The following is a 72,089-nucleotide window of genomic DNA, read 5'->3' as shown; positions in this document are numbered from 1 at the left end:
CTAAATAGCATATTTATTATAATGTACCATAATACAGATACATAGTGGGTAAATAATAAATGCACATTTCCTCCTCTCTATTCTCTTCCATTTAATTTTGACACCCATTATTTTAAAGAAAATATACATATACTTTGCTCATAATCACCATTTTTATCCACAGAATATTAAATTTTAATGGCTTGAAACCTATAGTGTTCCAGGAACCCTTAGGACACATAAATTTTTTGGCTAATTAAAAAAAGGTATCTTAGCTTTAGGAAGGATTTTGGCATAATTAAAAGAAATTTCTAGTTGCTCAAAGGCAACATAGTCCATTATTCTTCAGAATAATCCTAGTCTCAATTTCTTGCCCATTTGTAATTTATCCAAAATTATATAGGTTGATACATATACATAATATATGCATATTTTACACACGAAAAGACACATGTATATCTATAAATAGGTACATAAATTATAAATAGTACTCATCTAACTGAATGTCTTAGGAAGAAAATTAAACATTTCTTTTACCACTTAATTGTCTATATGGAAGACCAGACTTTTGCTTTACCAGTTTATTAGCTAGAAATATCATGGCCCCTTGGCATTAGCCTAGAGAATAGCACATTGACACACAAAGATTTAGAACATCAGTCTACTGTGAAATAACTTACTATTTTTATACTTTCCCCCTTCATTTCTGATTAAAATTATTTCCCTAAGTCACTAAACTTAAGATTCAATTAAATAAAAAATACCCTAAATTTTGACTTATAATAATAGCCCCAAATTATAGAAGATATCTGTATTATTCCATGTTTATTATTCCATTGTTGCCATGTATTATTTTTTCTATTCTTCATCATATTCATCATCCTTAAGTTGCCATTGTTATTGTCATTACTATCTTCAGTGCATTTTATGAGATCATTTTTGCTTTTTTGTTCTGTGTTTTTTTCTTACTTTTTAACCCCTGTAAAGATTAAAATTTAGGGGAGATGGGGAGACTGAGGCATCTGAGGCAGAAATTAGTTTCTCTCTGCAAGGAGTATTATATTTTTTAGAGGTTTATTAAAGGTTAAAGATTAAGAATATACAAGTAAGAAACATGTGCCTAGGCCAGAGTCCTAGACAAAATAACCTCACATCATGGAAGAGACGCCTCTGCTCCAAAACGGAAGTCCAAAAGACCCCAGAGCCTTCAAAAGCCTTTGCTTAAATATCTTCTCGATCTCAGCCCAGGTGAGATTACAAGGCATTCTGGGGAAGTGGAGCAAAGGCTCATGGGGATTGTAGTCCTGTATTCGAGTCTATTTTTCACACCCCATGTTTTCTTTTGGTTCTTGAGTATTTTTGAATTGCTCTCAATCTTGTCAATTCCAGATGCCATGCTCTCAGGCTTCTTTTCAGGAAAATCATAGAACTTTGCTACTTTCATAACATAATAATTAAATTGTTGAGTAGGTTTTTTGAAAGATTGCTTTTATTCCTGTCATGAAAAATAATGGGGTTTTCCCACATACCACTTCTTTTGGGAAGGGCTGGTTGTTTAAGAAGGAATTTCAATCTGAAGTTTTTATGAATCCTATTTCTTTAGAGTATCATATATTTTGAAATATTTTAAAAAAATATTTGTCTATTTTCAAGTTCATGCAAAATCCTAGAATTCATTTCTTTGTAGTAGTTTTTAAACTACTCTGTGAAAAGGATATATCAGATACCCTTAAAATAGAAGACATCTTGCATTTTGGACTGATGACATCTTTTAAAAAGTAGATATATAGGGAGCAGCTGGGTGGTAGAGTGGATGGAGAGCCAGGTCTAGAGACAGGAGGTCTTAGGTTCAAATCTGGCCTCAGATACTTCCTAGCTGTGTGACCCTGGACAAGACACTTAAACCCCATTGCCTAGCCCTTACTGCTCTTCTGCCTTAGAACCAATACACAATTCTAATACAGAAGGTAAGGGTTTAAGAAAATAACCAACTGGATATATAATGAAGCCTGTGGTTATTTGGATAATATAAATGGATCTAGATGGATTGTGGGATAGCAGGATGGCACAACGGATAGTACATCAGGCATAAAATCATGAATATTCATCTTTGTGATTTCATATATAGCCTCAAATGCTTACTAACTATGTGACCCTGGACAATTCACTTAAATTGGTTACCTCAGTTTACTCATCTGTGAAATGAACGAGAAAACATAATGGTAAAGCATTTCAGTATCTTTGCCTAAAAACCTCAAATGGGGTAATGAAAAGACAGACATGGCAGATGGAAGGTGTGTGGGCATGATGGTGGAGGAGAATTAGAGAAAGTTTGAGTCACCATGAGAACTCTTTCCATTCAATCTTAAAACCATAACTCAAAATGAATACTGGAGTGAAAGTAGCAATAAGGAAATAGAGTAAAGCAGCTTTCATTCAGAGAAAAATTTGAAAAGTAGGGAAAAAAGTTCTGATTCCCTGGGTTGAGAGGGGAGCACAGACCACAGGAGGCCAAATCAAAGAGTATCAGCAGAAGCTCACTCACTCCACATCATCTGTTCTAGGTTCTGAACCTGAGCCTAACTCTATGCCCAAACAATGAGAACCTGCCTAAACCAAAAGCAGTGCAACCCTATGCACACCCTGTAAAGTACCTAGCCATAGTCCAATCCAGCAGTAAAGTCCAGAATCCCACAGAAGGTAATATATTTTATACCTAAGCTGTGTAAGCCTAGCCTAGGCCCAGAGTTACCCCTACTAAACTTCAAGGCCAAGTTACAAGCCCCAAGGGAAGGAAATCAACAGTGTGCTTGACATGATCAAGCCAATAGTGAGACCAAAAGCTGTCTAATGCTGGACTTTGAACCCCAGAATAGGCTAGTTCTGGGCTTTGGAAGCCATCAGTAGACTAAAGGGGTGATTAAACAACAATGGAGAGTGACTTTCAGAGCTTCAAGACAACAGACCATCATACCAACTTGGAAGAACTAAAACTTGTAGAAAATAGAGGTAAGGGTAACATCAAGAAAAATCTGAAGTTTAAAAAAGTGCCCTCTCTACCCTGAGAACAGAGTTCATTTTTAAGATAAAAGTGAAAGTCAAGAAAAAAGCTAGGAAAATGAGCAAAACCCCCCAAACAAACAAACAAAAAAACCCCTAACTATAGGCATTTTATGGAGAAAAAGAAGAACATGTCACAGACACAAAAGGGGACAGTAGTGAAAACAACCTCAAAACACACAAAGCTTCAAAGAAAAGTTTGAATTGGCTCAAGGTCTAGAAGAGTTAAAAAAAAGATTTCAAAATTCAATGAAAAGAGGCAGAACAAAGTGGCCAAATGACAAAAGAGTTTCAAAAGCTCACAGAAGAAAACCATTTCTTAAAAACTGGAATGGGACAACTAGAACCAAATGACTTCCTGAGACATCAGGAAACAATGAAACAAAAGGAAAAGATTAAACAAAGAAGAAATCATGAAATGTATCATTGAAAGAGCAATTGACCTGGAAAATATATTCAGAAGAAACCACTTAAGAATTATCATACTACTTGAAAGTCATTATTACCAAATAATAAACAAATAAATAAATGAAAAAATAAGTCTGAATATCACAATACAAGAAATTATAAAAAAGTAACTACTTTGATTTTTTTTTCCTTTGGAGAAATTTATTTAATTAGATGATTTAAAATATTTTCCCATTTTTATAAGACTCATGTTTTTTCCCTACCCTTCCCCCACCCCACTCCTGTTTCTGACATGCAATCCTACTGGGTTTAACATGTGTCACTGCTCAAGACCTATTTCCATATTAATATTTGCACTAGGGTGATCTTTTAGAGTCTACATTCCCAGTCATATAGCCATTGCCCCATGTGATCAAGCAGTTGTTTTTCATCTGAGTTTCTACTCCCACAGTTCTTCCTCTGGATGTGGATAGCATTGCTTCTCATAATTCCCTCTGAATCATTCTGGATCATTTCATTGTTACTAGTAGAGAAGTCCATTACATTTTATTTCACTACAGTGTGTCAATCTCTGTGTATAATGTTCTCATGGTTCTGCTCCCTTTACTGTGCATCAGTTCCTGAAGTTTGTTCCAGTTCCCCTGGAATTCTTCCACTTTATTATTAATTTGAGCACAATAGTATTCATCACCAATACATACCACAATTCATTCAGTCATGCCCCAATTGAAGGTCATCCTCTCATTTTCCATTTTTTTTTGCCACCACAAAGAGCATAGCTATGAATATTCTTGTACATGAATTTTTCCTTATTATCTCTTTGGGGTACAAACCCAGCAGTGCTATAGCTGGATCAAAAGGCAGACAGTCTTTTATCACCATTTGGGCATAGTTCCAAATTGCCCTCCAGAATGGTTGGATCAATTCACAACTCCACAAGCAATGAATTAATGTCCCAACTTTGCCACATCCCCTCCAGCATTCATTACTTTCCCTTGCTATCATGTTAGCCAATCTGCTAGGTGTGAGGGGATACCTAAGAGTTGTTTTGATTTGCATTTCTCTGATTATAAGAGATTTAGAATGCTTTTTCATGTGCTTATTAATACTTTTGATTTCTTTAACTGAAAATTGCCTATTCATGTCCATTGCCCATTTATCAATTGGAGAATGGTTTGATTTTTTTTGTACAAATGGTTTAGCTCTATAAATATGAGTAATTAGACCTTTGTCAGAGGCTTTTGTTATGAAGATTGTTTCCCAATTTGTTGATTCCCTTTTAATTTTGGTTACATTGGTTTTGTTTGTACAAAAACTTTTTAATTTGATGTAGTCAAAATTATTTATTTTATTTTTTGTGATTCTTTCTATGTCTTGTTTGGTTTTAAAACCTTTCCTTTCCCAAATGTCTAACATGTATACTATTCTGTGTTCACCTAATTTGCTTATAGTTTCCTTCTTTATGTTCAAGTCATTCACCCATTCTGAGTTTATCTTGGTGTAGGGTATGAGGTGTTGATCAAAACCTAATCTCTCCCATACTGTCTTCCAGTTTTCCTAGCAGTTTTTTTTATCAAATAGTAGATTTTTGTTCCAAAAGCTGGGATCTTTGGACTTGTCACAAACTGTCCTGCTGAGGTCACTTACCCCAAGTCTATTCCACTGATCCTCCTTTCTGTCTCTTAGGTAGTACTGTTTTGATGACCCCTGCTTTGTAGTATATTTTGAGATCTGGTACTGCAAGGCCACCTTCCTTTGCATTTTTTCGTTATTTTCCTGGATATCCTTGATCTTTTGTTCTTCCAAATGAACTGTGTTATGTTTTTTTTCCAATTCAGTAAAAGAGTTTTTTGATAGTTCAATTGTTATGGCACTAAATAAGTAAATAAGTTTGGGTAGGATGGTCATTTTTATGATGTTAGCTCATCCTACCCATGAGCAGTTAATGTTTTTCCAATTGTTTAGATCTAATTTTAATTGTGTGGTAAGAGTTTTGCAGTTGTGTTCATATAGTTCCTGTTTTTGTCTTGGCTGATAGATTCCTAAGTATTTTATAATGTCTACGGTGATTTTAAATGAAATTTCTCTTTCTAATTCTTGCTGCTGAGATGTGTTGGAGTTACATAGAAATGCTGATGATTTATGTGAGTTTATTTTGTATACTGCAATTTTGCTGAAGTTGTTCATTAATTCCACTAGTTTTTTAGTTGATTCTCTAGGATACTTTAAGTAGACCATCATATCATCCTCAAAGAGTGATGGCTTGGTCTCTTCATTGTCAATTTTAATACCTTCAATTTCTTTTTATTCTCCAATTGCTACTGCTAGTTTTTCTAGTACAATGTTAAATAATAGTGGTGATAATGGGCATCCTTGTTTCACTCCTTATCTCATTGGCAATGCATCTAGTTTATCCCCATTGCAGATGATGTTTGCTGATGATTTTAGATAGATACTGTTTATTATTTTTAGGAAAGACCCTAATCTCTGCCTATGGATAATACTTCTAAATACTATAATAGTGAATACAATTTTTGAGATTTACAAATAACATTTTTCCACAATGAATATAAACAATTCAGCCTTATTGAAACCCTTAAATAAAAATAAATGAGACCACTTTCTTTCTTATTTTTTCATGTTTCTCTTTGTTTTTGCATTTTAGTGTCAAATTTTCTGTTTAGTTCTGGTCTATTCTTTCCAAATATTTGGAAATCTTCTATTTTGTTGAATGCCCATACTTTCCCCTGGATATATATATATATATATATATATATATATATATATATATAGAGAGAGAGAGAGAGAGAGAGAGAGAGAGTCAGTTTTGATGAGTAGGGTATACTTTATTGTAGAACCAATTCTCTTTCCTTTTTGAATATTGTATTCCAAGCCTTGTAGTCTTTTATGTTGAGGCTGCAAAATCTTGTGTAATCCTGATTGTTGCTCCTTGATTCATGAATTGTCTCTTTCTGGCTGCTTGTAATATATTCTCTTTAGCCTGGAGGAATTTGGCAATTACATTCCTAGGGGTTTTCTTTTGAATATTTAGTGTAGGAGGTGATCTATGGATTCTTCCATGTATATTTTGCCCTTTTGTTGCAGAACCTCAGGGCAGTTTTCTTGGATAATTTCTTGTAGTATGATGTGAAAGTTTCTGTTTGTTTCAGGTTTTCAGGTAGGCGTATGATTCTCAAATTGTCTCTCTGAGATCTGTTTTCCAGGTCAACTACCCTCTCAATGAGTTATTTTCTGTTGCCTTCTAATCTGTTATTCTTTTTACTTTTCTTTATTAATTCTTGTTGTCTTGTGACATCATTCGCTTCTAGTTGCCCAATTCAAGTTTTTAATGATTGGTTTTCAGGTAAGATATTTTGATTTTCCTTTTCTGTTTGACCTATACTGCTTTTCATGGCTTGTAGCATGTCATTTATGGTCCTTAATTTGCTTATTATTTCATTTGATTTCTAGGCTTCAACTTCCAAGTGGGAGATCCTGTCTTTTAAATTGTTATGTTCCTTTTAACTATTTCCCACTTTTCTAGCCACATCTCTTCCATTTCTCTCACATTCTCAGATTTAAAGTCTTTAAGAACTTGTGACTAATTTCCATTTTTTTTCCCTAGTGGTTCAGATATGTTTAATTGTTTGTCATCTTCTGCTGTCTCTTCTTTAGTCTGGAATTTTTCTGCATAAAATGATCAAGGGTTAAGGTTTTCTTCTTGGTTTTGTTGTTGTTGTTGTTCATGTATTTTAGTAACTGGAAGTCAGTGGTCATTGCCTTGTTTCTTCCTGGTCAGATGTCTAAGTGAGGTATGTGGGTGATCTTTGTAATGGACTCTGGGGAGGTTTTAGCCCTGTGGATATTTTTTTTTCCCATCCTCATCAGTGTCTAGCTATTCTTAGTGGCAGACCCAACCCCTAAGAACTTAAAAATTGCCTCACCTCAAGAGGTCTGGGTGTGGAGTATAGGCAAGTCTCTGTATTGAGCACTGGTGAGGTTTTTGCATGAGGGCTTTTTTTTTGTTCTCTGTGGTGTTTTGCTGTGAGGCTCCCCCTCTCCCCAAGCTCTGCATCATATCTCCATATTTTCTCAGCCCCCCAGTGTTATAAATATATTTTATCTTAGGGATAAGTCTGTGTTGACCTCAGCCAGCCTCCCTCCTAGAACTTCAAAGTTTGTCCCATGCTCACTGGACTCTGGAAAGGTTACTTGAAGTGAGGGTGGGGTAATGAGCTTACCCCATGAAGGGGAAATTTTGCCTCCTTTTAACATGGAAATGCCCTACCTTTGCCTACTTTCCATGCTTTGCCCTACCAGGGAACTCCTTTGCTTATTTGACTTTAAGTTGTGTTGTTTTGAGACACTGTGTTTTGATTGGTGGAGAGGAGAGGAAGAGTTCTGCTTCTAATTGTATTCATCTTGACCTGGAAGTCTGTTCTGATCTTCTTGAACAAGAAGGTAAACTAAAAATTAAATGAATCTATAGATGACCTTCAGAAATAAATCCCCAAATGCCAATTCCTAGGAATATTATAGCTAAATTCAAGAACCCCCAAGTCAATGAGAAAACACTGCAACCAGCAAGAAAGATACAATTCAAATACCATAGAGCTACAGTCAGGATTATTTAGGACTTAGTAGCCTTCACATTATTGGATCATAAGGTTTGCAATATAATATTCTGGAAGGTAAAAGAGCTACATTTATAGCCCAGAGTCGCCTATCCAGCAAAGCATAGAATATAATAAAAAAGAAGATTTCTAAGCTTTCCTGTTGAAAAGACATGACTTAAAAAAATTGATGTCTAATAAAAAAAGAGAAAATAAAGGATTCAATAAGTTGAAATGTACGTGTTCCTATGAGGAAAGATGATATTTATAATTCTTAATTTTTTATTAGTATTAGAGCAGATCTTATTAAAAGAGATGAGGCAGGGAATTATATCTTGCTAAAAGGTACTACTAGACAATGAAGTAATATCAGTGCTAATTATATATGTACCAAAAGGTATAGCCTCCAGATTCCATAGGAGAAATTAAAAGAATTTAAGGTGGAAATAGACAGTAAAATAATACTAGTGGGAGATCTCAACTTCCCAATTTCAGATCTAGATAAATCAATCAAAAAATAAATAAAAAAGAAATAAGTAAAGATAGTGAATAGAATTTTAGAATATTTAGAATTAAAAGATCTCACAAACAATTGGATGGGTACAGAAGGGAATTTACTTTCTTTTCATCAGTATATGGCAGCTACAAAAAAAACAAAACTAATCATACATGAAGGCATAACAACTTTACCACCAACTACAGAAAAAATCAGAAATAGTAAATGTATCCTTTTCAGATCATAATATAATAAAAATATAATCAATGAGGCCTATAGAAAGAGAAATGAAACATTAATTGGAAAATAAACAATCTAATGTTAAAATGGGTTTTTGCATAATTTAACAATCATAATGAGGAAATGATATATCAAAATTCATGAGATACAGCCAAAGCAGTACTTAGGGGAAAATTGATATCTCAAAATGTTTACATCAAGAAAACAGAGAAAAAGTAGATCAATGAATTGGGCATGGTACTAAAAAAATAGAAAAAATAATAAATAAAACTACCCAATTAAAGACTGAATTAGAAAGCATAAAAATTAAAGGGTAAACTAATAAAACTGAAGTAAGGTAACTATTGAACTAATAAATAAGACAAGTAATTGGTTTTACAAAGGGAAATAGAGCATTGGTTTATTTGATTTTAAAAGGAAAGAAGAAATTCAAAACAATATAAAAATGAAAAGGGTAACTCATCATAAGTGAATGCAATCATTAGTAATTATTTTGCCAAATTATATGCCAATATATATTAATATTTAAGTGGATTAGATGAATATGTACAAGAATATAAATTGTCCAAATTAATAAAAGAGGAAATTGAATCCTTAAATAATATAATCTGAGAAAAGGGAACTGAATAACCCATCAATAAACACCTTAATAAAAAAATCCCCAGGGCCAGATGGACTTACAAATGAATCTTACAAAGCATTTAAAGAACAACTAGCCCTAATTTATTTTAGAAACTATTTGGGGAAATAGGCAGAAAAGGAATTCTACCAAATTATTTTTATGACACAAATATGATACTTTTAGCTAAGATAGGAAGAGAAAAAGCCGAGAAAAAAATTATAGGCCAGTATCATTAATGGTTTATTTAATTAATTAACTAATTAAGATACAAAACTTTTAAATGAAATACTATCAAGGAGAATACAACATTATATCACAAGTATAATTTATCATGACCTTGTTGGTTTCATTCCAGTATCAAAGGGTTAGTTTAATATTAGGAAAACTATCAGCAAAATTTACCATATCACTAAACAAACTTATAGAAATTACATGATTATCTCAACTCATGCATAAAAAGGCTTCAACAAAATACAATACTCATGTGTCTTTAAAAAACACTAGAAATTATAGGATTAAATGGCTCATTCCGTAATTAACTAAAATTATTTGAAATAATAACTTTAGCATAATTACAAGATATAAAATCTTATATAAATTACCAGCATTTCTATTTACTAATAACTAAGTTCAGCAGCAAGAGAGAGAGAAATTTCCACCTAAAATAACTTTAGACCAGTGTTTTATAGATGACATCCTATGTCCTGTATCCTGCCCCCTGGTGACCTTATGCCATGCCCTGCTTTCCCAGACCTTATTGTGTGCCCCAACCCCACCCCCTCATTTATCCTACACTGGGAAGACAGAAAGAGCTCAAATTGGGCCGCTTAATGGAGAGGTGTGTGAAGTGAGCATTTTTCTCAGCACAAATAGAGAGGGTAATGGGAGTGGCCTGAGTGCTCTACTACCCACCAGCTCTGTTGCCTGTAGACTGCCTACCTTCTCCACTTTATACTCCAGTTGGGCTTCTGGGCATAGAGGCAGGTGAAGTGAGGAATATCCTCAGCACAGGAGGAGAGGGGAAGGTGTGTAAGTGTTCCCATTATGTTGCTGGGAAGAGGGGTTGGTGATGTGAAAAAAATATTGTTGGGATCAGAGGACATGGGGAATGGAGCAGCTCCAACTGAGTCCCTCTGACTTTCTAGTAATGAACTTTTGTAGGGGATGGTACCCATGCCCACAGAGAGTGTTCTGCATGTCCTCTTTGGCACATGTGCCATAGGTTCAGCACCACAACTATAGGCAATATAAAGTACTTGGGAATCCACTTACCAAAAAAAAATCCAATAATTATATTAACATAATCACACAAAGCTTTACATACAAATAAAATCAGATATAAACACTTGAAAGTATTAATTGCTCATGGGTAGGCTAAGATAATATAACAAAACCGAAAATTTGACCTAAATTAATTTGCTTATTCAGAAACATATCAATCAAACTCCCCCCAAAATTTTATAGAAGTAGAAGACATAAGGAAATTCTTCTGGAAGAACAAAAGTTCAAGAATATCAGAGGAATTAACAAAAAATTGTGAAGGAATATGGCCTACTAGTAGCAGATCTCAAACTGTTCTATAACAAAATAATCATAAAAACAGTATGGTATTAAATAAGAAATATAATGGTTGATCAATGGAATAGGTAAGATACAGAATATACAGTTGAAAATGACCTTAGCAGCCTAGCATTTGATAACCCCAAAGACCTCAGCTTTTGGAATAAGAATTCATTGTTTTACAAATCTGTTGGGAAAATTAGATAACAGGATAGAAAAACTAGGTATAGATTGATATCTCACACTCTATAACAAGATAAGCTCAAAATGGGTGTATGGTTTAGCTACAACAGTGATATCATAATCAATTTAGGGGAACATAGAATAGTTTGCCTAGCAGATCTTTTGAGAAAGGAAGAATATATGATCAAACAAGAAATAAAGAACATTATGAGATATAAAATAAATATTTTCAATTATATTAAAATTTTACAAACCAATATAACCAATATTAGATGGGGAAAATAAATTCAGAAATTTTTTCATAACAAGTTTCTCTGATGAAGATCTAGTTTTTCAAGTCAAATTTATGAGATTATTAGCCATTCTCCAGTTAACAAAGTATCAAAGTAAAAAATCAAAGGTAGCAATAATTATACAATAGTTCTCTAAATCATTTTTGATTAGAGATATGAAAATTAAAACAATCTGAGGTGCTACCTCACACCTATCAGTTTGGCCAACATGACAGTAAAGGAAAGTGATAACTGCCTGAGTAGATGGGACAAAATTGGGACAACTAATACATCGTTGTTGGAGTTCTGAACTGATCTAACCAACCTATAAGATTATTTGGAATTATGACCAAAGAGTTATAAAACTTTGCATACCCTTTGATCTAGTAATGCCACTCTTTGGTCTGTATCCCAAAGAGTTCATTTAAAATGGGGAAAGGAACAACTTGTACATATATGCATATATATGCATATATATATATATATGTGTGTGTAAGCTCTTTTTGTAGTGACAAAGAATTGGAAATTGATGGGTGTCTATCCATTGGGAAATGGTTGAAGAAATTGTGTTACATATTTGAGATGGAATACTATTGTGTTATAAGAAATAATAAACAGAATACTTTTAGAAAAAAATTGGAAGGATCTGAATAGACTGATGCAAAATGAAATAAGCAGAAGTGGGAAAAATTGCACATCATAACTCCAATATTGTATGATTATGAAACGTGAAAACTTGGCTACTCTTAGCAATATGATGATCTAGGACAATCCTGAATGACTTATGATGGGGAATACTATCCATTTTCAGAGAAAGAACTGTTCCACTTGTATGGATGCAGGTCAAAGCATACTATCTTCCATATCCATGTATTTAAGGTTTAATTTCATAGTTTTGGGGTTTTCTGAGTGTACTCTTATCTTAATAACGAACACGAAAGTGTGTTTTTCATGATAAAAAATTAACACTACAATTTTTAAAAACATTAATTAGACATGACTGAAAACTTATTGAACTCTAAAATTGGGTCAAATCTAAGAGAGATCTTAGGCGTTATCCATTCCAACCCCATTTGTTTTGAAGATGAGGTAGCCAAAGATCAGGGAATTGAAGTGACTTGCCCAAGGTCATATTGCTGGGAGATTTAAGAGACAGAAATAGAGCCCATTATTTCTGATTTCATAAATACCATTCTATCCAGTATGTCCTTCTGTCTTCACTGACTGTCAAGTTTTTTTGAGATAATGATAGTGGTTTATATAAAGCTTTTCCAGATTTCAGCATAAGAGTTCTTTGAAGCACAAAAATTCTGCCTCACATAATCATAAATCTAATTATAAGACCATGAATTAACTGTCAAATATAGTGGTAAGAATAATGAATGTGACAAGTAGTCACTGTCCTTGTGTATTGAATAGACTTTGAGGCTGTCATTTGTAGTTAGGAAAATAAAGTACCAATATTCAATTCTCATATTTCCTAAGTGATTTATCTCAGGGATGATACATTACTTCCTCAGAATACAGGTTCTCCATTTCTGAAATGATGGAGTTGGACTAGACAATGACTAAATTCCAAATAAGCTAAAAAGGAAAGATTCTATACACCTTTGGTAATTATATAGCAAATTCAAGAGTACAAACTATTAGATTTATTTTAGTTAATCTAAGTCTCACAACAATCCAATGAGGTCCTTACTATATGGATTAACATTTTAGAACCAAATGCTTAGGGTGGTTAAGTTATTTGAAAAATTAACATAGTTTGTGTATTCAATTAGAAGATTTGAATCCAAGTCTTCCTGACTTCAAATCAAGCATTCTGGTTTTGTTATTCCCAATTTAATACTTATCTGTGATTGTTTTCTCCTCATGCTCAGAGTTCAAAGGAAATAAAGGTATCTGCTGCCAATATCAATATATAAATGAGTGCTCAAATATGTATGGGTTCTAGGCAGAGTAGGAAATCTGATCCAATTATCTTCAAGGGAACCTTCTTCCTATGGGGAGAACATTAGAAGCTTGTTACTTAAACTAATTTAATACAATTGACATAAATACTGCCACTTACATTAAAACTGGATGAAAGCCCATAAATGATGTCCAACAATAATAATAAATAGCAAAAATACAATTAATGAAAGATGTCCACAATTATGCTACAGGAATCCACATGAACATAATTTAATCCAACAAATTTATTAATGATTTGAAAGGCAGATTTAGTGATATATTCCTCAGCACGCTCTAAGATGTTCTGTTGGCACGGTTAACGTGTAGGCAAAATATACTTGAGAGGAGAGAAAGAGGTAGGCTAACTCGTGTATCTACTTAACATGAAATGAGATTAAAATGGATATTTGCTCTCATAAAACCACCCTGAATTTGAGTATTCTTGTTATATATAAATGACCCATCCTGAATTAAAGAAATCAAATGAAGAAATGAGCCAATAATATTTGTCAGCATTGCTCCTATTCAAACTAAAGGCATTGATAGGTCTCCTTTTAGTGATCATAATAATAGACTTAAACCTACCATATTTAATTCACCCAGAAACCCCTTCCTTGACACTTTTGATAAATGCCTCCCAGATATTCTCTTCTCTAGATTTTCATTACAATACTTCCTATTTCTATCTATCTGACAGCTTCTCAGTCTTATTTTCTGGTTCTTCAACTATTTCATGTTCTTATTCTGGGTATCTCCCAAGACTCTTTCTTGGACCCTCTTCCCTGTATATTATGGACCCTGGAGGAGCTTAGATTACTGCTCTTAGAGCCAAGAAGGCCTGGATTCAAATCACCCTATTTCACACACTAGTTGTGTGACCCTAGGCAAATCATTTAACCTTTTAATGTTCAATTTTTCCCAAGATTATTAAAGAGAACATGTCTGATGCATATTGTCACATTCCTAATCTGAGATTTCTCTGTATCAGTGAAATTACAAGACCAGAATTAATATCTTTCAACCACCAATACTATTTCTATTATCTAAATTAGGGATTTCATCAATTTTCATGGCTTCAACTAGTCTTTCTATACATATGATTCTCAATTTCCTTTTGCCATCTTATTTTCTTTCTTAGACTTCTGCTTCATATTACCAACTGTATTATGCATATTTGGAAATGTATATTCTCATAGCCATTTTAAACTCAACATAGGTAAAAAGAACTTACACTTTAATCCTCCCCATTTGTAAGATTTCTTATTACAGTTGAGGGCAATACTACCCTCATACTTACCCATGCTAGCAAATCTGTGTCATCTTTACTCATTAATATTCTTACCACATGACCAAATTATTCCATTTATATTCCTACAAATTTTTCCACACATACATCCTCTCTCATCACACACACAGCCCAGCTTTCTTTAGGTCCTTATTACCTCATATCCACACTATTGCAATATTTTTTCTTCTTAATTTCCCTACTATAAATCTCTCCCCAGTCCAATGCTTTAATCTACTCAGTTGAAAAAATATTGTTTTGTGACACCAATGAGTAGGATAGTCCAGGTCACATTTCCTACTCAAAAAGCTTCAGATTCCCTTTACCTCTGGGATAAAATATAGAACTCTCTGATAGAGATTGAAAGATTTTCATAATTTAATCCTTTCCTACATTTTGAGTCTTCTTAAGCTTTATTCCTCTCCATATTCTCTATGACAAACCTACTTTGGCCCAATTGGTTTTTGCACTGATTGATTTCTCACTTCCCCTCCACCCGGCTTTCTTCAAAATTCTTAATTTATTATTTTCTGAAGAATACCTTTCCCAGTTCTTATTCTCTCCTCAATTCCAAGCTCGCTCTGCTCAATCTCATTAATACTAGTGTTTTTTTCCTGAAATTATCTAATCAATTCTGTGTATAACTAGTATCTAATAAGAGTGAGAAGGTTCTTGAATGCCAGGCCAAGACATTTGTTTGTATTAATTCACCAGTGAAGAGGAAGTGAAGATTTTGAGCATAGATTAGTGTGGTCAAACCTGCATTTCAGCATTATTGTTCTGCAGCTTATGTGAAAGATGATTTAGAGATAGACACTGGAGCACAGGCTTGTGATTGCTGATATTGAGGAGTGTGAGGCTGGTGGATGACTTGTGATCAACAGTTCTGGACTTTAGTAGGGCTAGAGAAAATTGGAAATCTGCACTATTTCCAACAGCTATAGAGTGAGCTTCCAGGCACAAGTACCACCGGACTACCTTAAGAGATCTAAACATGAACAAAATCAGAAAAGGAGCAAGTGATGTTTCTATTTTAATCTTTACTTGGACCTTGCCAACAGATAGCTGCTGAACCTCCAATCTATATAAGGCAGAAATAACTAATATCAAAAGAAAATAAAAGATAACTTGAAGGAAGATGCTGAAAGGAGGGAAGTTAGTATGATGTTATAATGAGAGTCCAATTGCAAGGTGGCCTTGAGCCAGAATAGTAACAGCAAGATTGGATAAGGATAGGGAATGGTTACAAGATTTATCATGGGGTTTCCAGTATGGTTTATTTGGAAAAGAATTATCTTAACAGTGAAAATATGTTAGGAAATGTAGGTAATTTTGGAGAGAGTATAAGTTAATTTTAAAATGACAGAAGGAATGTGATTGTAGATTAAGGGTAAGTTATTCTAATGGGGCAGTGAAAAATAAAGGAAAAATATGAAGGCACTTTTGCCATGGTATCTATAAAGAAAGTGATTGAACCCATCCCTGATTTGCCCAGTAAGAGTTGATAAAGAAAAGGGAAGAAGTTTCAGAATGATTCCAAAAAGGACCTTAGTCCATAAAAGAAGATGCAGGAAGGTTGGAAACTAAATGTGAGAAGTCAGTGTCATGGTATGCTAGCAGCAAGATAATATAAAACAGGAGAAAATTGCTCAGTGTGAAGTATGAATGTAGGACAATCAAAGAATATGATCTTTAAAAGTACACTTCAGTAATGATATAATTAATGATTCTGGAAGAGTGAGGATAATCATTATTATAAAGGGGATGAGGAAGAACCAGATGATTCAATAATGGTAGTTAGCCAGTGTGTGTAGGAAGTTCAATAGTGCCTTGGAATTGAGTGTCAGTGAAAAAATACAAACCTAGGCATTTCTGATTGCAATGAAGTATTCTCTTGTATTGGGCCAATATTAAAAACATGTGGAATGACATGAAGCAGGATGAATGGGAAAAAAATAGAGAAAAAATTTCCCCAAAGTGTCACTGAATAGAAAGGAGAGAATTCTAAGTTTTAGGGAAGAGAAAGGTCAAGCTAGTTTGAAAGGAATGAGAGAAGAGACAGTAGAAGAAAGGACTTCAAGAAATTGAGGTTGAATTGCAGGGAATAGATGAGAAGAAGAAAATAATTTTCTGGCCATAGAACAGAGAAACTGCCAGTCCATTGGGCTGATCAGAGAAAGAGATTGGAGGGGGAAGGGACGAGGGTGGTCAACAATAAATAGCAGCCAGATATGCATTTGTTTCTTCTTGTCCCTTTTCACTGTCATCACTAATCCCACATTTTCATCCCCATATCCCAAATAGAAATATACTATTTAACAAAAAACTACAATAGTGCAAATCCAAATTAGGACAAATCTAAAAATGTTTCATGCTACATACTTAGATCATCATTTCTTTTCTTAGAGGTGCTAAACAATTATTATCATCAAGCTTCTGGATGTCATTGAATTAATCAGCATTATGGAATCTTTCAAAATGGATTTTATCTACATCCTTAAACTTAATTCACTAAAAATGCACATGAGTATATATATATATATATATATGCATATATAACATAATAACTAAATTCCTAACTATAAATACCATATATGCATATTAATGTTTTATATGTATATACATATATATGTATATACATATATACTTGACATATATGTACACCTATATTTGTATGTATCAAATGTTTAATATCCGTTTTGTATCTTGGATTTCAAGTCTTTACTAAACATACCTCTCCATCTAAGGGAAGTAATATTATTAAATACTCTACCAAGTTCTTTTTAAGTTCCATCTGGCATTTCTCTATAACAATTATGGTGAGAGTAGGTGAAGGCCAATGGTATATGAGAGAGGATCACCAGCTGTGAACTTATGATTGCAGTTTGCTCGCTATATGACTAGTCATCTAGGACCATTTTTATGAAAAAGAGATCAATGAATTCCTAATATATATGACATATCTTAATTTGTTTGATGTGTATTTTCTTGTGCTCATTTCTGTGAGCACAATGGTAATAACATGCATAAAGTGGATTTGAAATTATAATATTTTAATTATCTTTAGAAATTCTGAAAAAAGTAATTTCAATAAAGATGCTCATGAAAATGAGTTGATTTTGAATTGATTTATTATGGAAATTAACTGTCAATCTACCTGATTCTTCTGACAATCAATAATTAAAAGTTAAACTATAGTTTCATTTTTAAAAATGCTTTTGGAAGTTCCAGTAATTAAGTTTCTCCTTAAATTTGTCATGCATATTAAAAACAAAGGTAAAAAAATGTGGTCACTATAATTACAGCAACAGCAAATTCTTTTTGTTAGGCAGTCTCCCCCACCCCTTCTCATTCTTGAGTAGATTATAATTATTCTTGTCAATTTTATGTCCATCAATCTTTCAGAAACAAAAAAAAATGCCATTGGAATGCTATCTTGCAAATGATAATTCCATATTAAAACTCTATTGTATTATGAAATGTAAACAAAATTATCCCCCCCAAATTTTATAATGGAATATTGCTATTTATCATCACTCATGTTTTATTTTTTTCTTTGTCACATTGGCTATTTAATGTTATAGATTTCAATAGCTGATAAAATTAGGATGTTCAAATCAATTCCTACAAATGAGCAGTACATGGATCCAAGTTATATTAAAAACTGATTTTAGTTCAACTCACTGGTGTTCTTAATATTGGATCTTAAAACAACTGCATAAATATAAATCAATCATTTATTAGTCTGTTTAGTATCAAGATGAAAAAGACATGACTATCACAATGAACACAATTTCTTGGTGGTCTGTTTACCAATACTAATACAAAGATAGCAAAGATGGACTACAGCTACACATGCCAAAACCCGGTAAGTCCTTCAACTCCTACAGAGATAAAGTCAGTATCAGAGGACCTGAGCTCAACAATAATGGGACAGGATCTCTCTGAACTGGTATTCAAGCTGATCTATATCTTCTCAGAGCTTTCTTTGTTTTCTTTTTTCCTTGTTTACACCTGGTTTATTCTTTGATTTAATTGATTAATTTAATTCAGAATCCAGGTAAGTTTCACTCATACATAAATAAGGAAATTGAGCCCAGGAAAAAAGAAGGCTTTCTCTTGATTCCAAAAAACACATTGTGACCCTCAAGCCTAGAGTTTAGGTTTTTGGCTCTCATTCAGTACTCTGTATAGTATGCTATTAGATTAGGTCATCCAGAAAAAATCTTTCCTGGGCCAGGAAAAGATGGATTTAGAAATATACCTCTTCTAGTTACCCTGATAATAATAAAAATTTTTAGAAGTTACCAATATCAAATAATTTGAACTTATTGGGTCCCTTGAAGCTTTTTCCCACTCTTTCTTAATTACTTTTGATAATTCTTTTGAGTTCTGTCTTTGGGCATCAAATTTTCTATTTAAGTCAGATCTTTTCTTTAGGAATGCTTGAAAGTCTTCTATTTTATTAAAAGGCTATGCTTTCCCTGGCAAGAATAGAGTCAATTTTGCTGGGTAGTTGATTCTTAGTTTCATATCCCATTCCCTTTCAGAATATCATATTCCATGCCTTCTGTTCCTTCAGAATAGATGCAGTCAGGTCCTGTGTTATAGTAGCATGGTTCTATTTTTGAGAGCCGAGCCTGTGGTCTCCTAAAGAGGAGGGTCCTTCTGACTAAGTGGCAAGGTCAGGCGAATAAGATATGAGAGACAACTGAGTGCTCTGACCTGTGCTTAGGTATCATGCAGTGTTCTGCCATTGCATGGAATTTGTTTATTATATAGCTTCAGTGAGTACATGCTTTTCTGGAACAGAATCATTTTTCAACATGCATGTTTCCATGGAATGTAACAACAGAAAAGAAGCAGTTTGTAGTATCTTTTCTTTGCTTTGGCAGTTCTTGAATTTGGCTATAACATTCCTGGACATTGTCAAATAAGGATTACATGCAGGAGGTGATCTGTGTATTCATTCAATCTCCACTTTTCCCTCTTGTTCAAGAATATTGGGGCAGCATTCTTGGATAATTTCCTTTAGAATGATGTCCAGACTTTTTCCTATTTTCATGATTTTATGGAAGTCCAATAATGCTTAAGTTGTCTCTTCTAACTCTATTTTCCAGGTCTGTATTTTTATCAATGAAGTGTTTCACATTTTCCTCAATTTTTTCATTCTTTTCATTTTGTTTTATAGACTTTTGCTGCTTTATGAAGACATTCGCTTCTATTTGTTTGATTCTAATTTTTAAAGACTGAATTTCATCCCTGGCTTTTTGGTCATCCTTCTCCGTCTGGTCTAATTTTCTTTTTGGGCATCTTTCACCTTCTTTGCCTCATTTCAAACTGATCAATTCTGACTTTCAAGACACTATTTTCTTGTGTAAGTTCATGTGCCTCTGTTTCCAGATGACTACTTTGCTTTTGAAGTTCTTTTCCCAATTGTCTTCAGTCTCTCTTAATTGTTTTTTTTTGAATTCAGTTTTGGGTTTTTCCAAAGCCTGAGTCTAATTTTCTGGAATTTCTGTGCTTTTGCTTGGTGTTTCTTGGTCCTCCTCTGTTTCATTTGCTCTCCATTCATTACCTGGATAAAAGCTGCTGATTGTAATTTCTTTTTTCCTTTTTCTGTTGTTTACTCATATTTTTTCCATCTTTCCCCCTGTCATTGACTGTAATATTGCTCCTCTGATTATTTCCTCAGAGCTTTCTACTCACATTTTAAGGTGTGACACTAACAAAATAATTGAAAGGAACTAAGATGATGCCTGAGGGTTAAAAGAGCTTTGAATGTTCAGCTTGGAGGTGTGTGTTAAAGATGATAATTAGAACTGTCTTCACTGAATTTATTCTGTGTAACTACAAATGTCATAGCCAAGGATAGGAGTTAGAATCACATGATAAATTAGAATATAAAGTCTTTACAAATTAAAATTGTATGTACCCATATCCTCAGCAGCTGACACAGTGTCTGATACTTAGAGCACTTAACAAATACTTGTTTATTGATTACCTTAACCTACATTTTAAGAAAACTGCTTGCGGTATAAATTATGCCATGAAGTTTGATGGACAACCTATATATTTCATTTCTCTGTTACATTTTTCTGCCTATAGAGCTATCTATTGAACTATATACCCATCATTTGTTATTTATTTACCTTATATATATTCTACTTCTCTCTTTTCTATTTTCTATATCTATTTATCCATACATCCAAATACTACAAATAGACAAGTTACCATCCACTGAAGAAATAGATAAGGTGGGATTACTTTGGGAAAATTGTAAAATTCTTATAATATCTACAATTTTTCCAACAGGAAAGGCCCACTTTCCTAATAGCAATATTTATTGGTGTTCTATGTTTGTTAGTGAAGAAATACTACGGTATCAGAATAATTATAATTGAAGATAATATAGAGGCCAAAGAAAAGATGTCTGACTAATATGAACAGATTGAAATGCATTAAAAAAATAGGCTAATCACAAGGAAATATCAAGGGGTAATCAATGAACAGACCAAGTGGCCCATTTGTATTCTTACATTGTTATGAGAAAATGAGAGAGGTTCCAAGTATTTTCAACAAATGAGAGGACAAGGACAAGAAAGGACAGAATGGGGAGGGATAAGGTGGTAGTGATCTGAATAATATCAGTGAATAATAAAATAATGAGAGCTGATATATTGTGAAATTTGAAAAATAAATAAATAATATATTTTTCTCAACTGAAAAAGCATGACCATTACACACTGAATATCCACTCAAAAGTAAAAGGACTTAATAAAAATCACATAAGGATTACAAGTAAAAACAAGTCATAGAATTAAAACTTCATTTTTCTTCCTATTATTTTGTTATTTTTAGTCATTTCAGTCATGTCTGACTTTTTTCCCCTCATTTAGTGTTTTCTTGACAAAGATACTAGAGTGGTTTGTCACTCCTTCCCCAGTTCATTTTACAGATGAGGAACTAAGGCTAATGGAATTAAATGACTTTCTCAGAGTCACATAGCTAGTGAGCTAGATTTGAACTTATACAGCTGAGTCTTCCTGCCTCCAGGCCCTGGAACTTTTTCTTCTAGGTCCCCTCACTCCTCCTTTCTACTTTAGGTAAGGGAATAAGCCTTTATATTTCACTACTACTTGCCAGGAATTCTACCAAGTTCTTTATCTACTGACTTCCTAAAGAACAGATCTTACTTTAGAGAAATATCACAAAATATCATTGTTCCATAGTGAGTTCTTGCTCCCTGAATTAAATAAATACATAGAGAATCACCAGAAAGAATCTTGAAGATAATTTGGACACATAATAGCTAAGAGTGTTTAATTTGGAATTAGTAACACCTAAGTTTAAAACCTGATTCAGACATTTACTAGTTGTGTGGCTCTAGGAAAATCACTTAATTCCATTCCATCCACTTTTCTTCTCTGTGCCTTCATCTATTTTATTAGAAGGCTGGATTCTGGGGTCCCTAAAGTCCTTTCCAGTTCTAAATTTGTGATTCTATCACTGTGAAAAAAATAAAAAGTTAAATGATTTGTTTTTATAGATGAGAAAACTGAAGCAAAAACAAGTGCCATTATACTCTCAAGATAACAGTGAATTTGGGTTCTTCAATCATTTCTCAAGATGTATTGGATGTGAGATTAATCAATTATTTATCAAGAAATTTTAAGTGCCGTTATGTGAAAAATATTGTGTTAGTAACAAGTAAAATGCAACTTTTTAGAATTTTCTACTCTTAGAAAGCATTAATTCTATTGAGGATAGAAAGTTGTACTAAATGGATAATAATGGGAAGCCTTCCAACTCAGGATTTTATATTCATAAAATAAGAGACAATTCAGTTGTGTTCAAGAACAATTGGAAACTGCATTAAAATGTATTAAATAGATTCTACTCTTTATACTCAAGATCAGAAGATGGAGCAAATACTCCAAGGAGTTTAAAGAAAGAAATAAAAGTCACATGTACAGAAATGTAGTCATAACAACACTTTTTTAAGTTAGTCAAAGAAAACAAAACACTAATAACAATAACAACAAATAGAAAATAAGTACATGCCCATTACTTAGGGAATAATTTAACAAATTTGGTAAAGCATTCTAATGTCATGTAATTATGATAAAACAAAATTCAGGGGAAAATGTAAATATTTTCATGAACAAGTGAGAGAAAAGAAAGTAGGGTCAGGGGAACAGTTTACACAATGATTATCAGATCATGCATGAAAACAATATTGAAACATTTGAACTTAGAGTGAATATAAGTTTTTCTTAGTTTTTAAGTACAAATAATAATGAGTTTTCCTCTAAGTAAAATGATAGTGGCTATGTTATGATAAAAATGGGGACCTACCATAAGTCAGCTATATGTATGGAGTATTCGGTTTGTTGTTCACTTATGATCAGTGTCATGTTACAATGCTGATTTTTTCTTTTATCACAAAGAAGGAAGGATGAGATTTATTATGAGGTAATTGAGCTGTCAAAAATAAAAGACATTAAAAAACTTCATGATAAAGAAAAATCATGATTATACTAATGTACTTATTTGGGTATCAGAAGAGGATTTTCTTTAATCTACTTTATCCTAATGGTGTATGTTTTATAGAATGTTTTTGTATTCAAAATTGTAGCAGTCATAGTTCCCAATTTATCTTTCAAAGTAGAAGATATTTATAACTTGGACAATAGGTTTTATTTGGTAAGGAAAATATCTGAATAATTTTTTTTTCCATCACAATATAACCCTCTCTCTCTCCACACACACACACACACACACACACTTCTTCTAACAGTCATGGTTGTTCCACTCCAAGGTGGTGGAATCAGGGGCTGTGGAACACTTTGAGCTTGGTTAGGCACCAAAGAAGTTAGACAGCAGGAATATCTACTGTATCCCAAGCCATCACAATGTCATCACAAGACATTGTCTTGTCATTGAACTTTGATGGTTCTGGAAGAGAGAATGAAGTCAATAACTTTGTTCAAATTTTCCTCATTTAAATATAATTTGTGTGAGTTAAAGGATATTATCAAGAATGTCATTTTGGTTCTGTTCAAGGAGAACCACTAATCAAGCACATATCTACACATACAAAGCCAAAACACACAGGATGACATATAATCATAAAAAAGCAAGTACTAAATATAATGTATTAATATAAATAAATAATACAAATATAAGACAGTACAAAGAAAATAATCCCAAAAGGTAGATGAAGTGATATCAGTTTCCCTTACAGATCTCAGTTACAGAGAATAGATGAGGCAATACTGGGTTTTTCTCTTATCTTAGAGGTTGGGAACACATATGCATATTGGGTAATATGATGTCAAATGTACTTTCACTGTTATTTGCTCTTCTTTTTAAAAAAATTCTTCATTACAAGGATATATCAAGTGAATGATAGGAAAATGGATTCTTTTTTTAAAACAAAATCATTTTTAAATGACATTTTTTCCTGTGGTGAAATAAAAACAACCTTAAAACAATTTACTTGCCTTTTTAAAACATTAATGCCACTGCCTGGATCTGTAGGTGGTATAGCAAGGACAGAAAGGATGTGTGTTGGAGAATGAGAATGTGGTTGAGGTTTCTATGCATTTTGACAGGTCAAATCAGCAGGTTATTAAATAACCAGCCTCCTTTCATAAGAGGTGAGCTAGGGTATTCTCTCTTTGAGCTTCCCTGGGACACTGGGAAATAATTCACTTTTATCTTCCATAAGAACTACAGCCTTGGCATAAGAAAAGAGAGCTCAGCTGCTTTCTTTGGTACTACCCTCAGTCAAGTCTAGGCTGCCCTTATTAATGTATAATCCATTAGATGGCGGTGGCCTATTTACAAAGTTAGTGTTTTTTTTTTTATTTTTTAATTTGCAGAATTAGAATATAACATTAATGTATCTCCTTGGAGCATAGGCACAATAGCTAGCAATGTAAAAGTTGAGTTTTATACTATAAAAAGTCAATGCATATTAAAGAACCTCTGCTTTAGAAAGACACATACACACACATACACACACAAATAGTAAACATAAACATTCTTAAAAAGCAAATGAATATTATTTTCTTTATTTCCAACTTAGAATTAATAGATACAGGAAAAAGGGAGAAAATTTAGCTCAGAAATCCTATTGGGGGAGAGAGAACATATTACCCTAAGAGATCCAACAAAATCAGAAATAAGGATAGATTTTTCAAAAGAACCCTTATCCTTCCCCATGGGGACTAGCCCAGCCCTCCTCCCCCAACCCAGCTTTATTTAAAATGAATTGAAACAACTTTAGAAAAAACAGGGCCCTTGAAGGGAATGGGCAGCTGGTAGTTGTCACTACAGGTTTTATCTCAACCTTACATTTACTCAAGACTTCTCCCCTCACTTAAGTCTATTTTAAGTGGGAAGCTCTAAGCCAGTGGTTCTCAACTTTTCTAATGCCATGACCCCGCAATACAGTTCCTCATGTTGCAGTGACCCCAAAGCAAAAAATTATTTTGGTGGCTACTTCAAAACTGTTTTCCTACAGTTATGATTTGGAATGTAAATACCTGATATGCATTATGTATTCTCATTGCTACAAATCAAACATAATTTAAACAGTGATTAATCACAAAAACGATATTTAATTATATGTTGAGAAATATTAATCCAGCAGGAAGCAGCCTGAGTGCTGGGGTGGGAGGTAAGTCTTGCCTGGGGAGGGGGTCCACAGATGCTGCCTTCTTCTTCCTGTCATCTCCCTCCAGCTCAAGCTGAGGCTTCACTTTGCTGGGGTTACTCAGCTTCATTATTCACTCCAGGACTCATTCTTAACACCTTCAGAGCCAGCGCCTGGGTGCTCTCTCTGGGTCTCTGTTTGAGTCCAGTCTCCAGGTAACAGGGTAAATCCATCACCCCTCATAGGGGGAGGGCTGCTGATAGGTAACTAATATTAGTACAATGTGCAGGCAGCAGGGTCCCCGTTCTTTCCAAGATCTTGCTGTAAAGTAGCCCGATTTCTCAGTGGCTAAAGCCATCAGAAATATGCATTTTCCAGTGGCTTTAGGTGACCCCTGTGTTTTAGTCATTCGACCCCCCACTGGGGGTCTTGATAGAACTTGATAGTTCTTGATAGAACTGAGCTTATCACTTAAAGTCTGCTGCCACTTCTTGAAAAGTTTATTATTCTCTAGAGCCAATTCCTCTTTTGCTTACTCATCAGCTCTTTGATGGTAGCATTTCTTTGGCTCCTTACAGGAAAGAACCTGGCACTCAAATTTTCTAAATTTGGATGGTTTGAAAGTCTCTAAGTCAATATCAATTTTCTTAGGATCTGAGTCACAAAAAGGGCTGTTTGGCCTGGATGATGAGGATCACATGGCCTAGCTTCTCTCCAGGAAACTTATTGATGTCTAGGCTTAGCTTTTGCTTCTCAAGATAACCCATGGGCTAGCTCTTCTCCTCTTTTTGGGATCATAGGTAGCAGTTGGTGTAGCCATATTCATCTTCATTTACTTAGAGACATCTCATCCAGGAAGACCAAAGACAGGAAGCCTTGCTATTGCAGGACCACTGCTACCTCCACCACCACGTGCTACTTGAAGGATTTCTTGGGCAGTGGTGGGTGAGGCAGACTGGGATCCTTGCCATGTTCATACATTTCTGCTCATCCCTGATGCTTTTCTGTCTTCTGCTTCTTCTTTTCCTTCTCTCATGTCCTCTTTGGCCTGGAAATTAGCCTCTAGAACCAGGTAGTCAACTGTCCATGTATTGATCTAAACTGTTCATATAAGTCAGCCAATCTATTGGCCTTCTCCTCCTCAAAATAAGAGCTTTCAGTTTGTTCTCTTCCCTGTCTTCCTCTCAGGAACATTGACTCCTAGTCTCCTCACTGGAGGGTTCAGAGGATGATATAGCCAAGTCAAGGATCAGGACAGTAGAGGCATGCAAAGATCTAGGCCACAATGGTTCATCAAGGATTTTGGTAAAAAGGGACTCAACACATCCTATGTTTTTTTTTTTTTTTGTGTCATGACAATGATATACTGTTCAGGAGAATTATACTGATTGGAAAACATAAACTGCATATCAGCTGCAAACTATTTTAATCTCAGTTATCTCTGTTCCCCACATATTTCATGACAGTACTAAGGTCTATGAGATCTTTAATAATGTCATGATAGTCACATGGACCAAGAACTGAAGCATCCATGGCCATACAGAGATGCCAGACATAAGCTGTAAGCTTTTTAGGTTTGTAGCTCTTTTAAAATGGTCTGTAAGGCTTCAGTTGTTTGGACAGTTTACCTCCTGGAACTCTGGTACTATTTGGAATCTGGCAAGTCCTTCCATGGTCATTTGATGGGACAGACATTATTTCCTTGTGTATGAGGGTGAGTCAGCTGGGCTACCTTAGTCTTTGGGCCTCCTTTCAGGGGACCTAACTGGAAACCCAGGAGTCAGGATATCTATTGGTATAGGAATAGTGATGTCTGCTTCCTTCTTTTTACCCTTCTTTTGATGAGTAATTAGGCAATAATTGCTGCAGAGACTACTCACAATTGGGTGCCAGCAGAATATCCAGTTGTAAGAAAAGAAGAGATGACTGAGTCATGGGGAATATTTCATATTTTTGAGTATATATCAGGTGATATAAAATAAAAGAAATAAAGAAAAAGAGCAGGAACTTAGGGACATTGATGTGGCTTCTCTGAAATGCTGCAAGCTTTGTCCACTTCTTATAGGTATTCTTAGGAATGATAATTACAAGTTTCTGCTCCTAAAATGGTATCAGTTCCACTTTTTGTTTAAAAAAATAAAACAAGCTCTTTTCTAGTGTGTGTGCCTTCAGTGTAATATCATCTGGGGACTTGCTGTAGGTGTAGAAGTTAGGGAGCATGGTATTGAAATCCTACATTTATTTAGAATCCAAACAATAATAGTTGCTTTCCAAGATTTATTTGATGTTTCCCATATCCATGGGATGATTGATAATTTTGTGACAGGTTTAATTGGAAGATGTCTACTTGCTGCTCTGATGGCTAGGCAAACTGGTCCTTCCACAGGGCTTTCATCATCAACTTGTGTAAGTACTGCAACTGTTTAGTGATTTGATCATGGGTTTAGATATTTCAGGTGTGGGGGAATGTCAGGGAAGATGAAGAGCTGGCCCTGAGGCCATGATTGGGCTCTCAAATCCTTCCTACAATAGGAAAGACTTCAATAAATTCTTTCCTGGAACTTTTGCTTCAAGGTAGACCCAGAAAGCCTGAATCCCTTTGAAGAAAGCTCTCTGTCCAAAGCGGCTAGAAGTCAGTTCTGGAATTGGTGATTAAGCTGCTGATGTCTCCATTTTGGATCTACTTATAAGGGCAGAGGAAATGGGGTATAGTTCCATAGACAGTGATTATACTCAAGAAAGGGTAGGCTCTGAAGGTCTCAATATGGTTTCTAGTAATTGTCAGAGTTGGTCCCTAGTCATGCCAAGAGATATCGCTGAATAAATAGATATGCATTGTGATGGGAACCACTATATCTTTGGGGTTGATCGTATTCCCTCATTCCAGAGGCTGAAGAGTTTAATAACAAAATGGTACCATGGAGCTTTGCCCTGACCTTCTATATATGATATGGGATGGAGATGGGGGAGAGAGAGGGGACTCTGTTGCTTCTGCTCACCACCATATTAATGACTTTTCTTCTGGCCAGGAGACACAGACCTGGGGAAGGGAGGCTTAGGAGGTCACCTTTCCATGGATACTTGCCCCTTGCTGGGATTCTGTTATGATATCACTCTCTTCCTCTTCAGCTTCAGTGACCAGGCAGAGCTTCACTATTTGCTACATTGACCTTTTGAGGATCCTAAAGCCCCCCACTGTATATGCCAATATGCTTAGGTCCAGAAACCCAAGAGCATGAGGTAGGACCAAGGAAAAGAGAAGTTATGGTGTAGCACTCAATTTCCCATAATCACAGCTCCTTCCTAAAAACATCCCTTAATATGAATAAACAAACAAAGAAATACTCAAATAAATAGAAAATATGGTTCAACTGTAGAATTATCATGAGTTTACTCCAAAAACAGAGAATGCTTTGATTTAGGTTTTAGTTTGGATAATTTCTTCTTCCTATATTTCTTCATCATATAACTTCCAGAAATATTTGGTATCACCTGCAACCTATATATGGTTTATTCTTTATTAGCATCTGAGGAAGCTTTATTGGCTTTACTTCAGTAGCCCACAATCTACCCATGATCCCCAAAGGTTGTTCTTTTTGTTTTTAATTTCATAATGTGTCACTAAAATATTTGACCTTCAGAAAGTCATTGCTGCTGTTGTCATTATATAAAGAGCTAGCACTAAATTCTGCTGTGTGAATGACAGGATCAGCAGCAGGAACTCAGTTCCAAGAGCTCAGACTATAGCTGATGCTCAATAGGGGGGTATCTACCCTCAGTCAGCTGGAGGATTAACCACAAACTTGCTTGGAGACATTGCCAGACTTATCTCTATCTCTTCCAATTCTGAAAGTCCTTCATAGCACAGCTTCTATGCCACTTGCAATAAGTCAGTTTGTAAATATATATTAAGTATATATAAAGTGCCAGATACTGGGCAGAGTCCTGAGAATACAAGCATCAAAAGTCAGTCCCTGCCCTCAAGGAGCTCACAGTCTAATGAGGGAGACAATAAGCCAACAAATTTGTAGAAACCAGCTAAATACCATACATAAACAGGGTAATTAACATAGGGAAGACACTAAAATTAAAAAGAATTTGAAAAGGTTTACAGTAGAATGTAGTATTTTGATAGAAAATTAAGACAATCAAACAAACAAACTATGGAAACCAGTAGGTAGAGATGCAGAAGGAGATAACCAGAGAAAATAAGTCTTGTGCTGAGAGATAGAGTGTCTTGTATTTGGAACAAGGAGACAAATGCCAGTGGGTCAAAGAGAATTTTACAGGCATTATGCTATAAGAAGACTGGGAAGATATGATGGGGCTAAGCTATAAAGGAATTGGAAAGCCAGAAGACTTTCAATGGAGTTTATTGAGTAAGGAGTGACATAGTCAGTGGACTCTTGAGCTTATGAAAATCACTTTAGCAAATGCAAGGAGAATAGATGTTAGGAAGAGACTTTTGTGATCTAGAGCCACTAGCAGCCTATTGTAATGGTCCTTCCAGGGGGTGATAAAAGTCAGCCAAAAGAAATGATGTCTACATATTGGAAATGAGAAAATGATAGACTGTGACAACCGAGTATACAGAAGAATGAGAAATGGTGAGGAATCAGAGACAACATCTAGTTTGGACTGGAAGGATGATGTTTCCATTTATAAAACAAGGAAGTTAGGAGGATGGAAAGTTTGGGAGAATTTAGTTTTAGACACGTGGATCTTAAGATGTCTATTGATATTAGAGATATTTCGGTCAGAGAAATGAAACTGGAGGTCAGCAGAGAAAAAAAGAAAGGAAAATATATATTTGAATGTAGAGGTGATAATTAAATCCATGGGAGTTCATTAAATTATAATAAAGAGGGAGAAGAGAAGAGAACTCAAGATAATATCTTCTTGGATGCCAATTGCTAGAAGGCCTGGTCTGGATGAAGATTCAACCAAGGAGATTCAGAAAGCTAGTGAGTGAAGTTAGCAGAAGAACTGGGAGTGAGTGGTGTCCTGAAAACATAGTATCAAGGAAAAGAAAGTGATCACCAGTGATAAAAGCTTCAGAAAAGTCAAGAAAGATGAGGATTATGAAAAGGCCATTGGATTTGAAAATGTAGAAATAATTGATAATTTTGCAAAGAATGTTTTGCAAGAATGAGGTTGAAAGTCAGATGGTAAGGGATTAATTAGTGAGTGAGAGGAGAGGAAGTTAAAGCAGTTTCTATTATAGATGATCTTTTTAAGAAGCTTAGCCACAAGGAGCACACAAAATATAGGATGTTAACATGGATAGAAGGATTACTTGAGGAGCTTTTGATGATGAAGAGACACAGTTATGTTTGTAGGAAGTAGAGAAAGATATAGTAGACAAGAAGAAATTGAAAATAATGAGAACGGGAGGGAGTTATTAGGTGATTGCTCAATTCTGGGTCTGGAATCAGAACGACATGAATTTAAATTGATTTAACACAGACACTAGCTTTGTGACCCTGAAAAAGCCATTTAAACTTTGCCTACCTCAGTTTCCTCATCTATAAAATAATGATGATAATAATACCTACATCCAATGGTTATTGTTAGTATCAAACTAGATATTTGTAAAACGCCTTAGCACCTAGTAGGTGTTCTATATTTTTTTTCCTTTCTCCTTTCCTGATTTCTTTTATTGTTACTTTGTTCCATCCTTCCTCTAATATTCCACCAAAATAAATAATTAAATGGATGCTGCATTATCTTGTATATATTAAAAATTGCACTAAGCCTTTAGAAACTCTGTATTTTGAATTTCCTTTTGCACATATCATATACCCATATAATAATGTAAACTCCTTAAAGGTAGAGATTGTTAAGTCATTGGATCTTTGTGCTTTTCACACTGTAAGCAATGAATAAAAGTCTTTTATATTTAGAACTGAATTGATTTAATTTATCTTTTTTCTTTGCTTTAGTTAAATGATGTAAATAACTGCTTTCCATGGACAATATTATTTTTCTTTTACTGTTCCTTTACATAAACTGTTCTCCAGGTTTGGAATTTCCTCCTTCCTCACTTCCATATTGTGGAATCATTAGCCTCCTTCAGGAGTCAACTAAAGTGCCAATGCCTACACAATACTTCTACTGATGTCTCTAAAAATTAGTCCTCTCCTCCAGTTCTCCCCAACATAATTTTATATTTGCTTTGGATATGCTTTGCAATCACTGATCTATGTACCTGTAGCCACCCTCTGTCAGAGAAACTGCTAGAGGACAAAGACGTCCCCTGTTCTATATTCTTATAGTCAGAAAATGATGCCTGGAAAAATCAACACTGAGTTCAGAATTGAGGACTGGTTTCTTTTTCTCTATGACCACACCTACCTTAAGCAAGGAAATTGAATTTAACTCTAGTTCTGTTTTCCCTAGCTAAAATGCCAGCTAAGAATTGTAATGTCTAAATATGCTAATGGCCAACAAATTGTAAAAGGAAGAAAGAGAATCTATGAAGTTATCAAAATCGGATAATTAGTTGAAACCATAACAATCTAGCAATTATCAAATTATGAAATATTTGTAAAATAAGAACACATATTAATTTTTAAAGCCAGACCAAAGAATCAGAAGAAATCACAAATAAAAAAGAATGTGCGTTCTGAAATGTATTCATGGCCAGAAAGTATCAAGGCTCACTGAATTATTGATGATGGAAATTAACATTTGTTGCCTCATGTGCATCACTGTTGTGAAACCTGAAAAGTTTGTGGCAATGAGTAAATGTGTTTGTTTTATTAATTTGGATGATGTTATTTTTATCTGTCATGAATTCTAAGGCTATTTGAATCATACAATTCCAGATAGGATATTGAAAATCAATAGTTCAATAAAATATGATTTCCTTGAGAACAAGGAGGATTTTGATTTTACCTTTATATATCTTGGGCTTGGCAGAGTGTCTGACACAGAATAGGTTATAAGGTCATTGAATCATAGGCTTAAAGCTAAGAGTGACCTTAGAGGATACCGAGTTCCACCAATTCATTTTACCGATAAAGGAATTGAAGCATGTTCAAGTTAATCCACATGGCCAGGTTCAAAGATATAGGTGATATCTGAAAGAAAACTATATCCAAGGCTTCCTCACTTCAAGTTCAACCCAGGATCTCTTTTATGACTTAGTTGCTTTCCATAAAAAGCTTGTTAATGAAAGCATTGACAATCAATTCCCCTGCCACTAGACTGGATGGGGTCTAATTAAAATTCTGTTCTCAATATACTGAAGGAAGTTTCATACTCACCTTTTGGTTGTTTCCATGAATGGAAAAGTGAATATGAAATTTACTTATGAGAGTCAATATAGAAAGTTAATGTGCCTCCAGGGTGCAAAATCAAGTAGGAAATCATAACTTTTTTTTCTCTGTTTTTAACTATGTTGGTTCAGATATGGGTCATATCTCCACAATGACAAATATTTTATCAGAAAATATTCAGAGGACCTAAAGCTGGATGAGATTTTGGGATGGACAATTTACTTCATCATTTTTTAATGGCGAAGTTCTGATTCAGCTAGGACAAAGAATCAAAATTGTAACATAGTAAGAAGTAAAGTAAATATTTGAACATGGTCTTTTGGCTTTAAATTTGAAGTTCTTTATAATGAACCTTAAAAGTTCTTTTTTAGATAAGACATATGTAAAACTCAGTCTCTGTATATTTTATGCATTTAATTTCAATAATTCCAAATTGCTTTCCCAAAAGATTATGCCTTGTGAAATCTCCATTAACAGTAGATTAACATGTCTATCATTCTATGGCTGGACAAGATAGGTGGTGCAATGAATAGAGTACTGGTTCTGGAGTTAGGAAGTCTAGTCTTCATCTAGAAAATGAGCCGGAGAAGGAAATGTCAAATCACTCCAATATTTTTACCTAGAAAACACAAATGGAGCCAGAAAAATAATTAGACATAATTGAAAGTAATTACATGAACAAAAACAAATTCATTTTACAAACTTTCCAACAATAATATTGACAGTTTTCAATTTTTCCTATTTTCAGGGTGTAAAGTAAAATTACATAGTCATTTTGTTTTTTCTTTTTTCTTATTTAATGATTTAGAGAATTCTTTCATGTGATTATGAATATTTTGCAATTCTTTTGCACACATAGTTTGACAATTTTTAAAAATTAGAAATGGGAAATATATACATGTCTGAGTTTGTCTGTGTATGTATGAATATAAACTATTGGTTGAAAAACCATTATTAGAGAAAATTTGTTACCATTTTTTCCATTCAACTACTTCCTTTTTCATCATAGGTATATTAATTTTGTCTGTGCAGAAAGTTTGCAGTTTTGTATAATCAAAGTATTTTATTAAATTGCTTCTATCTCTTGTTTCATTAAATATATTTCTGCCTATAATTTCAAAAGGCAGATGACCTATTTGTTTGCCTTTAAAAAACCAATATAACCTTTAATATTAAGTTTAAGTCATACATTAAAATGTATACTGGAATTAGATATTTAGAATGTAAACTGGAATAAGTTATTGGTTTACATCTATTTTCTACCAGAATATTTTCAAATTTCCCCAGCAGTTTTTTAAATCAGAAATAATTTTCCCCTTCATAACATTTTTTTATTTAGTGAAACTTTGGGATTCTGATTTCAATTGTTTCCAATTCTCTTTTGTCAAGCTTGTTTCTTTTATTTATTTCTCTTTCTTTTACCAATACCATATGGTTTTGATTACTTCACATTTGTAATATGGTTTAAGGTCTAAACATACTTTTTTCCCAAAATCACTACTTCTTTTCATCATTTTCCTTGACATTTTCAATATTTTGTGCTTTTGAAATGATTTTAAAATATTTTATCAAGTTATATTTCTTTAAGGAGTACTTGGCAATTGAATCTGTGTAAGTCCCTTCATTCCTTTGAAAGATTAATCCCCAGATATGTTACAAATCTCATAGTTAATTTGAATTATATTTTTCCATTTTAGTTTTGCTCATGTTTTATTGTTATAATATAGAAATGATGTTAATTTCCAAGAGCTTATTTTATAGGTTGCAATTTTCAGAGGCTATTACTTTCTCATAAATATCTTTGCTGATCCCCTAGGATTATCTAAGTGTATCATCAGATCATCACCAAAGAGACCTAGTTTTATGTTCTCTTTACTTCCCTTTATTATTTTCATTCTTTTGGCTTATTTCTATTTCTAGTGTTTACAAAATTATAGCACATTAATAGGACAAATGCTTGGATATTCTTCCTTTATTCTCATATTTGTGAATGTTTAAAGTATGACACACATATAATGCTTCATTTTGATTTTAGATGATGCTTTTTATAATATTAAAATGAGTAGATAGATGTTTCAGCAGATAGAGTAAATGGCCTGGAGTCAGGAAGATCTGTCTTTCTGAGTTCAAATATGACCACAGATATTTAGCTGATGCTTGGCTCTAGGCAGGTCATTTAATGCTCTTTGCCTAAGTTTCCTAATATGTTAAATGAACTGGAGAAGGAATTGTGAAACTACTCCAATATCCTTGAATAAAACAAAACAAAATGCATAAACAAATGGGGGTCATCAAGAGTTGGATACAATTGAAAACAACTTAATAGATGATATTAAAAATCATTCTCTGGATAAATTTTATATTTATTAGCATAGTAGAATGTTAAGTTTAATAAAATACTTTTTTATTGAAATGATAATATAGTTCTGTATCTTTAAATTTTTATATGATTATTTATGGCTGTTTATTTTCCCTGATGAATGCTAAATCATACTTACAACTCTGGTGCAAATACAACTTGGTCATAATGAATAAATTTTTGGAGAAATTGGTTGTAGTATGTTTGATAAGATAATATTTGCATCATAAAGGAATTCTAGTAGGATACATTCTTTTGCAATTTTTAAAAAGAGTTTTTGAGTAATAAGAACTAATTAGTCTTTAAAAGTTGGATAAACCAAACTATCAATGAGCACATGAAAGTATTCCACATCCCTCCTGACTAGAGAAATGCAAATTAAAGCAATGCTGATGTACCACTTCACACATAGCAGACTGATCAATATGGCAGTAAAGGAAAGTGATAAATGTTGGAGAGGATGTGGCAAAATTGGGACACTAATACACTCCTCTTGGGGTTATGAATTGGTCCAGCCATTCTGGAAGGCAATTTGGAATTATGCACAAAGAGCTTTAAAAGATTGTCTACCCAGGTACCCCAAAGAAATAATAAGGAAAATTATTAAAAAATATTGATATCCGCACTCTTTGTGTTGACAAAAAGTTTGAAAAAGAGGTGGAGTCCATTAGACTGGGGAATGGCTGAAGAAATCATGGTATCTGATGATGAGGGAATTATGCTGAAATGATGAACAGAAAAATTTCTATGTGAACTGGAAAGGCCTCCAAGAACTGATGCAGAGTGAAAGGAGCGGAAGCAGGAGAATTTTATACACCAAGATTAATACATTATGACATAATCAAATGTAATAGATCTTTTTACCCCATTGGTAGATTGCATTTTTGATATTAAGTCCTTTGGTATTGTCTTTGATTATTGCCTTCATCAGAATTGCCCGCAGCAGCTAAGTATTTCAAAGTTGATCATGTTAACAGTGTTGCTTTTCCTGGGTACAATGATCTTCTGCTTCTGCTTACTTAACTTTGCATGCTTATATAAGTCAGTGATGATGAATCTATGAAACAGGTGCCAAAAATGGCATGCAGAGCACTCTCTGTGGCCACTTGGCTGCCCTTCCCACCACTAGTTTGTTACTAGAAAGGCAGAGGGACTCCAGCAGAGCTGCTCCCCAACCCCTCTCTACCACCCTTGATGACATTTTTTAACATCACTCTCCCCTCTACCCAACATCCCAATGGGAGCAAATGGAGTAAGATGGGCAGCTCACAGGTGACAAATCTGGAGGAGAACAGAGCACCTGGGCCACTTCCCCCTCCCTCTGAACATTTGCTGAGGACATTCCTCACTTTACCACCCCTCCATTTAGCAACCTATTGGAACAACTTTATCCTACGTGTGTGTAGGGTAAAGGGGGGTGGGGTGCACCTAGCACTTTGTGTGGGGAGGGGCACTTCACTCAGTCTTAGGGGTGGGGGTGAGGGTGGGTTGGTACCCAGGACCCCATCTCTAAAAGGTTTGTCATTAAAGAATGTCTTCCCAGGTACCCTGTAAACATCTGGGTGAACATTTCTTGTAGTTCAAGAATATTGCAACATAATTATTTACTACAACTTGTTCAGCTATTCTTCAGTTGGTGGACCCAAATACCAATTCTTTACCACCATAAAAAGAAATATTATAAATACTGTTCAAATAGAATATTTTCCCTTTTACTTTATCCTTTTGGGATTCAGATCTAACTGTATTTCTATTTCAAAGGATATGAAGAGTTTTAGAGACCTTTGAACACAGTTCCATACCATTCTCCAGAATGTTTGGTTTGGTTCACAACTCCACCAACAGTGCATCGGTGTCCCAATTTTTCCACATCCTATATAAGATTTATCATTTTCTGTTTCTGTCATATTAGGCAATCTGATGGGCCTGAGATGGTTTCTTAGAGTTGTTTGAATTTGTTTTTTTCTCTAATCAGTAACGATTTAGTACATTTTTATGTAACTATTGAAAGCTTTGATTTATTTCACCATTTATCACCTGGGAAATGTTTTTACTGAACTCTTCTGATTCCAAATGCTGTGATCTCTCCCTTAATTGTACCAGGAGAAATCAATATTTCCTGGGTGAAGGGGAGGTTGTGGGCTGCACAAAAATTTATAGGAATTCATAAATTCATAAATAAAGCTCTTCCATCTACTGCACAGACACTATCTAATATATAATTATTATTTTATTTAAATCTTTGTGTGAATGTGTATGTGAACTATTTAAATGAATACAATTCCATTTAATAGTGGTACTGAATTCAGAGTAGTTTCTTTTTTCTTGTTAAAACTATTCTCATTCAGTAGATTTCAATAGTATAACTACTCTCATGAAGAAAACTACATTTTTTAATGTTAAAGGTCTGACTGCATTCATGTAATTTGTCAGATAACTCTTAAAAAGAGCTGGACTTCAAAAATAAATGTAAAACGTAAGCTCCTTGAAGGAAGTTGCTGGTTTTCATTTTGTGATTTTACCTCTAGTATCAAGTATAGATCCTTGGACAATCAATATTAATTTCTTTATGTGATCATCAAATCCATTTGAATTATTGGACAAGAGGAAGAAAGTAGTTTTCAGAGTAAGGGGAGAGTATGAATCCTCTTGATCTCTGTCCTCATTTGTACCAGCCAAGAAATTCAGAGCAATTCTGCCCAAAATATCTATTTACATGAGACTACATGGAATTTTGGAGAGTTAAAGAAAAGTCTTATCGATTTTTTTCCCATTGAGGATTAGGGGCCAGGAAAATAAGTGTACACATTCATTTCCTAGGAAGATATGAGGCATTTACTCTTAATATTTTTGCCTGCACTTAACCTTGTTTCTAAAAGGTTTTCAGAGCACAATCATGGAGAGTTTTTACTACTTTATTTTAAAGCAATGGCACATGGAGGGCCTTTGATCCTTAAAAATGAATAAGAATGCCTATAAGATAAAGGATTAGCTTTCAGTAATTGTTTTGTCATGACAAAAGAGAATATATAGCATCTGATGAATAATAAATATACTTTAAATAAGGAACCTAGACCCATAATAAGTTCTGAATTCAAAATAATATTCAAAAGTGCTTTTTGATAGGTAAAAACCACTTACATGCAGAGAGGCAGGGGAACAATACTATTCCCAATGCAATTTTTAAAAACATCTGATTTTTGTGCATGCAAATATGAATACTATGGATATAACAGCTAAGTACACAAATGCCAGATGATCTGTGTACACTAAATTCAACTAATAAAATGGATGTTCATTTGGAAAGAAGTTACAGTTTGTTAAACATAGGACTTACTAGGACTTAATTCTTACTAGAAAGAAGTTGTATGGCTGGATTTCAAACCCAGATTTATTTCCACTGTACAAGAGGGTAGGCAACAACAACAACAAAAATCTTCCACCCACATCTTACTCATCCTTCAAGATTCTGAAAATGTAATACAGCTAAGAATGAAACACCAGCTGAGGGAAAATGGAGAGAAGAGTCCCTTCTAAACCAAAAATTGGGCAATGGCTACCTTAGAACAGAGGTTCAATTCAATATGCAAGTATGATCTTATCCTTGTGTCTTGAGAAAAGGGTTTTTAGGTTCTAGTTCCTGGATCTTGAGTTGAAGAGACAGAAGCATAAAAATCTTGACTTGGAAGTATATAAAATGGAAGGAACAAAGGATTTTTCAGAGTCCCTGTGTTCAAATCCCACCTCTATCACTTGATCTATGACCATGGACATGCCATTTATCTTCAAGAATAAATTTAAGTTTTGAATCTCTGACTTTTAATCATCTAAATGTGCTATGCTGAAGCTCTAAAAGAAGAAAATAAGACTTACATGTTGTAACACCTGTTATGATTAATTAAATGATACTGACTTGATAGGGATTGAATGACTGACACACCAAGAATGTTTTCTTCCTAATGAGATCAAATCATAGGGAAGGGCAGTATGTGTAGATCCTTATATTGGCATCATCAAGTCTCTAAAGTAGGCTTACTCAAATGTCAAGGAGTAGGGTTAGAGTTAGCTAGCAAAGTCAAATTTATTCTCTTCTGAGGGGGATCCAAGTGACTGACTAGGATGATGAGTTTGGAGAAGTTTGATCCTTTTGAAGGTAAAATTCTTTAGGGAGAGGACAATTATACTTTGTATTTTTATGCCTAAACAAATTATTTTTGTATTTTCTGAATTTTCAATGGAATAGAATGAAAGCTATCATGTACCAGATGTATACAGTTTTATTATGAAAGCTGTTACTCAATATGGAGATCACATACACCCAACTTCTTATGACCTAAAGTAATCTATACACCAAGATATTCTAGACAATGTTCTTGAAATGTGTGTAATGAACTTAGGAGAAAGTTATTTGGGGATATTTGCATTATTTGCAAAAAATGAATCTTCCAAAATAAACAATGAAAATGATTATAGAAAACTTGGAGTTATTTCCTACCATGTAGTTCCAAAAGAAACTAATTCTACTAGACAATAGATTTCTTTGATTTCCTTCTCATTTAAGCTCTTATATCTCTGTGTGAAAATTTACTCTGAAGTTATGTCTGCATTATTGCAAGATTCTTGAGAATGTAATTATTCTTTGGCCTTTGAGCAGAGACATCCTAGTATCAATTTTTAATCTCATGTCCTAATGGGCTGATGGAAATGACCAAAATATTTAGTATTATCAGAAAATATATTCTCTTGTAATTTCTTATGGTTTAATAGAAAAAATATTTAGAAATTCAGATATGTGAATTCTAATCCAAGTGTATTGGGCTCTGGGTTGTATATAGAGTGCTGTATCCCTTTCACTCATCTTTACTTGAAGAACATGTCCTCAATAGTCTTTTCCAGTTTTAATATGCTATGATCACTGATTCATGTAATTCTCTTGATGGAAGATAGCAAAAGTACTCTTATACTTGAATATACTGGTGGTATAGTAACTAACACTATGGCATTGGGGCCAGGAATACCGGGGTTCAAACATTCAAGTTTTAAGACTTATCAGATTTTTGATCCTGGAAAAACACATATAGAACCTATAAATGCCACAGGAATTTATCAAACCTTTAAGTTATAGAAATGTATCTGATATGAATTAATGGAGCTGGTTCATTTCATTATCAACCTAGACTTGAGAAGGAGACCATCCAGGCCAGAGATATTAAATATGTATGCAATTAACAGCACTCCTTGGAATGGGGGGGGGGGGTAATCAGATAAAAATGTCAAAATGTCCTGGAGAAATGTTTAACAAAAATAAAATACTATAGAACATACATAGTCATAAAAGGCAGCTAGGAGGGCAGTGGAGACTGTAAGACCTGACTATAAATATGGGTTCTGAAATGTTCTTGCTATGTTACCTTGGCAAGTCACTTAATCCTATTTGCCTCAGTTTCTTCAACTGTAAAATGAGTTGGATAAAGAAATGGTAAACCAATCCAGTAAATTTGAAAAGAACACCTCAACTGTGGACTTAAATAGTTGGATACAACTAAAATAATTGAATAACAACAAATATGGCTTTCTAAATCACTATGGGGCCCTCAGGATCCTTAGGTAGAGTTCCATGAACCTTATTTCTATGTAAATTTGATTCCACTAAGCTATTCCATTTCCTTCTGAATTGTGGAAGGAATGTAGAAGATGATACTATTAAATGTAAGAGACAGGATTTGAATCTGGATCCTTTGACTTCAGAATCAATGCTTTTCCCTCAGTACCATGATGTTAAAAAGAGAAGTTCATACACTAATCAAGTTGTAACACCAGACCAAAAATTATGTAATATGGATTTCTAGTAAAGAACTATAATTTCATTGGTAAAGTTAACTTACATTGTGAAATCATGGTTTTTAGTGATGTCAAACAGATTTCTGAATAGACAGCATTAAATTATCTTTTTAATAGCAAACTTCTAGAGAGGCTATTTGGCTCTTGATTAGTAGTCATAGCCACCTTTGAGTGATTAAATTTTAGATCAGCTAATGAGAAATGAGATGGGGTACAGTGGATATGAATAATCTGCAATATATATATATATACACATATATATATATATATATATACACAAAGATTTTAGTGAAAGAACCTGCATAAAAGAGAGCTTATCAAAGAGGCAGATCAATGGAAAAGGAGAACAGCTGATGGAATGGCAGGAGAGAAAACAGACCCTAGTTTCAGTACTCACTAGGAGTCTGAGAGGGCTCTTAAAACAGCTGAAGCTGGATTATAAGAAAATGATTGATTGTTCATTTTTCAGTGTCAGCATTTATGCCATGATTTTCGATAAATAATATCAACCAGGATTTTAATTACTGTTTTGGTGTCTACACTTTTTTTAAGCAATAGAGAAAATGTCAATAGAATATTAAACTTAAAAGTGTGTTGCAGATATATTTGTTGAGAATCAGTTGTTCAACATTTACAGAACACACCTTTCCACGATTTTTTTGTAACCCCTTTTGATTGTCATAGATCCCTTGGCTTGGTGAACTCTATTGACTCCTCAGCATAATATCTTTAAACACCTTAATTAAAATATAGGATCATAATATAAATTATAAATATATACATAGATATTAAAAGGAAAAAAATGCAAACCCCACAATAAAAATACCTGATGAAAAATAGTGTAAAAATGGATATTGGAACAAATCCCCAGAAGTCCTTGGTATTTCCCAAAATTCCCTATAATCTCACCTGATTCTCCACCTGGGGAAGATCACAATTACTATTTAACTGGCAATAAAGCCTACCTCTCCCTCTTCTATGAGTGCTCTCTCTCTCTCTCTCTTGTCTACCATTGTAATGATATAGTAAGTAAACTAAGCTCGGGGATTATGAATGGGCTAATCAGCCCTGGGCACAAATGTGGTTATTATTTTGTATCCTTAATAAAACTTCATAAAATATGATAATATTTTATTATTAGATACTAATTTAATTTTTACAATAGGCTCTGACGATGATGTTTGACCCATTGTACATGACTTGATGAAGGAAATAGACAAATCACAAGACAAAATGGCATAAGTGGTTTGAATTCTATTCGAAAGTATTCACTTTGGTTAGATCATTGAGCCACTATATATATAGCTTACATCATTTTGAAGGAACCAATATAGGTCATATATTTTATTATTTTTGCCAATATGTTAGGCATGAGATGAAATCTCATTGTTGTTCTGATTTGTATTTTATTATTAGTTTTTTGTAGCATTTGCAAAACGGTTGATAACAATTTCTAGCATTCTTTAAAGAACTTTTCATATCCTTTCAATAATTATATTTTTAAAGCTTTATTTCTATATGTATGTATGTAGTGGTGTATATGTATATGTAAGTACATCTATATACGTATTATACATTTTTACCATATTTCTTCTTAAAAGGATTATATTCAATCTCTGTGTTTATATAGATAGGTGTGTATATACATATACATAACATAACATATGTATGTATGTATGTATGCATATAAGTTGACTGAGGAGATGGGATACCAAACTATTTTGGAAGAAATATTATAAAAGTTTGAAAGATTTTTCCCTCATCCAGACATTTATTTTACTTAATACAGTGTTATTTGTGCAGAAGTTTTCAGGCTGTATAATAAAATTTATTATTTTCATCTTTTGTAATTGAGTCTTTTCCTTTTTTGATTAAAATTATACCTCCATCCACAGTTGTGAAGGGCATACCATCTATTTCTTTTCAAAAACCTTTATGGTGTGAAAGTAACATATCTACTGAGTCTTTGTTTTATCCTCTGACATAAGATTCTGTTCTAAGCCAAATTTCTGCCAAAATACTTTCAAAGTTTCCTGACAGTTTTTATCAAATAGGCATGTTCCCCCCCCCCCAATTAATTCATGTTTCAATGTTTCTTGTAACACTGAGTTATAAATTCCAATTTTCTATTTCAATGTTTTAATTTTCTATTTTCTGAAGAATGACAATAATTTTTAGGACAGCTGATTTATATAATATGTTATAAGGTCTAGAACTGCTGGACCCCTCCATCATTCCTATCTATTCCCCCAAAATTATTTTTCTCAATCTTGTAAATCTTTTGTTTCTCAAAAATAATTATTTAATTCATTGAGATTTGGAAAGTATCCCTTTGAGAGTTTGTAAAATGAATTTTCTAATATGGCATTTTTAGGTTTGGTATTTTTTTTTACTATTGCCTAACCCTGAAGCTTATATATTACTCTACATTTTTATTTTTTATAAAGAGTACTTTGTAGTTGAATCTATAAAAACTTGTGTTTATTTTGGCATATGGAACCCCTAATATTTTGTGCACTTTGAAGTTATTTAGAAGGGAGTTTCTCTTTTTAGTATTGGTTTTTGGATTTTTATTATAATTATAAAAATATGACTAATTTATTGTAGTTCATTTTCTATCCTGAAGCTATTGTCTCAGTAGAATCTTTGTTAATTCTTAGAATTTCCCTAACTGAACTAGCATATCATTATCGGGGAAAAAAATACTATTTTGGCAAAGGTTTTTCTCCCTTGAATCAATTCAGATAATCATGTTTTTTTTTTAATTTATATGATTAATTATTTTAATTAATATTCTAATGTTGAACAATTGCTCCAACAGTGACAGAATTCCAAATTGATTTTAATAATAAATTATTTAATGAATAATTTTCTATCATATAATTGCAAAGATTTTGTTTAAAAATTTTAAATGATATTAATTAATGACACTTTATGCCATAATCCTTCTAGTGTTTTATATTCTTCCCTAGTGGTTGCATATTAACTCAGTTATATAAAGGGGGAACAATAGACTTTTTCTTATACTTTGTTAATTATTGATATAATATTGGTACTAATTATATTTTAACAGTTTAAGAGAAGATAAAATTCTCCCATTTATTTATCAAGATGATAATTTTTGTCCTCTTCCACCAGTAATTTCTTTCACCTATTTTTAAAATTGTATCAGGATCTCTTTGTAATATTCCATTAGTTTTAAAATTATATATATATATATATATATATATTTCATATGTGTATCCAATTCGTTATTTAATTTGTTCTTATTTTTCCATTATATCAGGTCTGATAATTTATTTTTCTGATTTTGTGGTGATTTCACCATATTCATGTCTTCTGTTGTGAATTTGATTTTCTGTCACTTTCCTTTTAATGAGATTTACAGAAGTGTTTTCAAAGAAACAGAACTGTGTGTTGTTGTTTTTTTTTTATTTTTATTTTTAGGGTCCTTTGGTTCAGGTTTGTCTATTTCTTTTTTCAATTTCAAATATCCCTACTTTTGTGTATAGATTTATATGTCTGTTAACTTTCTTTTTAAATATATATTCATTTTTCCATCCTCAGATTTTCTATTTTGTTTTAAATATTTTTAGAAACACATTTATGCTTTCTCCATGTAAGCACTACTCTAGTTTCAATAAAAATGTTTGATTTATTTTTTATTAAAGTATTTTCCTTTCACATGATTATTAAATATTTCTATGAAATATTATTTTCTAATTCACTATTTAAGGTTTCATTTTTCTAATCTCCAGTTAGATATATGTGATTTGCTTTTGCCTCTCAATGTGATAACTTTTTCTTGGCACATGTTTAAAGGATATTTCATAAATATCAGTTGTTACATAAACATCCATTATTTCTGAGACAAAATACATATTTACTTTTAGATAAAATTCTACATATTGCTGAAAATATGCATGTTCTTTATGCCTCATCTGAAAGACCCTATTTTTAACACCAGTTTCTTCAAGAATGATATTTTTACCTTTATCCCAAATTTTTTTTATATCCCAAAATGTTTTCTTATAGTTCACTTATTTTCCTAATAAATATAAATACTAAAATGTTTGAAACATATACGCCTTAGTTTTTTTAATAATTCCTTTCAGTATAATGAAGTTTATTTATTTTTTACTTTATTAATGTTTTATTTGTTTTATCTAGAAGCATAATCACAATTCCTAAGTTTTTTTGATACAAAGGACAAATGGAAAATTATCCTATAATCCATTATTTTTCATCTGCATATATGCTTGCAATTACTTGTGATTCTTTTTAACAACAGATTTTGGCTGATTGCTTTCTTAGTCAATATGATATTATGTTTTGATTTTATTGGAGCATTTTTTCCATTTATATTTAAAGTTAAGAGAGCCAGTTTTACATTGTCTTCCACTTGTCACCAATATTAAAATTTTCTTCTTAACTACATTCTTTTCCTTCTTTAGTTTTTCTCCCTTAGTAAAAGTAGTACTTTTTTTCTTTAGCTATTTTTGCTTAATCTGCTTTAAGTTAAAATTTTATGCCCTAACCCATTTCTTGTCAAGCATCTTTTTGTTTGTCATTTCCTTCTTTAATTTTTACTTAAAGTGTCCTTTCTTATTTTTCCCTAGTTATCAGGATTTCTCCTGTCCTCTTCATTTTATCAAGCAATAAAATAAACTTGTTCCTCCCTTACAAGTTCTATTTTTTCATTTGGTCAATTTTCTTTGGTTTTTACTTGATTTATTTTCATTTTTACTTCAATAAGCATTATTCAAGGTTTATCACATGCCAGGTATTGTTTTAGAATTATATATGTGTGTGTGTGTGTGTGTGTGTGTGTGTTTATGCCAACAACAAAAATAAAGCAAAACAGATAGTCCTTTACATGAAGAAATTTTTATTCTACCAAGTGAAGACAATGTATAAAATTTAGGCATGGAAGGATATGCTATGGGGTCAATAGGTTTTGTGAAGGCAAGTAATCTATGACAATTGAAAAGGATTAGAAAAATGTTTGGAGCTTTACATTTCATTTAAATTTCTTGCCACAAATTTTAAGAATCTTGAAAAGAAGTCTTGTGCCTGAAGTCCTTGCTTCTGTCAAGAGTTCAACATTAGAAAATGCTATGATTTTATCAGTAGAAATATTTGCTTTACTGCTGCTCCCAAAAGACCACAAGGCATTTGCTTCATACTGAATCTGAAAGCTCCCATGCTTCCATACTCTTCCATACTCTTCCAAAGCTTCCTCCTTAATTAGAATATGTGCTTTTTGAGAGCAAAGATCAATATGCTTTTTATCTTTATTTCAATATACCATATTATGTGTACATTAAAGACTTAAAATAGTCATTGATTGGTTGTACATTCAATCATATATTCTTCTTTCCATCTATATAGCCTTTCATTCTTTATTCCTTCATTCCTTCCCTCATCCTTGCTTCTTTAATTCTTCTTTTTTATTCTTTCTTTTTCCCTCTTTTCTCCTTCTCCTTCTAGTTCTGCTCTACTTTCTCTTCCTCTTCTTCATTGTCCTCTCATCTTCCTTCCTTCCTTCCTTCCTTCCTTCCTTCCTTCCTTCCTTCCTTCCTTCCTTCCTTCCTTCCTTCCTTCCTTCCTTTCTTCCTCCCTCCTCCCTCCCTCCCTCCCTCCCTCCCTTCCTTCCTTCCTTCCTTCCTTCCTTCCTTCCTTCCTTCCTTCCTTCCTTCCTTCCTCCTTCCTTCCTTCCTTCCTTCCTTTCTTTCTTCCTCCCTCCCTCCCTCCCTCCCTCCCTCCCTTCCTTCCTTCCTTCCTTCCTTCCTTCCTTCCTTCCTTCCTTCCTTCCTTCCTTCCTTCCTTCCTTCCTTCCTTCCTTCCTTCCTTCCTTCCTTCCTTCCTTCCTTCCTTCCTTCCTTCCTTCCTTCCTTCCTTCCTTCCTTCCTTCCTTCCTTCCTTCCTTTCTTCCTTCCTTTCTTCCTTCCTTTCTTCCTTCCTTCCTTCCTTTCTTCCTTCCTTTCTTCCTTCCTTCCTTTCTCCCTTTCTTTCTTTCTTCCTTCCTTCCTTCCTTTCTTTCTTTCTTTCTTTCTTTCTTTCTTTCTTTCTTTCTTTCTTTCTTTCTTTCTTTCTTTCTTTCTTTCTTTCTTTCTTTCTTTCTTTCTTTCTTTCTTTCTTTCTTTCTTTCTTTCTTTCTTTCTTTCTTTCTTTCTTTCTTTCTTTCTTTTCTTTCTCTTTCTTTCTTTCTCTCTTTCTTTCTTTCTGACTTTAGGGAGTCAGAAGGGAGAAGAGGCAAATGCCTTCCAGATGCCAGGGAGCCACCATGCATGTCTCCTACTGTCTTCAGTAATTTGTTAACAGAGAAGCATAAGGGTGGGGTTAAAGTACAACTTAATTTAATCAGAAAATATGTTAAGTTGAACATAATATGAAATTTTCCCTTTCTGAAATTTAAAGTCAATCTTATGGTACAAATAAAAAGGACAGGCTAGTGTTAATTTTTGACAAGAATAAGACATTAGAGTTCAGACACTCTACTGGATCTTTTTCATACCTGGTTCCCATCACAGAGCCTTGTGTACATTAGGTCATCAAAACAGATTTATTGATTTTAATTTAAAATATACATAATATTTGCTTATTATAATATGCGATTCTTCCCTAACCAAATATGAGCTCAGTAAGAAAAGGAAGGGGTGTCATTTTTGGAGATGGTATTTTTTTTTGTAATTTAATCCCCAGTACATTGTACAGTGCTTTAAATATTCTTAGGCCCCTGATAAATGTCAATTGTGAATAACTATAGTTTTCACCAGTTTATTAAAAAATAGATAAAGTAAGTGCCTATGCACATCTGCATTACTGTGGCACAATTGGTTGGTTGTTATCTTTTGTACATCAAGAGGACCAAAATAAATTCATTGGCGATGGCTTTTGACTAGTGCATAGATCATATTTTAGTAACAGAGGTGCCCAGTCCTCGGCTTCACTCTCCCTTCCCAAATCAATAAAGTCTAGTGGCTGAACTGTGTGAGTTGATGCTATTATTACATCTACTTTTACAACTGAGACAAACAATGGTTAAGTGATTGGCTCAGACCTAGGTAGGTAGTAAGTATCCAAAGCCATATTTGAACTGAAATTTGAACTGAGGAGAGCAAGAGAGAGAGAGAGAGAGAGAGAGATGGCGAGAAAAATAGAAAGATAGAGATGGAGACAGCAAAAAAGACATATAGACATATAGACAGTCAGAGACAGAGATATAGTAACAGAGAGGGGGAGAGAAAGACAGACAGAGAGAACAAGAGAGGGAGAGAGAAAGCAAGAGATGGAGTAAAAGAGGGAGAGAGAAAGAAAGAGAGAGAGATGGAGGGAGAGACAGGTAGAGATGGATGGAGACAAAAAAGCAGACAAATATATATATATACATATATATATATATATATATATATATATATAGAGAGAGAGAGAGAGAGAGAGAGAGAGAGAGAGAGAGAGGGAGGGAGGGAGGGAGGGAGGGAGGGAGGGAGGGAGGGAGAGATGGAGGAAATTAGAAATGAGAGATGATCGAAAATTGTTAACAGTTAACTGATGTCTTATGAGCCAGTGTAGCAATAATGTCTCCTCTTTGAAAATTTCAAATGAAGGCACCATGACTCATTGTCACACAGTTTATATGTGTACTCTTGAGTTCAGGGATTATTTCCTTTTTGTCTTTGTATCTTATATGCTTAATACAGTCCTTGGCACATAGGAGATGCTGAGTAAATCCTTTTCCAGGAGTGGTTTGAACTAGACAATGGTTTGTCTAGTGGTTTGAGCTCTCATGCTAGCTGGGAGACTGTGATCCTCTGATTCTGCTGAGGGTGTTGTTTTTGTATGCAAGGGATGGAGTCTTTTCTTGAATAGTTTCACTGCTTTTTCTTCACCTTACAGCTCATTTTGCTGTGAAACATTTAAACATTCTTGGCTCAAAGACATGCCACTCAAGTGAGACATTTAGAAAAATTATCCCAACATGGCAACTCTTGCACTTGAGCCTTTGAGCTGTTAAGTCTCGCCAGTCTTCTGAGGGATTTAGAGAAATTGTTTGTTCATTTCCTTTTGCATCCATAATATCTGTTGTAATAGCTAAGAGCAAATTAAGTAAGTGGTGAGCATTCCAGTGGCGTTGTTGTTTCATAAATCAAAAAGATCCTACTGAGCCTAGCTGAACAGTGAAGTGAAAGTGGCCAATTATCTTAAAGCAAATTCTCTTCTCAAAAGGACTGTCATGTTTTTCAGGTAGGAATTTTGTCTGCTATCCTAGGAGCTCTCTCCAATTTAAAAGTTGTTCCCCGCATTGCAGGCTCCTCTCAACTCTGGCTCAACTTTTCCATCCTCAAGCTGTGGTGGGTTTGGGATATAAAAGATATATGATCTTTCACTAATTATCTCTCTAGAGCCAACATTCCCAGTTCATAACTCTTCTTCCACATAAGTTGTTAATTTTCAGGCAATAGCAGTTCCTCTAGAAATGCAAAAGGGAAGGAAAGAGGGTTTGTTTTGTTTGTTTGTTTGTTTGTTTGTTTGTTTGTTTTAGAAGACAGATTTTATATTTTAGATATTGCACTTGGAGCATGTGCTGGATTTTGGAATGTTTCCAAGCATGGTTTTAATGAACACATGAGTGTCAATGGGAAAAGTCATCATAAAATGGACAGAAACAACAGAAGAAGCAGAAGGGTCCATTTTCTGGCTTCCTTTGGGTTCTCTGCCCCCATCACTATTTGGAGAAATGACTCGCATTTCAAATTTATATAGCGCTTTATTACCCAAAGTACTTTATAACCTCATAACATTTGAGGGAATGTTCAGCCACTGCTGACACAAGATTTTTCAGGTCCTCTCAGTTTAATCAATTCAAAGTGTCAGATTTATTTTCTAATTTGCACAATGTTTTTGGATAGCTTGCTGACCTGGCTGGCGGTATTTCTAAATCAAAGATTTTTACTTTTTGAAATATGACTTCAGTCAACATTTTACTAAGTTCTTCATGAAAATATTTCTTATCCATATTTGGAGGATGTGATTCCACAGGGAAACGGAGTAGTCAAATTATGGGACTTAGCCAACCCCCCCTTTCATTATTAGCAGGGGAATTCATTCTTTACCATTAGTAGAGGGAGGAAGTGGTTTAATGTAATAGCTAATTAGGATAATCGGATTATAGATTTAGAGAGAGAAGGGCCATTAGAGGTAATTAAGAATATATTTTGATATGGCCAATAGTCACCTCAGAGGATAGGGCTCTGGATCTGGGTAGACATCAGACTTGTGAAGATTGGATTTGGCTCTCTCCTGATTGTAACAATGAAGATACTTAGCTCTTCCTTTATTGGGAAGATTAAATTGTAATCCCTGATCTATTTTTTAGAATTTAATCTCCAAAATTGTTAACTCAGTATTTAAAGTAGATCTACCCATTTTAATTACAAAAAAAAAGGTGTTAACTAATTACAAAAAACAGACTTCAGACACTTATTAGCTCTGTGACCCTGAGTAAGTCATTTAATTGCTTTTTGCCTCAGTCTCCTCAATTGTAAAGTAAGGATTACAACTGCACTTCACAGGATGATGTGAGGATTAAACTCACAAATTTAATGTAAGGAGCAAATGATGTAACAAATGTATATATGTATGTATAGTAGTCTCTCGGTGATCAAGAATGACTATTGTCTTTGTGCAGTTTCATCTATGGTGTACTCTCATGTGGCTTTGGAGTCCAAAGTCTGAGGCGCACAGTTTGTGGCACATGGGGCATGGAACTCCAGTTGTTATGGGAGGTGCGGTTGTGGCCTGGTGTCGGCGTTCATGCGCAGCGGCAAGACGTTGACGTTGCTCATCTTCAAAGGTGATGGCGGCATGGTGAATGTGGGTTCGCCAGCATCTTCTGACAGAGGCAGCAAGTTCTAGTTGCTTTGCTGTAATGCCAGCCCACATCACGTTGGACTTTAGCTGATCTTTGAATCTTTTCTTTGGTCGGCCTTGTTTCCCGAGGCCAGCTGACAGTTCACCGTAGAATACCTGTCTTGGTATTCACTGTGGGTCCATGTGGATGGCATGTCCAGACCATCGTAGCTGGGTTTTGAGGACCATGACTTCGATGCTGGTGGAGTTGGCTCTGTCGAGGACTTCCTGATTGGTGATTCGGTCCTGCCATCGAATCCTCATGATTGACCGGAGGGAGCTTTGGTGGAATTGCTCCAGCTGTTTCATGTGCTTCCAGTACAGTATCCATGTCTCGCAACCGTATAGGAGCGAGCTGAGGACCACTGCATTGTATACTTTGAGCTTTGTCGCAGTGCTTACACCTCTGTGTTGGAGGACTTTGGAACTCAGCCTCCCGAGTGTCTGGCTGGCCTTTTGGATCCTAGCATTTATCTCGCGGTCTATGAACCCGTCTTTAGCGATGCTGCTGCCCAGGTACTTGAAGGTGTTGATGATAGAAAGCTGCATGCCATCGATTGTAATGCACGGCTGGTTAGTTTGCATCCCTGGGGCAGATTAGAGCACCACCTCTGTTTTGCTGAGGCTAATGGTCAGGCCAAACAGTTTTGTTTATGGTGGAGAACCTGTCCACAATGGTTTGGAGATGATTTTCTTGGTGGGCCATGAGAGCACAGTCATCTGCAAAGAGAGCTTTCAGGATAAGTCTCTCTGTTGTCTTTGTTTTTGCAGTCAGGTGGCAAAGGTCAAATAGTGAGCCATCCAGTCAGTATTTGATGTAGACTCCCAGGTCTAGATCCATCACAGCATGTCATAATACTTGGGTGAAAATAGGTTGAATAGTACCGGAGCAAGGACACAGCCTTGTTTCACGCCCTTGGAGATGTTGAAGAGATCAGAAGTTTCTCCACCAGATAGGACTTCCCCTGTCATGTCGACATGAAAGAGCTGGATCAATTTGACGAATTTTTCTCGGCAACCGAGCTTGATGAGGATAACCCACAATGCGTCCCTGTACACTGTGTCAAACACCTTTGTCAGGTCTATGAAGACAATGTAGAGACTCAGGTTCTGCTCAAGGCATTTTTCCTGCATTTGCCTCACCGTGAAGACCATGTCGATGGTGCTGCGATCTGGTCAGAAGCCACATTGTGATTCAGGCAGATTCTTCTCTGAAACAGATGATAGGAATCTGTTGATTATAACAGGGGCAAGGATCTTTCTAGCAGTGGAGAGTAGTGAGATGCCTCTGTAGTTGTCACAGGCTGCTTGTGAGCCTTTATTCTTGTATAGGGTTACGATGGAAGCATCTCTGAGTTCTGGGGGCATGTCTTCCTCTTCCCATATGCTGGTCAGCACTATGTGGAATGCCTGGAACACCTTTCCATTTAAGGCCTTGTACACCTTGGTTGGGATCCCATCTTTACCGGGTGCCTTGCCTGCACTCATTTGTTTAATGGCTTTTTGGACTTCCTCTATTGAAGGAGGGACATCAAGTTGTTCAATGGAGTGGTTTTGGGGTATCTGGTCAAGGGCACTTTGGTCGACTGAAGAGGGTCGGTTGAGAAGCTGACTGAAATGTTCTTTTCACCTATTGCTGATGCCTTTTTTATCTTTTATGAGAGTGTCACCGTCAGTGGATAGCAAGGGAATGGTGGTGGGTTTTGATGGTCCATAGACAGTCCTGAGGGCACTGAAAAATTGTTTGTAGTTTTTCATATCAGCAAACCGCTGGATTTCTTCTGCCTTTTTTTCCCACCATCGGTCTTGCAACTTCCTGATATCACGCTGCACCGTGGCTTGGAGAGACTTGAATCTGTCCTTTTTAGGAGCAGAGTTTGGTTAATTTTGCCACTCCATAAAGGCTTTGTTCTTCTTGCTCAATAGGTCTTCAATGGCAGTGTTGTTCTCGTCGAACCAGTCCTGGTGGTTGCGTTGTTTTGGGCCTAGGACTGCCTTTGATGTTTCCTTACTGTATCTCTGAACTGGTTCCATTTCTCGGTTGAGCTTCCAGTGAGTGGTCCCTTGGCAGACAGCTTGTTGTCCAGGCAAGACTGGAATGTTTGCAAATAAGATGGATCTCTAAGACGACTCACATAGTAAAATGCGCGAACTGTCTGGGGGCGTTTTGGATCGTGAGTCGCAATGTGCATTTGAAGAGTCGCTCTAACCAATCAGTAGTCTGTCTAGCATTCAGCTCCTCTCATGGCTCTGATGATCTTTACATCCTGGATGTCTCGCCATTGTACAATGATGTAGTCAATGAGATGCCACTGTTTTGACCTTGGGTGCATCCACATTGTTTTATATTTGTTCACCATTCTGAACACAGTGTTCATGATGGTGAGTTCGAACTCTGAGCATTTGCTGAGTAGCAGTAGGCCATTTTTGTTTATTTTGCCCACGCTGTGTTTGCCGAGCACTCCTTTCCATCTTTCATGGTCCTGGCCAAAGCGGGCGTTGAAGTCTCCCAGTAGTATCAGCTTGTTATTTGTGGGCACTCAGGTCAGAGTAAAACTGCTCGATGGTCTCCTCTGTGCTGGTCAGTGTTGGGGCATATGAGCTGATGATTGTGGCATACCGGTCTTTGCTGAGAGGCAAACGGATCTTCATGAGCCTCTCGCTGATGCCCACAGGCAAGTCTGGCAGCTGTTTGAGCAAACTGGTCTTGATGGCCAGGCCAACACCATGAATTCTGTCTTCATTTGTGGCTCTACCTTTCCAGAAGAAAGTGTATCCAGTGGAGGGTTCGCTGAGTGATCCCTCTTCTGGTAAGCGTGTTTCGCTTAAGGCTGCAATGTCGATGTTATATCGCTCCAGTTCTTTACCATTTAGAGCTGTTCTTCTCTCAGGTCTTGGGGTATTCTCTCTGTCAAGTAATATCCTGATGTTCCATGCTCCTAGAAGGAATTTATTTGTATTTTTTCTTTGATTTCGACCGCTTAAAGTGGATGACCCGCCAGCCGCGGTGTGCTGACTGGCTGTTTGTAGGGCAGGAAATGTTTGGGACACCTTTTCTAGTCCCCTCCCTTGATTAGAGTGAGCAGTGCTGTCCTAGAAAGGGTTGCTCAGTCACCCAGGATGCAGCCGAACATCCCTGCTGCCCACAGGGCCGAGTGACCACTGGTCCGTGGGCCGCCTACGTGCAGGATCGTGATTACAACTGCCAGTGGTCACCTCCACCTGTTGCATTGCCACTCCCCCATTGCCACAGGTGTTGAAGAGGGTGAACGTGGTTAGGATAGATGAGTGTGCACAAAGATACTTGTGCATGAAAGAGATTTAAGTGGAAAAGGCGATGCACAGAGACAGTTCCACTCTCTCAGCTTTGGAAGCCTGGGTCCAGTGGCACGAAAAGTCATTACGCCTGGAGACTTCCTCAGCTGCATTGGATGGCCATATTTTCCTTTGTGCTCCAACATGCCCTAAGTACTCCACAGTGCCTTGCTGCGTCGCCCTCTCAGCCATTGAACCGTCTTATTGGTTTCTTCCATCTGTTCAGCCGAAGCAGTCTTCACATGCTTGGTGAGCAAAGCCCTGGTTCACCATGGTTCGATGACCTGATGGCTACCCTCACAACATTTGGCCAGCCTGTCGAAGCTGTTGCCCGGGGTGTGGCTGCTGCCGCATGCTAGCAGCTACTGGGAGCCACAAGTGAGAGCTGGGTGTCAGGTGGGGGTCAGAGGCTGGAGAGCTGCCCTAGGAGGGCATGACAAGCCCTCCATACCAGAGATACTACCCCTCCCTGAACACCCCATACACCCCTGTAACAAATATGAAGGTTTAAAGTGCTAGATAATTGCTAATTCCCTTCCCCTTCCCAGACCAGCTGCTAATTTGTGACTAGGCAAATGGCTTAGTATTTGAATAAAAGAGCTTGTCATCTGAAAACTTTTCCCTTGACAAAGAAATTTGCATATGGGGAGAAGAGGAGGGGATAATACATTGGCCCCTAATATCTGTGAACCTTAAAAATTCTCATGCCCTACTTCATAAGGTTGGATTGTGAACATTAAAAATTCCCCATTGGGACCATGCTCCATTTGGGCAGTGAAAGTAACTTAGATCAGGAATGTGAGAACTCTACTTCACCTAATTAAGTCTGCCCTAGGGGAAGATAAAGTTGTAAACTCCTTTCTGAACAATGAAAAGTACTTAAACCCATACTTATAGTGGGAATAAAATTTCTTAAGCCATGCCTATTTTAGGACTAATACAAAAGGGTGCTAAGTACCTATAAAGGTCAAGCAACTTGTGAATTTACAAGGAACAAAGAGGTGAGCAACTTACTCAGAGCTTTCCTGGTGTGAATTACTCAAAAAGATTAGTCTACTCAGGTGTGAACTAAGAATGGTCTGTCCTTTGGAAAACATCTATTGTGATTGGTAGATATAAGGACATAGGGGAGGTGACATAGGAGAAAATGCCCATTAAATAGGAGCTCAGATTCATTCAAAGGGGCATTCAGATTGAGGATTGAGCTGGTGGAGGCAGCTGAGATGAAGCTGGCCTGGTGTCACTAGAATTCTTGCTTGGACAGATCTTGTGGTGAGTGATTATGGACTGACTGATATCTCTCTTTTAAGACTCAGGTCTAGGCCATGTTGGCTTAAGGCCCTTCATACTTATTCTTTTCTTACTCTTTCTCTCTTTCTTTAATTCCTCATTGTATTATTAATTAAATTCTCTATAAAACCCAGCTGACTTGGGTATATTCATAATTGGGAATATTTCCCTGGTGACCACCTTATATTTGATTTAAAAACAAAACACTGTAGTGAAAACATATTTCCTGCGGTCACAACTTACTCATCCACTCTTATATCTACTGCAATTTAAGTCTTCCACTATTTAATCACTGCAGTTTATGAGGTCAACCATTTTAATCATTATAATTTAAGTCTGACCAACTATCTTAACTTTTACAGTTTATGGCCTCAACTATTTTAACAATAACATAGCCCACCACATTTGAGTTGAAGTTTCTTGTCTTTGTAAAATACTATTTTAGTACTCACCATGTGAACATGCTTCACTTCTTTCAACATGGAATTTAGGAATCCCAAACTTGTTATTTAGTGAGATCTGATGAACCCCAATTTTCAGGACTAGCTTGTAGATTGGAGACCCCAAAGCTTGAATTTGTTCCCTGTTCCCATGGGAATCTACCCTGAAGGGAAATGACAATCCTGGTTGGGTGAGATAAGCATATGTTAAGGACCCTCTTTGTTTTAGGTAGTGTCCCCTATTGTATTAGAACCTTTCCCAGGAAGATCCACACCTGAACAGGAAACATCCTTCAGTATCTATTGTAAGTAGCCCCTTCTCTTACACCCTAGCCTCTAGCTATGACTCTTTTCCTAAGCTTGATTGTATCCTGTCAGTGTAGTTTGAACACTCCCATTTTCCTTCTAGCCATAGTGAGGTCAATCATCTTTTCCTGCCCCTGGATTTCCCAAATGGTATATAGGTTCCCCAAATTCTTTTGTTCCTTGGAGTCCATCCTGAGTCGGTGGCACTCCCATGGGCTAGTGACCAGGGAGTCTTGACTCTGTGCAGTCTTGGGAAGCAGCTCTGTTGTTGTATTTAGTAGCGCTAACCCCTTTTCCCTTGATTAAAGAGTGAGTTTGACTATTTAATAGTTCTGTGTTTTTTCTAGTTGACACTTCTTAATCCTCCCCTCAATTTCTGGCTGAAGACACTCAAAGAGAAGGAACAAAACAAATATATTTTTAATAAAACCTTACCTTCCATCCTGGAATCAATACTGTATATGGATTCCCAGGCAGAAGAGCTGTAAGGGCTAGGCAATGGGGGGATAAGTGACATGCCTAGCATCACATAACTAGAAAGTGTCTGAGGCCAGATTTGAACCTAGTGACATGAACACTGTACCCCAGAAACCCAGGGGAACTGTTATCAGGGAACTCCCTTGTTTTTTTTCTGACTCTGAGACTAAAAACACCCAATGACCCCACCTAGGGTCCTGAGATGACTATCTTCCTTTGATTGTCCTCAAGATGGACAGAAAGATGCACCTTCAAGCCACACCTAGATCCTATCAGACATCTGTTTCTCCCCTAAAAACTAAGGACTCTTTATGTCCCCAGGCAGACCCCAGTATGATCTCCCCACCTCATGCCTGAATGACTATATGTTGTGAAAAATGTATAAAATCCCCAGAATTGATGTCATCTGGGGGAACAGCCTTTCCTTTCATGCTGTCCTCCCAGGGAACTTCCCCCCACCTTGCTGTTCTATCTTGCTATGCTCCTGGCCACTCTCAACATTATTTTCTAAATTAATAAACCTCTTTTTGTTTTTAAGCTAAGTTTTGGAGCCATTGCATGCTTGCAAAAGGCAACCTTCCCAAACCCCAAAGGTATTCTTCCATGCCCATAACACTAGGACCTCCTGCCTTTAGGCCTAGCTCTCAATCAATTGAGCTAGACAGATGGCCCCCAATTTTATTTTATTTATTTTAAACCTTTACCTTCAGACTTGGAATCAATACTGTGTATTGGCTACAAGGCAGAAGAGTGGTAAGGGCTAGGCAATGGGGATCAAGTGACTTGCCTAGGGTCACATAGCTGGGAAGATTCTGAGCTTAGATTTGAACCTAGGACCTCCCATCTCTAGGCCTGAGTCTCAATCCATTGAGCAATCCCGCTGCCCCAGAACTAGCCAATTCTTAACATTTCCATTCTTTTTTTTCCTTTCAAACATTATTTTATTTGATCATTTTCAAACATTATTCCTTGTAGACAAAGATAATTTTCTTTTCTTTGACCCCCTCCCACCACCTCTCCCATAGCCAATGCACAATTACACTGTATTACATGTGTCCTTGATTCTAACCCATTTCCATCTTGTTGGTATAAGCATTAGAGTGTTCATTTACAGTCTCTCCTCAATCATGTCCCCTCAACCCCTGTAGAAAAATCTTTGTTTTTTTCTCAGTGTTTGACTCCCACAATTTGTCCTCTGCTTGTGGCTAGTGTTTTTTTCTAGTAGAACCCTGCAGAATGTTCAGGGGCATTGCATTGAAACTACTGGAGAACTCATTACGTTTGATTGTACCACAGTGTTTCAGTCTCTGTGTACAATGTTTTCCTGGTTCTGCTCCTTTCCCTCTGCATCACTTCCTGGAGGTTGTTCCAGTCTCCATGGAATTCCTCTACTTTATTATTCCTTTTAGCACAATAGTATTCCATCACCAACATATACCACAATTTGTTCAGCCATTCCCCAATTGATGGGCATCCCCTGCTTTTCTAATTTTTTGCCACCACAAAGAGTGCAGCTATGAATATTCTTGTACAAGTCTTTTTCCTTACTATCTCTATGGGGTACAAACCCAGCAGTGCTATGGCTGCATCAAAGGGCAGACAGTCTTCATCACCCTTTGGGCATAGTTCCAAATTGATTCCAGAATGGTTGGATCAATTCACAACTCCACAAGCAATGAATTAATGTCCCCACTTTGCGACATCCCCTCCAACATTCATGACAAACCTGTGCTGTCATGTTAGTCAATCTCCTTGCTCTGAGATGATACCTCAGATTTATTTTGATTTTGATTTCTCTGTTTATAAGAGATGTAGAGCACTTTTTCATATGCTTGTTAATAGTTTTGATTTCTTTGGCTGAAAACTGCCTGTTCATGTCCCTAGCCCATTTATCAGTTGGAGAATAGCTTGATTTTTTGTACAATTGATTAAACACTTTATAAATTTGGGTAATTAGACTTTGTCAGAGGTTTTTGATATGAAGATTGTTTCCCAATTGGTTGCTTCCCTTCTGATTTTAATTACATTGGTTTTGTTTGTACAAAAACTTTTTAATTTGATGTAATCAAAATTCTTTATTTTATATTTAGTGACTCTTTCTATGTCTTCCTTCATTTTAAAGTCTTTCCCTTCCCAAAGGTCTGACATGTATACTATTCTGTGTTCACCTAACTTATTTATACTTTCCTTCTTTATGTTCAAGTAATTCATTCACGCATTCTGAGTTTATCTTGGTGTTAGGTGTGAGGTATTGATCCAAACCTAATCTCTCCCACAGTGTCTTCCAGTTTTTCCAGCATTTTTTGTCAAATAGTGGGTTTTTGTCACCCAAACTGGCATCTTTGGGTTTGTCACATACTGTCTTGCTGAGGTCACTTACATCAAGTCTATTCCACTGATCCTCCTTTCTGTCTCTTAGCCAGAACCAAATTGTTTTGATAACCGCTACTTCATAATATAGTTTGAGAACTGGGACTGCAAGGCCACCTTACTTTGTATTTATTTATTTTTTAATTATTTCCCTGGATATCCTTGATCCTTTGTTCTTCCAAATGAGCTTTTTTATGTTTTTTTTTAAATAAATAAAAAAAAATTTGGAAGTTCAATAGGGATAGAACTAAATAGATAAATAAGTTTGGGTAGGATGGTCATTTTTATTATATTGGCTCATCCTACCCATCAGTAGTTAATATTTTTCCAATTACTCAAATCTGGTTTTAGATGTATGGAGAGTGTTGTGTAGTTGTGTTTATACAGTTCCTGTGTTTGTCTCAGGAGATAGATTCCTAGGTATTTTATTTTGTATAAGGTGATTTTGAATGGGATTTCTCTTTCTAGTTCTTGCTGCTGAGCTGTGTTGGAAATATATAGAAATGCTGATGACTTATGTGACTTTATTTGGTATCCTGCTACTTTGCTAAAGTTGTTGATAATTTCACTAGCTTTTTGGTTGATTCTCAAGGATTCTTTAAGTAGACCATCATATCATCCACAAAGAGTGATAATTTGGTCTCCTCCTTGCCTATTTTAATGCATCCAATTTCTTTTTCTTCTCTAAGTGCTACTGCTAGTGTTTCTAGTACAATGTTAAATAATAGAGGTGATAATGGGCATCCTTGTTTCACTCCTGATCTTATTGGCAATGCATCTATTTTATCCTGATTGCAGATGATTTTAGCTGATGGTTTTAGATATAAAATGCTTATTATTTTTAGGAATTAACCTTCTATTCCTATGCTTTCTAGTGTTTTTAATAGGAATGGGGGTTGTATTTTATCAAAGGCTTTTTCTGAGTCTATTGAAATAGTCATGTGATTTTTGTTAGTTTGCTTATTGATATGGTTAATTATGTGGATGGTTTTCCTAATATTGAACCAGCCCTGCATTCCTGGAATAAATCCTACTTGGTCATAATGAATGACCCTCCTGATTACTTGCTGGAGTCTTTTTGCTAGTATCCTATTTAAGATTTTTGCATCTATATTCATTAGGGAGATTGGTCTATAGTTTTCTTTCTCCTTTTTTGATCTACCTAGCTTTGGAATCAGTACCATGTTTGTGTCATAAAAGGAATTTGGTAAAATTCCCTCTTTGCTTATTATGTCAAATAGTTTGTATAGTATTGGGATTAGCTGTTCTTTGAATGTTTGATAGAATTCACTTGCGAATCCATCAGGTCCTGGGCATTTTTTCTTAGGGAGTTCTTTGATAGCCTGTTCAATTTCTTGTTCTGATATGGGATTATTTAAGAATAATTTTGACTACATCAAATTAAAAAGCTTTTGTACAAACAAAACCAATGTAACTAGAATCAGAAGGGAAACAACAAATTGGGAAAAAATCTTCATAGAAACCTCTGACAAAAGTTTAATTACTCAAATTTATAATGAGCTAAATCAATTGTACAAAAAATCAAGCCATTCTCCAATTGATAAATGGGCAAGGGACATGGATAGGCAGTTCTCAGATAAAGAAACCAAATCTATTAATAAGCACATGAAGAAGTGTTCTAAATCTCTTATAATCAGAGAGATGCAAATCAAAACAACTCTGAGGTATCACCTCACACCAAGCAGACTGGCTAGCATGATAGCAAAGGAAAGTAATGAATGCTGGAGGGGATGTTGAAAAGTAGGGACATTAATTCATTGCTGGTGGAGTTGTGAATTGATCCAACCATTCTGGAGGGCAATTTGGAACTATGCCCAAAGGGCGATAAAAGACCATCTGCCTTTTGATCCATCCACTGCTGGGTCTGTACCCCAAAGAGATAATGGACACAAAGACTTGTACAAAACATATTCATAGCTGCGCTTTTTGTGGTGGCCAAAAATTGAAAAATGAGGGGCTGCCCTTCAACTGGGGCATGGCTGAACAATTTGTGGTGTATGTTGGTGATGGGATACTGTTGTGCTCAAAGGAATAATAAAGTGGAGGAATTCCATAGAGACTGGAACAACCTCCAGGAAGTGATGCAGAGTGAGAGGAGCAGAACCAGGAGAACATTGTACACAGAGACTAATACACTGTGGTATAATTGAATGTAATGGACTTCTCCATTGGTGGTGGTGTAATGGCCTGGAACAATCTGCAGGGATCTAGGAGAAAAAACACTATGCATAAGCAAAGGATAATCTATGGGAGTGGAAACACAGAGGAAAAGCAACTGCCTGACTACAGTGGTTGAGGGGACATGACAGAGTAGAGACTCTAAACGAAACTCTAATGCAAATATTGACAACATAGAAATGGGTTTGAATCAAGAACACATGTGATACCCAGTGGAATCACGCATCGGCTATGGGGGGTGGAGGGGAGGAAAAGAAAATGATCTTTGTCTTTAATGAATAATGCTTGGAAATGATCGAATAAAATATTATTTAAAAAAATAATTCTATTTCTTCTTCTGTTAGTATTGGTAATTTATATTTTTGTAAATATTCTTCCATATAGCCTAGATTGGTATATTTATTGCCGTATAATTGGGCAAAGTAGTTTTTAATGATTGTCTTAAGTTCCTCATCATTGGAGGTGAGGTCCCTCTTATCAGCTATGATACTGTTAATTTGCTTTTCTTCTTTCCTTTTTTTAATTAGATTGACAGATACTTTGTCTGTTTTGTTTTTTTTTTCAAAATAACAGCTTCTAGTCTTATTTATTAGTTCAATAGTTCTATCACTTGATTTTATTAATTTCTCCCTTAATTTTTGGGATCTCTAGTTTGCTTTTCTTCTGGGAATTTTTAATTTGTTTCCTTTCAAGTTTTTTTATTTGTATTTCCAATTCATTGATCTCTTCCCTCCCTAATTTGTTAATATATGCACTCAGGGATATGAATTTTCCTCTGAGTATTGCTTTGACTGTATCCCATAAGGTTTGAAAGGAAGTCTCACCATTGTCATTTTCCTCAATGAAATTATTATATTGTTTCTATGATTTCTTCTCTAACTAACCGAGTTTGGAGTATCATATTAATTAATTTCCAATTAATTTTTGATTTGGCTCTCCATATACCCTTACTGATCACTATTTTTATTGCCTCATGATCTGAAAAGTTTGCATTTATTATTTCTGCTTTTCTGCATTTGTATGACATGTTTCTGTGACCTAGTATATGGTCAATCTTTGTGAATGTGCCATGTGGTGCTGAGAAGAAGGTGTATTCCTTTTTGCCCTTATTTATTTTTTTCCATATGTCTATTAACTCTATTATTTATAAGATTTCATTCACCTCTTTTACCTCTTTCTTGTTTATTTTTTGGTTTGATATATCTAAATTTGATAGTGGTTGGTTCAAGCCTCCCACTAATATGGTTTTACTGTCTATTTCCTCCTTCAATTCTTCTAGTTTCTCCATTAGAAATTTGGGTGCTATACCATTTGGTGCATACATGTTGATTAGAGATATTTCCTCATTGCCTATACTCCCTTTTAACAGAATATATTTACCTTCCCTATCCCTTTTAATCAGGTCTATTTTTGCTTTGGCTTTCTCAGATATCATGATTGCAACTCCTGCCTTATTTCTATCAGTTGAGGCCCAAAAGGTATCACTCTATCCTTTAATTCTGACCTTGTGAGTATCTACCTGCCTCGTTTGTGTTTCTTGAAGACAACATATGGTAAGGTTTTAGATTCTAATCCATTCTTCTCTTCATCTATATTTTATGGGTGAGTTAATCCCATTCACATTCAAAGTTATGATTGCCACTTGTGGATTCCCTGGCATTTTATATCCTCCCCTAATTCTGACCTTTCTTCTTTAGCTATAACCTTTTAAGCCAGTGATTTACTTTAAATCAGTCCCCCAAGTACCTCCCCCTTGATATGCTTCCCTTTCTAGCCTCTCCCTTTTTGTTTCCTTTTTTGTTTTGTTTTGTTGGTTGGTTTTTGGGGTTTTTATTATTTGATTTTTAGTCTCTTTTCACTTCCCTCCCCCCTCTCCTTCCCTCCCTTTTTATACTCTCTCCCCTCTCCTTAATTTCCCCTTCTCTCTTACCCTGTTGGATAAGATAGAATTCAAGACCCCAATGGATCTAGATGTTCTTCCCTCTCAGAGTTGATTTAAATGAGAGTAAGGTTTAAGTGACACCAGCTAGCATTCTCTTCCTCTCCTTCTTATAGGAGAATTCTTCCCCTCCCTTCCTATGTGTATCTTTTTGTGAGAAAGATTATTCTATTAAGTTTTTTTCCCTATTTCTTGAAGTATATCTTATTTCCATCAATGATTCCCCCTTCCCTTTTTCTTTATTTCCTCCCTTTCTCCATCTTGTCTTGATGTCCCAATATTTCCCTATGTGTGATTCTTCTAACTACTGTAATGATGCATACAATTTTGGAGAATTACACATAACATTTTCCCCATATATTAATGTATATAGTTTGATATAAAAGTAGTCTTATAGAAGAGAGTTTGAATAAAATGAAAAGATAATTTTTCTCCTTTTCCCTTTCCTTCATATTTACCTTTTCATGTTTCTCTTTCTCTTTGTGTTTGGATATAAAACTTTCCATAGAGCACTGGTCTTTTCTTTACAAAAACTTAGAAATCTTTATTTTGTTGAATGCCCATACTTTCCCCTGGAAATATTTAGTCAGTTTTGATGGATAGCTGATTCTTGGTTGAAGACCCAGTTCTCTTGCCTTTCTGAATATCATGTTCCAGGCCTTATGGTCATTCAGTGTGGAAATTGCTAGGTCTTGTGTGACCCTGATTGGCATTCCTTTATATCTAAATTGTCTTTTTCTGTCTTCTTGTAAGATTTTTTTCTTTTGCTTGAAAGCTTTGGAATTTGACAATTGCATTCCTGGGAGTTGTCTTTTGGGGATTTAGTGTAGAGGGCATTCTGTGAACTCTTTCAATGCCTATTTTTCCCCTCTTGTTCTAGAATCTCCAGGCAGTTCTCTTGGATAACATTGTGTATTATGTTATCAAGATTACTGTTTATTTCCAGCTTTTTTGATAGACCAATGATTCTCAGATTGTCACTCCTTCCTATGTTTTCCAGGTGTGTCACCTTGGCAGTGAGATATTTTATGTTATCTTCTAATTCCTTAGTCTTTTGACTTTGCTTTATTAATTCTTGCTCTTTTGCAAGTTCATTGTCTCCACATTGCCTGATTCTGATCTTTAAAGACTGGTTTTCCTTTTTAGTTTTGTCTGTCCTGCTTTTTGAGACTTCACACTGTTTCTGCAAGGGTGTGTTTTTGTCCCTCAGATTACAGAGTTCCTTTTGCATTATTTCCCATTTTTTCTGCCAGAAGGTTACATATTTTTGATGACTTCCCATTTAAATTTTTTCAAGAGCTTGTGGACAATTTCCATTTCTTTTCGAAGGTTTTGGAGCATTTATTTGTGTTTCCTCTTCTATTTCCTCTGTATTCTGTATTTTCCCTCCATAAAATGCATCCAAAGTCACCCCCTTCTTCTTGCTTTTCTTTTTGTTCTGAGGCTTTTTCTGAGCATTGTTTGCCATCTCCATATGTGTTTTTCTCCCCTTTCCAGTCAGAAATCTGAGTGAGGAGGGCTTGCTCTCAGTGTAAGGATTTAATGATCAAGGCTTTAGCCTCGGGAAAATTCTCGGTTCTCCACAGCTGTGCTGTCTTCCTGGAGGAGCCCAGGGTCTGCCCTCCCCTGCCTGCCAGTATTTTGGGTGTTACTCCTCTCAGGTGTAGATATTTGGTGGTCTTAGTTAACTCCCAAGACCTGTGGGTACTCCTTGCTCACTTAATGGGATCCCTTTGCACACTTGATTATGGCATGCTGGTTCTGGGCACACAAGATCTGAGTTCCCCTTGTCCACCTTCCAGGGTTTTGGGTGTTACTACTCACAGGAGTAGGTTCTTGGTGGTCTTATTCAGGTCCCTAGACCTGGGACTGCCCATTGTTCAGTCCTTGGGTACCCCTCCTCACTTGTTGATTCTGGCCAGTGATGACTTTAACTTTGGCTCTGTAGGTGTAGTGGGGTGGTGGGTGGGGATGGTAGGTCATCTTTTCGTTCCCTTATATTGTGGAAATGCCGGAATTCCACCTACCTTCAGTCCTGCACCTTAGTGTGGGGTCCCTCCGTTCTTATGGGGATGTTTTTTTGGGGGGTGTCTTTTGAGGTTGTCTGAATCATTGGGTCTGAGGAGAGGAAGCGAGCTGCATCTACTCTGCATCCATGCTTATCTGGAATTTCCATTTCCATTCTTTATGTCAAACAGTTCTAATTGAGGCAAGTTTTCCCCAAAATCCAGGCTCTCTGAAATTTCTACTGAGTATTCCTGGTTGTGTTCTCTGGAAAGAATTAGAATAATTTCTTACAATAATTCTTCAATAGATCTTGAGTTGGTATGAACTTGAGTCACTTCATCATCCTTGGCACAGTGGGCACAATAAACTCTTCTTAGGTAAATTAATTAATATTTGTGTTGCTATTGTTCAGTTATTTCAGCCGTGTTCTACTCTCCAAGACCCTCTTGGAGGTCTTTTTGTCAAAGATATAAGAGTGATTTTCCATTTCCTTTTCTAGCTCATTTTACAGTTGAGGAACTGCACTAAGTGATTTGCACTGGAACACAGAAATTATAAATTTCTGAGACAAGTTTAGAACTCGGGAAGATGAGTCTTCTTGACTCCAGGCCGGCATTCTATCCACTGGGCCACCTAACTCCCTTATATTCACTACATCAAAATAAATGAGAAATTGAAAACAACACAAAGAAATAATCATTTTAAATGAATAAAAGCAAATATTCTATATGTTTTTCATTTCAAATGCTTCCATGGGGAAAAGAAAAAGAAAAAAAATTGCATAAACAATTGACACAAGTTTTCTGATTGATTATATCAAATTTACCTTTTTGTCTCTCATAAAATCACCTTTTTTTAAGACTACATCTAAGTAAACTAATAATAAACTTCTAAAGAATATTGGGGACATGAAGCTTCATCTTGCCACATTCTAAGCAATTCAGTAAAGTTTGATGGAGCCTATTTTATATAAGGTATTCTGATGGACATTATTCATATAAAATAACATTATATATCAAAAATTTATCTATATCAATATATCAATTTCTATATTTAAGGATATCCTCAAGGAATCTTATGTAATGGAGAGGATCCAACAAATGAACGAGCAATAATAATAATATAACAACTAAATTTTCCATGCACTTTAAATCTTGCACTTTATATTTGTTACATCATTTGCTCCTTACATCAAATTTGTGAGTTTATTTCTATTCTACATGCTACAGATGAAGAAAAAAAATTAGAGGTTAAAGAAGGATTTCTTAGTGGCACATAGTAGGTAAGTATATTGGATAGAGAGCTGGACCTACTGTCAGAAAGACTTGAATCCAAATCTATTCTCAGATACTTTCTAATTCTGGGAATCTAGGCAAGTCACTTAACCTTTGTCTTGGTTTCCTCAACTGTAAAATGGAGATAATAATAGTTTCTATCTCCCAGGATTTTAGAGAGGATTGAAAGAGAAAATGACTGAAATAGCAAATGAAAAAATGCCTGGTACATAGGAAGACCTACATAGATATCTCTTAATATTATTCTTGTTATCATGAAGTAGGATTTGAACTCAGATCATCCTAACTTGTTCAGTGCTCTTTATAACATATCATGGTTCCTTTCTCAAGTAAAACAAATGTGTATAAGCATTGTGCAATTAGATGAGAAGGGCATTTTGAAGAAGGAAGAAACTACTTACTAAAAATGCTGCATAATACGGTGTGTAAAATAAAAAGCAAGAAAAAATATGGAGAAAGAAATATATGAAAATTGGATTAGGTTCTCCCCTGGTTGTAACAATGAAGAATTTACCTCTTCCTTTATTGTGAAGATTAAATTATAATCCCCTGTCTGTTTTTAGATTTTAATCCCTAAAGTGTAAATACAGTAGTTAAAGGAGATCTACCCATTTTAACCATAAAAGGTATGAACTAACCACAAAAAGGTGTGAACTAACTATAAAAGGTATGATCACCCAAATTATACATTGAGTATTGAGTTGGTCTCTGACCAAAGTGTGAAAGAGTGGGCAGTCCTAGAGAGGAGTGTTGACTATGATTTGTAGACATACAATTTAGGGGAGATGACACAAGCAAAAAAGGTCTTTAAATAGTGGAAACAGAGACATAAGAGTCATCATCATTCAGTTACTCAAAGTTGGATTGGAAGACAGACCCTCAGACTTGGAGTGAAGACACTTGACTGTAGAACTGGACCCTTGGAGGAACTCGTGCAGGAGTTCTCAGACTGCTTTCCTTTTAGATGGTCAACTTGGTGAATTCAAAGGCTGACTTAGTTCCTTGCCCTTTCCAGAGGTGTGAACCTCGAACAAAAGCCCATCTACTTGGAAATCTTTTCCTCTTACTGGTGCCTTAGAATTTCTAACTGGTTCAGAGGAAGCCAGAGGTGACTTCCTCTCTCTCTCTCTCTCTCTCTCTCTCTCTCTCTCTCTCTCTCTCTCTCTCTCTCTCTCTCTCTCTCTCTCTGTCTTTCTCTCTCTCTCTCTCTCTCTCTCTCTCCCTCCACTTTTCTTTCTTCCTTTATTTCTTCCTTCTATAGTAAAAAATGAACTGCCATGAATTTCATTTACTTGTGTAATTCATTTTGGGTTTAGAAATTAAATCCCTGGTGACCACAAATTAAATATTCAATCCAACAATAAATTTAACAATTACTAATCAAACAGCTTGAAGACTGGATAGAATTTCAAAAGGCAGTTGTGTGGGATGAACTACTTTTAGTGAGTACAAAGATATGGAAGTTGCAGCTTGGTGGTTAGTACATAGAGTGCTGGGCCTGACCTCAAGAAGACTCATCTTCCTGAGTTGAAATCCAGACTCAGGCAGTTACTACCTGTATAACCTTGGACTAATCACTTAAATCTCTTTGCCTTTGTTTCTTGTTTTGTAAAATGAGATAGAGAAAGGAATGGTAAAAACATTCCAATATCTTTGCCAAAACAAACAAATAGAATCATAAAGTGTGAAACATGAATTAAATGACTGAAATTGAAAGGTATGGAGGGGGAGAAAAGCTTGGTCACTCAGTGTACTGCAAATCAGGCCAAGAGACAGAAGATCCTGGGTTCAATCTTGGCCTTAGACACTTCCTAGTGTCTAACCTTGGGGACCTTCCTGACCTTGGGGATCTAACTTAACCCCTATTGCTTATACTTTACTATTCTACTACCTTGAAACTGATACAGAGTATTATTTCTAAAATGGAAGGTTGGATGGAGGTAGGTAAAGACCCAATGAGATACACAAACAAGGAACAATCCAGTTAAATTTTAGTGAAGAATGTGAAGTAGAGGGGTGATAAAGCAGGACAGGTAGATGAAAGTCAGAGGACCTTGGATAGTAGCTTGAGAAATTCATGTTGGACTTGGTGAACAAGAAATATCAGAGCATTTCCAAACTCTAATTAGACCAGATGACAACTTGATTAAAACTAAATGGCAATTGTGTGAGGAGGATGAATGGGAGAGGAAAGACTTCAGTAGCAGGGAGAAAAATAACTCTAAAATTGTAGTCTTAAATTGTAATCCAGGTCTAGAAAATGAGATCCTGAATTTGAGTGAAAGACCAAAGAGTCTCTACACAGGAAGTTCATGGCAATTTTAAAGGCTGTTTCTTTTCATCTCTTCCTGTGACTTCCTTCCATTTTTCAAGTATCAAATAGAGCTAAAGCTTTTCTTAGGACTGCCCAAGGGGCAGTCTGTCAATCCTGAATCATCACCCACCATCACACCCATAGGTCACAGACCTCCCCCACTCAAGTGTAAGTGAGGTGTATAGGCTTTTGATGATTAAATATAAAAATGGGCAGGGGAGAGTTAATTTAATCTTCACAATTGGTTGCTCTCTGATGTATGCTTTCCTCAGTGTGACTGGAGTTACTTGTATGTTGCCAGTCTTTATTTTCAACCCTATGAAAATTCATGCTGATTACATTAATTCTCCTATTCCAGCTGCCTCTTAATATGTCTCTACTTCACAATAATATTTGCCATCTTTCATAGGAGATGGGAGAAATACCCCCTTCCCCATTTTGTCTCTATATTCCTCATATAATTTACTAAATTATCTAGAAAAGCCACTAACTCCTCTGAGTGAACATGATCACTAAATTGGGTGAGAAGGAAATTTATGTTCCTTGCTAATCTAATGAACCAAATTGACCAAATATTGTATGACCCTTCATATAATGTTCTCTGGAGTTCTATTTTGAATGTTGTGATCCAAAATCTTTAGAGCTGACTCTGAATAGACCATAGAAAGGGTACAGTATCACAATTGTTATACCAATAACTATACCTACTCTGTGCTTAGAGCAATGGTTGATATTATGTAATACAGACTCTACCTCAAAGGAATTTGCAGTCTTTTGGAGTGGATAAATAGTAGTCTTAGGAAACAAACAATAAAATAAGATTATAAATATAATTATTGGTTACTGGAATAATTTTATTTGTCTGTGTACTTTCACTCATACTGGTACTCTATCAAGTAGAGAAAATAGAAACTATACATGCATTCTCACTTCTTTCTTTCCACCCAGAACTCTTGCATGGTACAACATTCTATTGAATTTTGTCTACATGCCTTGAAATTGAATGGATGTCAATAGAGTACATGAACTACCTATTAATTATCATAGTCTTCCTTTCAAAAGGCACAGTTTTGGCTATGTCATCAATGTATACAGTGAAGAAAAGCCAACAGATAGAGGGCTTTTAAGTTTGATATATGTCATTTCTATGTGAAGGATAATATAAGAAAAATGCATCCATTTGAAGGAATAATAAAAATGTTTTAGGTAGTTAATACTTTAGAGAATAAAGAATACACACCATCAAGAAATCTTTAAAAATAAATTGTCAAATAGCTCTATGATTTGAAGGAGAAACAAAGTTTTAATTTAAACATTTTGTGTTGAAGGAATATTTCAATTTAATACTCAGCTCATGAAACTCAGCAGAGGATGTGAGAAAGAATTGTTTTATTTAATAGTGTCTCTCCTAGAAGTGCTCTGGGGCTGAATTTAGTCTTAGCAGCTAATATTACACACTTACTTGTTTTATCTTCAAATACTTATTTGATTCAATTTTTAAAAAATAAGTGCTAGAAGGGAAAAGAAAACTTTAAAAAAAACTATGTATAATAGAATTATAGATCTTCTTAAGCAGAATATTTGTTTTGTGTATTTTGGACTAGAAGCAATTCCAATGCTTACTGATAACATTTATTGCATATATGTGTATGAAACATACACACGCACACACAATTATAAATGCATGTATAAATACATATATAGGAATTTATCTTAAGATATACATAAACTTATGTCAATAAACATATAAGTATGTGTATATATTCTTATTTTAAGAGACCTATCCTAATGTTGGCAATCTGAAAACTTTTGGAAGTAGGTGACCAGGGTGATGAATGTCCTCAACACATATTTTGAAGATTTGTTAATTGACATGGACATATTTAGGTTGCAGAAGCAATGATGGAGAGGAAATGTAATAGCTGCCATCAAGTATTTGTAGGCTGACACCCCAAATTAGTATTTAATGTGTTTTATTTAGTTACAGAAGGAAGGAGAAGTAATAACTGTAAGAGGTAAAGAAACAAATCATTGTTTGATATATAGGGAAAATACCCATTAGAATGAGAATTTAGAAGGTATAGGTTCCTTGTTCATGGATGATTTGGGGGAAATACTACATAACAGTTTTTGGGAGATGATGATGATATGCCTGACTTTTTAACCCTTTCTTTGAATTAGTACTAAGTTTTGGTAGCAAGGCAGAATAATTATAAAGATTAGGCAATGAGGGTTAAGTGACTTGCCCAAGGTCACACAACTAGAAAATATCTAAGGCCATATTTGAATCCTGGACCTCCCCTGTTCAGCTTTGGTGCTTTATGCAATGAATCACCTAGCTTCCCCATGGAATTCTTATTTTGATATATATTGGCCTTATTAGATTCAGAGGATCTAATATTCTGTGATGCACATCCACACCATGTGCTTCTTCACACTTAGTGAAGTGGGACAAATGAAAACCATCATTGTGTTGTGCCAGATAATTTCCCAGTTGACTAACATATGTATTCAAGCTAAATATTAGAAAGCATAGAGTTATGTTCATGATGATGAAGAGGAACAATGGTTTATTTTCTTTTTTTTCCAACTTGAATTGATTTATTTAGTCAATTTAGAACATCATTCCTTGGTTACAATAATCACAATATTTCCCTCCCTCTTGAGCTCCACCCACCCTTCCCAGAGCCGACACAAAATTTCATTGGGTATTACTTGTGTTCTTGATCAGAACCTATTTCCATGCTGTTGATGTTTGCACTAGGATGTTCATTTAGAGTCTACATCACCAACCATATCCCCTCAATGCATGTATTCAAGCAGTTGTTCTTCTTCAGTGTTTCTACTCCCACAGTTCTTCCTCTGAATGTGGATAGTGGTTTCTCTTGTAGATTCCTCCAAGTTGCTCAGGATGACTACCTTGCCACTAATGGAGAAGTCCATGACATTCAATTTTGCCACAGTGTATCAGTATCTGTATACAATGTTCTCCTGATTCTGCTCCTCTCACTCTGCATCAATTCCTGGAGGTTGTTCCAGTTCCCATGGAATTCCTCCACTTTATTTTTCCTTTGAACACAATAGTATTACATCACCAAAAAAGCCACAATTTGTTCAGCCATGCCCCAGTTGAAGGGCAGCCCCTCATTTTTCAATTTTTGACCACCACAAAGAGCACAGCTCTGAATATTTTTGAACATGTCTTTTCCCTCATTATCTCTTTGGTGTACAAACCCAGCAGTACTATCGGCTGGATCAAAGGGCAGACACTCTTTTAGCATCATTTGGGCATAGTTCCAAATTGCCCTCCAGAATGGTTGGATCAATTCACATCTCCACCAGCAATGCATTAATGTCCCTACTTTGCCACATCCCCTCCAGCAATCATTACTTTCCTTTGCTCTCATGTTA

This window comes from Monodelphis domestica, chromosome 1 (genome assembly GCF_027887165.1).
Source record: "Monodelphis domestica isolate mMonDom1 chromosome 1, mMonDom1.pri, whole genome shotgun sequence".
NCBI classification, from domain to species: domain Eukaryota; kingdom Metazoa; phylum Chordata; class Mammalia; order Didelphimorphia; family Didelphidae; genus Monodelphis; species Monodelphis domestica.
This window is presented reverse-complemented; position numbering follows the sequence as displayed.